At 39.7% G+C, this 67172-nt stretch overlaps 3 protein-coding genes across 5 annotated transcripts; all 3 read left to right on the top strand.

Annotated features, from left to right (window-relative positions):
• Positions 1 to 9268: 9268 nt before the first annotated feature.
• On the top strand, positions 9269 to 37891 carry LOC126394767 (uncharacterized). The gene is made up of 14 exons (XM_050051807.1): positions 9269 to 9383; positions 12457 to 13654; positions 16809 to 16844; positions 16941 to 17119; positions 18036 to 18207; positions 18975 to 19025; positions 22373 to 22464; positions 29132 to 29897; positions 31720 to 31884; positions 34591 to 34703; positions 34844 to 34948; positions 35159 to 35330; positions 36786 to 36827; positions 36948 to 37891. The coding sequence occupies exons 2-14, from the start codon at positions 12479 to 12481 to the stop codon at positions 37044 to 37046; spliced, it is 3168 nt and encodes a 1055-aa protein (XP_049907764.1). The 5' UTR covers positions 9269 to 9383; positions 12457 to 12478; the 3' UTR covers positions 37047 to 37891.
• Positions 37892 to 38432: 541 nt separating this feature from the next.
• Positions 38433 to 51409, top strand: gtf2h2 (general transcription factor IIH, polypeptide 2). 3 transcript variants are annotated; one of them, XM_050050993.1, is made up of 15 exons: positions 38433 to 38483; positions 39419 to 39511; positions 39599 to 39676; positions 39845 to 39881; positions 40450 to 40536; positions 40635 to 40685; positions 42369 to 42423; positions 42779 to 42884; positions 42969 to 43059; positions 43706 to 43901; positions 46692 to 46755; positions 46852 to 46955; positions 47184 to 47286; positions 47373 to 47412; positions 50948 to 51409. In XM_050050993.1, exons 2-15 carry the CDS (start codon positions 39456 to 39458, stop codon positions 51056 to 51058), a joined length of 1179 nt encoding a protein of 392 aa, XP_049906950.1. In that variant the 5' UTR covers positions 38433 to 38483; positions 39419 to 39455; the 3' UTR covers positions 51059 to 51409. The 3 variants fall into 3 exon arrangements, with proteins under 3 accessions (XP_049906950.1, XP_049906951.1, XP_049906952.1); XM_050050994.1 differs by having other exon boundaries at positions 38445 to 38479; XM_050050995.1 differs by having other exon boundaries at positions 38450 to 38572.
• A 1202-nt stretch (positions 51410 to 52611) lies between these two features.
• Positions 52612 to 66752, top strand: dhfr (dihydrofolate reductase). Its single transcript, XM_050050997.1, has 6 exons — positions 52612 to 52773; positions 52967 to 53016; positions 56606 to 56711; positions 57896 to 58019; positions 59557 to 59672; positions 66534 to 66752. The coding sequence occupies exons 1-6, from the start codon at positions 52682 to 52684 to the stop codon at positions 66613 to 66615; spliced, it is 570 nt and encodes a 189-aa protein (XP_049906954.1). The 5' UTR covers positions 52612 to 52681; the 3' UTR covers positions 66616 to 66752.
• Positions 66753 to 67172: the final 420 nt, after the last annotated feature.

Raw genomic sequence — 67172 nt, 5'->3', positions numbered from 1 at the left:
AGGACTTGGGTTCCAGAGCCGGAACTATGTGTCGAGGTGAGGCCGACTATATCTAGCCGGTAGCGCTCAACCTCTTCCAGAAGCTCCGGCTCCTTCACTGCCAGAGAGGTGACATTCCATGTCCCAAGAGCCAACTTCCGTAGCCGAGGATCAGACCACCAAGGCCCCCACCTTGGTCTGCTGCCCGATCCACAATGCACCGATCCTTTCTAGATCCCTCTGCGGGTGGTGGGCCTGCAGGGGGACGAGCCCATGTAACTGGTTCGGGCTGTGGCCCGGATTGGGCGAAGGCCCGGCCACCAGGCACTCGCCCAACCCCAGGCCTGGCTCCAGGGCGGGGCCCCAGTAACCCTCTGGGCCGGGTACACGTGATCTTGCTGTTGTCCATCATGAAGGGTCTCTTGAACCATTCTTCGTCTGACCCTTCGCCCAGAACCAATCTGCCATGGGAAACCCTACCAGGGGCAAAATGCCCCTGACAGCATAGCTCCTTGGGTCATTAGGGCACTCAAACTCCTCCACCACGATAAGGTGACAGTTCTCGGAGGAGTTTTCAGGTTTTTATTTTCCCCATTTTGTTTCTCTGTCTGAGACTCTAGTCAAGCCACTTTGTCAACAAAGCTTTTATTCTGCTCATTCAGAAAGATTGAGCGTTTGTACAGTGCAAGCCTCAAACTCTTTGATCATCTTTTGCTTTACTCTCCGTCAGAGATTCAAAATGGGTCAGCTCCTGTATAACCATATTTTCATCCATGATGACTTCCTGAGCTTCTCCTATGTGACACTGAAGATCACACCTTTCTATCGACAGATGTTTGATCCCAATTTGTCTTTCTTCTCTCAGAGATTTAAGTTCAGCAATCAGGCTTTGCTTCTGCTCAGTCAGGATTTTATAATTTTCCTGTCGACAATGAACTTCTGCCCCCAGATTTTCTGTTTCCCAGTTTTGGTTTGTTGTGCTCTTATCCTTAATACTGATTTGAGAAAAAGTGTGTGTGTGTGTGTGTGTGTGTNGTCTGTGTCTGTGTCTGTGTGTGTGGTATGGTATATTATGTTTGTTGAGTTTATCAAAGTATTTTATTCAACTGAAAACAGGTTAAGAGATAGCTGAAGTTATTAAAATTGATTCTGAGGGGGACGATAATGTCTGCTGATCAAAGTATTGAGTTTTCATTTTCTGGGAACCATAAATATCTGATTTTATGACATACAGCTGTTTCAGTGTGTACCAGAGTGAAGGATCAACCATCAGACCATAAAATGGCCTAATGTAAGATTATTCTTTAAATTCATGCCATGAAAATTTTACTTGTTTCATCAGATATAATGAAGCTAAATGTGTTTATTGTAATTGCTGACTGTGGTAGACTAAGGATGAAGCAGCACTACAAATGAAGCTACATGGAGTATTCTAATAGTTTTTATGTGAAATTAAAGCACATGTTTACAGAATGAGGTTTTGTATCTCAACACAAATATAAAAAAGACATGTTTGTGAATACTGATTTTTTTGTGGATTATTGTACACATTTGTAAATTGTCTTGAGTGGTTTACAAATAATAAAAATCCAATAAAACTTCTATACAAGGAAAAAAACACAGTTTGCAGGCTATTATGGGAACATCCTGCTAATGTTCTGCGAACTGTAATTCAAACCAAAAACGAACGTACCCGGTACGTTAAGACAACTTTCTTTGATAACCACAGGGGAATGTTTGCTGCGAGGGACCAGCGAACGTCCCCCTACCCCCCAGGAAACGTTCACAGAATGTTACAGAACCAAAAATTGTTCAATGGGATGCCATGCTCCTTGCTAGTTTCTTTGGCTCTTTTTTGACCAAACTTCTCTGACATTTTTGTGATGTAAGTTCAAATTCACACCAGAAAATAATGACAAGCTTCTTCGATAATCGATAATCAACCAACTTAACGCTCTAATATACAGTCGATAAATGCTTCAAATAAAAGTTTGGTGCTAAGAGCTCCATGAAGTTACAACTTGTCACGCTGCCATCTTGGAAGCCCACTCTTTTAAAGTGTTTTATGTGGTATTCAGAGTAGTTTCAACTAAATAGAAAAACAATATTCACTCTATACTAATTTCACATGTAAAATACCTGCATATATTTCAGCCTATGTCTCAGCCTATGTTTAATATCTGGAAATGATTTCCAGTGTTTTTTTTTTTTTTGTCTTCTGGGTCTTTAAAATGAGTGCCATTTCCACTATGCAATTTTGAAAAATTTCATCAAGAGTAAACTTTTTTTTTTTTTGAAAAACACATTAAACCTTGTTACGGCTGCTGGCCTGTGTGTTGTTTTTCTTTGTGTCCCCTTCCCTTTTTTTTTCTCCAGGTCCCACCTCTCCCTCATTACTAGTGGATCAGCACACCTGAAGCCACTTGTAATGGGGGAGCCATAAAAAAGCAGAAGGACTGGCTGCGACCATTGTTCAGTGGACCGTGGCAGCAGAGCTGTGTGTGGCGTGTGTTGTCAGGTAGCCTAGAAGCATGTGTGAGTACTCCCTTGGTGTGGAAGGGAGGGTGTTGTTTTGATGGCCCAAACTTACGTTTCTTTTGCTTGTGTTTTATAGGTGGTCTGGCTACTCATTTGGAGCAGCTCGCTTTACATTTGCATTATATTCTATTTTTGTAAATAAATCATTGTCCAGTTAATATTCACCTGCTCTCCTCTCTCCTTCTTCTAAAAACACCCGGTAAACATTTTATATGTTACTCCCCTCATCCCCTGGGCTCAAATGGGGGACGTAACAAACCTCCAGAAAAAACATATTTTCCCTCAGGCATAAAATTCTATATTAATATTATTGATGTTTTTCATACTTGGGAGTCATTCCTGTACCACCCCGTCACATACAATATGATTCAAGATTCAATACTTTATTGCAGTACAACTTGCACAAGTCATTAGGGATTTGCTGCAGTGCACTCTACATGGTAGGATAACCACAAGAAAACAGAAAACAAATAAAAACAGGAATAGCAGACATAGGACATTCTTCATGGCTTACACAGGGTTACATTTGTCATGAGAACAGGGGCCTGTATCATGAAGCGAGATCAACCTTTTCTGGGTTACCCAGACCTATCCTGGCTTGACTAACCCTAACAGTGGCAATCAGGATAATCAGTATCACGACGCTGGGTATCAACTCGGTAACTCAACCCAGGGTTGCTTTATCAAGAGCCGTGAACGCGCACGCAGCGGACCAATCACAATCATGAGAGAAGCACAGCGTCACTGAGTGTCACTGAGCGTCCTCACAGGGGGAAAAAAAGTATTTCTCGTGAGGATCAGAGATTAATTCTACTAAAACATGAGGAGGAGAAAAGCAACATTACAGAAAAGGCCAACACTGTGGCAGCTGCAGGAGGAGGAAGCATGCGTGGCAACGCATAAAGGGATGAATAATGTTTAGTTTTAGTTTAGATTAGTTTATTTGCACATAATGTTAAAAATAGACAGTATAAAATGTACAAGATTAAAAAAAGAAAAGTGCCGGAGAGGTTAGAAGCCACTAAAAGCTTAGGCTACTTTCCACATTTCCAGCAGCAAAGCTGTCAATTAGGCCCATTATCTTTAACAGGGATCATTTCCTCCAACAAAACAAAATGTTGGCACTAATTAATGGTGCTTTTAAGTGTCCGCAAATGATCAGTTTCTTTCTTATGACAGGGTGGGATGAAAGTTCGACTTCTTTCCACTCCTTTTTGAACAATCTTTTCATTGTCTGTTGTTGCTTTCTTTTCTTTTTTAAATTTCAAAATAAACTTTCAAATCAAAATCAATCAAATTAATTAAACTTCCCGTCATGACTGGGCCGCATTTCTGTCAGCGGAGTCATTTTTTTCCGAACAGCTGATTGGCCAGTGAGTGGTGCTTTTTATAGGATCAGATTCAACCCTGAACCTACCCTGCTCTGGAGCAGAATAGCCGTTCAGAGTAAGTTACCATGGTGATCTACCCCGATAATAACTGAACCGGCTTCGTGAGACCGAAAACCCAGGGTTAACCCTGAAGTTACCTCGCTAAGACATTAATCCTGCTTCGTGATACAGGCCCCAGGTTATACCTCATACGCCTTGACATGTTTTGAATCTGGATGTTAGTCCAGGAGGCTAAAGTCTAAAGTGACTAGTGCAGATTTTAAGTGCAAATTCATATAAAGTGCAATATGTAGCAGGTTGACTCTGATGTGCAATAGTATAAAAAGAATATAGCACTGCAGCATAATAAGAGCATAAATACCATATAAAAATACATTAATAAAAAATCAGAGAGCAGATTATTCAAGTCCTGTGGGGGAATTTCCTACTTCCATAAGGTATTGGTGCAGGGATGGAGAGCTGTTAAGGAATTTGATGACATTACTGTATGTACTATTCAGAAAGCGGGAGGTCTTAGTTTTGATAGCACTTAATCTTCTACCTGATTTGAGGACCTTTAGGAGGGGGTTGGCAGGATGGGTTTCATCCAATAGGATTCTCATGACCCTTATGATTTTCCCAGCGGTGTGGACTATTCTGTCTAACTGCAGCCTCTGCTGGATAGTAGAGTTGTCATACTAGACAGTTATAGAGAAGGTAAGAATACTCTCAATAGTGGCTCGATAGAACTGCATCATCCCCCTTACAGGCCACCCCAAATTTCCTCAACTGAGGAAAAAGAGCCTCTGGTGGGCTTTTTTGGTGATACAGCTCAAGTTGTCTCCCCATTTCAGTGAGGATGAGATTGTGGTGCCTAAAAACTTAAAGCTGTCCACACGTTCCACCTCCGCCCCTTTGATGGACAGGGGCTGGGACGCTCTCCCACTCCTGCGGAAGACCACTACCAACTCCTTAGTTTTAGAGACATTTAGCTCTAGGTTGTGGAGAGTACACCATTCAATTAGTGTGAGGACCTCATTTCTATAAGCAGTGTCATCATCCCCAGAAATCAACCCCACCAGTGTTGTGTCATCCACAGATTTACTGTATACATTTTGACAGAGTCTGTGTGTGATACACAGTCATTTGTGTACAGTGAATATAACAGGGGTGATAAGACACACCCCTGGGGGGCGCCAGTGCTCATGTGTTTGACCCTAGAGGACTTATTAATGACCTTACCATTTGTTGTCTTTGCAGCAGGAAATTCAAGACGCTGTAACAAAGAGAGTCATGAACACCCAACTGTTGAAGTATGCACATCATGAGTAGTATTACATGAAAAAAAAAATGTAATATTTTCCTACTGGTAAAATGTCCTTTTTCTGGATACTATCCATTGGAAATATATCATTTAATGTTGGTTTTTTTTTTTCTTTCTTTCTTTCTTTTTTTTTTCTTTAGATTATTAATTTTGAGATTTTGGCACATCAGTGACCTACCTTTTAAAGCCAACAATACTAATTCACTCTCAATTGTTACATAAAAGTTACAATTATTTGATTAATCTATAAAACAGGAACATAGTTCCACATTCATTTATGGAGCTTTTCACTCCCTTTCCACCATTTTCAAACAAAATAACACCATAATGATAATGATAACTGATGTAACGGGAGTGGGTGGCAGTGACTGTCTGTATGATTTGTTGGTTTTCTCATTCATTTAACATTCCTTTTTCGTGGATATAAATGTGGATATATGACTTAAGGATAGGAGATCCAAAATATATAGGCCTATCAAACTGGACTTTATCAATACAACTGCTTGAAAAAATGCAAATATGCTTGAACTAAACTACACAAATACTGACAATATAAAATGTCATCGAAATATCAGCAATTAAAAAATGCTACACAATTTGATTAAAATGCCATTTCATTTTCATCAAAGAGCTTCTCATTCTCATCTAGGTACTCTTAATGACCATTACATCATGAACACCAGTTCAATAGCTGCCAGGGTCCTCACCCGCACCAAGCCCTGGCAGCACATCACCCCCACCCTCATCCATCTCCACTGGCTCCCGATCAAGTCCCGCATAATCTACAAAATCCTCCTCCTCACCTACAAGTCCCTCCATGCCCTCACCCTACAGTACATAACGGACCTCCTCCACCCCTACACTCCGTCCAGATCTCTGCGCTCTTCTGACTCCGGCCTACTCTTCATCCCTCACTCCCGCCGTCGAACTTCAGCGTCGCTGCCCTCACCCTCTGGAACTCTCTCCCCCCTGTAACCTGCAACGCCCCTTCACTGGACATTTTCAAATCCACCCTCAAAACTCATCTGTTCACCATGGCTTTTTAATTTGATAATCCATCTTATGCCCAGTGTACCATCACAGTTTCTCTGCTTTCTTCAGTTGTTTGTTATAGTTTTGTTGCTTTTCTGTACTGCTTGTGTTGTATTGTACTGTTCTGTTGGTGTTATTGTTTCCTTACTATGTATTGTACAGTGACCTTGGGTTTTTTGAAAGGCGCTATATAAATTAAAGTTATTATTATTATTATTATTACATATATATATATATATATATATATATATATAAATACACTGAACAAAAATATAAACGCAACACTTTTGTTTTTGCTCCCATTTTTCATGAGATGAACTCAAAGATCTAAAACATTTTCTATATACACAAAAGACCATTTCTCACAAATATACAAATATATCCTTTGCCGATATAATCCATCCCACCTCACAGGTGTGGCATATCAAGATGCTGATTAGACAGCATGATTATTGCACGGGTGTGCCTTAGGTTGGCCACAATAAAAGGCCACTCTGAAATGTGCAGTTTTGCTTTATTGGGGGGGTCAGAAAACCAGTCAGTATCTGGTGTGACCACCATTTGCCTCACGCAGTGCAACACATCTCCTTCGCATAGAGTTGATCAGGTTGTTGATTGTGGCCTGTGGAATGTTGGTCCACTCCTCTTCAATGGCTGTGCGAAGTTGCTGGATATTGGCAGGACCTGGAACACGCTGTTGTATACGCCGATCCAGAGCATCCCAAACATGCTCAATGGGTGACATGTCCGGTGAGTATGCTGGCCATGCAAGAACTGGGATGTTTTCAGCTTCCAGGAATTGTGTACAGATCCTTGCAACATGGGGCCGTGCATTATCATGCTGCAACAATGGGCCTCAGGATCTCGTCACAGTATCTCTGTGCATTTAAAATGCCATCAATAAAATACACCTGTTTTCGTTGTCCATAACATACGCCTGCCTATACCATAACCCCATTGCCACCATGGGCCACTCGATCCACAACGTTGACATCAGCAAACCGCTCACCCACACGATGCCACACACGCTGTCTGCCATCTGCCCTGAACAGTGAAAACCGGGATTCATCCGTGAAGAGAACACCTCTCCAACGTGCCAGACGCCATCGAATGTGAGCATTTGCCCACTCAAGTCGGTTACGACGATGAACTGCAGTCAGGTCGAGACCCCAATGAGGACGACAACATTTTATCAGATATCATGTAATAAAGAGCACTTCAATCAATAGTCTTAACCTTGTAAATACACTTGGACACATGTTTTGTGCCTTATGAATCCTTTCAGATGTTGCAGACTCAAACGGGCCAGCACACATTTCACAGAATGACTCTTCGGTTATAAGATTACAGCATCATTTACCTTACACACCGATGACTTTTTACAGGCCCATTTCCTGCTTAAGTTAAACTGGCTCCGTAGTACAGGCCTCACAATCTTTCTTGATGATAAAGTAAAGATCAGGACAGCACTCCAGTTTGAATTTTTAATACTCCCACACGGACGTTTTGCCCTATTTTGGTAATGTCACCGACAATGTACACAGGCGGGGTTATTACAGCTTAGACCTAACTAAAGACACCTGGGTGTAGTAACAGGTAGGCCCAATATGTGGTGGAGGGTGGAGGCGGGTAACTTTCTTAATTAGCTCATCATTGATCTTTACATTTCATCAGCTTCACAACATAGGCCTACGCTAAATCTTTAAGTGAGGACAGCTGTGTTCCTGTTTCGTAAAGGTAAAAAGTTTCTTGCAGACTCCTGTAAGAAACTCATTCCTGTGAAGAAGACGCCTCCTTTTTGCACAATCATTGTGGAGACGAAATTAGTCATGGCTTTAATAAGTCAGCAGGAGTCGCTATTTGTTTCAATAACTTAAGTGAAACAAGATTTAACTCTTAATGCGATTGTGATGGTCACAAGTTTGTTGTTTGCTCTTAATGTGCAGTTGTAGTAGCCTACATCTGTACGAATTTTACCCTATTCACATGGATAAATGCACTATGTAGCTTTGTATTGAAGCGTCATGTAACGTAATGTAAACATCTCGTTTTACACAGTGGACATAGAGACGTTGGACGAGATAGGAAGCAGTGAAAACATCGTGCGGCTAGTCAGACTGGTCAGTTTCACTGCAGCGGGATCTGGGATCAGTTTCCTTCAATATTAATAACAGCAACAACTCAGAGTTTCTCTGATAACATGTGTAGAGTTTGAGTGGGGCTTTCTTTTCTTTTTCTTTTTGCATAATAAAAAGATGAATATTTCTAATAGGCCCGACTGTTTCCTCTATTGACACAAGACAAATCTTAAGACGTTTTCAGTGGTCTTTGGCTGCTCTTAGTGGTTTTAATATTTTGTAGATTTCCAGTTTTATTCTGTTTTAAATTTGTGTACATGTAATGCTGTTTTCTGATTTCTATTGACAATTATTGTTATTTAAATTTCAGTTATCATTTGTGTGCCATCTCTCATTTGTACAACACCTGGGTTAAAGCCCGTTGTTGTTTTTAAACGTGCTATACAAATAAACTTAATTTGATTTGATTCTATACAACACATCGACAAGCCGATTACAGATCATTTATTAAATATGCTGAACATTAGAGTATTGAACAAAGCGTGTAGCTGTAGCAGGAGTGGGAATAGAAAAGTTAGGCTAAATAGGCTACTATTAGTCTACTACTACTAGGCCTACTATCATTAACACTACTAGGCCTACTACTACTACTACTACTACTACTACCATAATAATAATAATAACAACAATGAAAAAATAAGCGAGAAATTGCTCGCACCAAAGGCACCAATAAGTAGCCTACGGTTAGTAGTTCCAAATATGAAGTAGACCTAACACATTAATTTCATTGATGAATTCCGTTTTTAAGATTCTGAAATACAGAAGTCGGATATGAGAGAAGACACTGAACGCATCGTGAGACAGGTCAGACTGGCCAGGTGAGTTTCACCGCGGCGGAGATCTGAGATCAGTTTTCTCTCCAGCTAATTAACCTAAGCTAGCCTGGAATTCGTAGTGATGTCTGACCTGAGATCAGCGTGAGAGTGGGGAACAAAGGGCGGTTGACAGACAGGATGTTGCTACCTGCTACACTGAGAAAAATAGACGGAGAACTATCAGCAGGTAAGTCAGCGTCTAAATATCGAATTAGTTGTGTCGTTTTCGCTTTTAATGACAGGAATAGAGATTTGAATGTGTTAAAAAGCCGAATGACATGGGTTTGCCTTTGTTAAGATTGAATGTGCAGACTGAATGAGCTCAAATTTAACTCATCAGACCACCGACAAGGAGATCCTAGGGACCTATCTTCCTTGGCTTGTGACCCCTTCATGTAAACTAATATTTACTTGTGGAGTCATTTTTACTTTGATTTTTAGTCTAAGGGTAACAGTGTGCAGTATCAAAGTAATCAGTCAAAAAAAATTCTTATTCTATTAATAATTGTGTGGCATCTTCTACAAAATTATATACAGTGGGGCATTCTGTTAGACATCAGTCACTTTCTGACAGCACCCACTTTCCATTTTTGCTCCATATTAACCCACACTCACCATCCACTTAATTAGGTAGGTCTACACCTGTTCAACTGCTTGTTAACACAAAAAGCTTATCAGCCAGTCACGTGGCAGCATCTCAATGCATTTAGTCATGTAGACATGGTCAAGACGACCTGCTGGATTTAAAACCAAGCATCAGAATGGGGAAGAAAGGTGCTTTAAGTGACTTTGAACGTGGCATGGTTGTTGGTTCCAGATGGGCTGGTCTGAATATTTCAGAAACTGCTGATCTACTGGGATTTTCATGTACGACTGTCTTTAGGGTTTACAGAGGATGGTTAGAAAAAGAGAAAATATCCACTCAGCGGCAGTTCTCTGGGTGAAAATGCCTTGTTGATGCCAGAGGTCAGAGCTCAAATCATCTCAGACTTGTTTCTTGAACATGACAACAAGTTCACTGTACTCAGTGGCCTCCACAATCCCAGATCTCAATCCACTATTGCATCTTTGGGATGTGGTGGAACGGGAGATTTGCATGTTAGATGTGCAGCCAACAAATCTGCAGCAACTGTGTGATGCTATCAAGTAAATATGGACCAAAATCTCTGAGGAATGTTTCCAGCACCTTGTTGAATCTATGCCACAAAGGATTGAGGCAGTTCTGAAGGCCAAAGGGGGTACAACCCAGTGGCCAGTGAGTGTATGTCAGAGTATTTTAAAAACTGGTTTGGATTTCCAGAATGGCCATCCATTTTGCAGACAGGGGCCCTCAAAGTAGACCCATGTTGGAGTGTCACCCCATCTAAAGACACTGATATTGTCAAAAATCTAAATCTAAATCTAAAATAAACACATCAGTATGGTTCTTTGATTTTCAGACAGCTAACAAACAAGGATATACAAAATTAAATGCAATTTTGGTTCAAAATAAATACTATGCAAATAAGATGATTTTGTGATTTTTTTTTTTTAATGTCATAGGATAGAAAATTCATTCTCCTCATCTCCATTATCTCTTCACTGTTGCATCATTACTTAGTAAGGTAGAAATTAGTGCATGACACCGTTTTCTGAGGCAATAACTCATCACCTGCAGAGACAAACCTTTATCTGCACACCCATGAAATGCTGTTGAATATTTAAGATTTACTTTGCAGCAACAGCAGTTTGTGAATGTGTGTCATCGTAGCTCAGACTGAGTCCTTCTACATTCCAGCTGACTCTGGCACAGATTTAACTCTAATTTAAGGTCATCTGTGCCTACAGCGGGTGTTTACTGGTACTAGTGGAATCTGGTTTACCAGTTTCACTTTTTTAGAGTTTACAAGCTTGGTGGCAGGATGTTTTGGCTATGGAGGTCTATGTATCTGTGAAGATGCAATTTTAACTTGTGCCTTTGTGAAATCCTGAACTGCAGAAATTTAATAACTATATTAATGCTGCATCTTGTTACACCAACTATATGTATATATNCTTCTTGTGATATCTGTTCATGTAGGAAGTTTTGAGATATGTCTTTGTTATTTCTGCCTTCACCCCAATACAGTGGAGGTGAATGGAGAATGATATGCCAATCTTTATATATACAGTATGGAAGAAGTTAACAGGAATAGCCAATCAGATACAAGCATTTACCCTAAATCTCCCTCATTTTCTGTTCTATGAAAAAATCCTGACATTTGTTCAGTAAAACGTTTTGGGGGTTTTTTGCAAGAAATTAATTTTATTTTTGTGAAATGTTAAATATATCAAGTAGAAATAAACACATGACATTATCAACTAAAATGACTGCCTCTGGTTGCATGCCTCTGCAAACCACTCAAGTTGCACTTACAGTTTTCATCTGTGTCTGTGAAAACATGGATGCTTCACACCCATCTTCCCCCCGACAGCACAGAAGATCTATACAATCAGCACAGTTTCAAGGTGGGCACTCAATTCAATATCAGACCAAATGTCCCCCCTTCTGCTCCTGAGATATGACGTTGACTATTGGCCAGAAAAGTGTTTTTGCAGAACATTATGATGCCAAAGTGAAGCTGACCTTTGACCTTTTAGATATAAAATGTTATCACTTCAGCATTTTATCCTATCAGACATTTCTGTGAGATTTTGTCATAATTAGTGTTTGAATTATCAACATATGGCCAAAAACATGTTTTGTGAGGTCACAGTGATCCTTGATCACCAAAATCTTATCAGTCCATTGGTGACTTCATGTCGATGTTTGTGCCAAATTTGAAAACAAACAAACAAAGGTTTTACCTAGATGTCATGTTCACAAGAATGAGACAGAGGAGGCCACAGTGACCTTGACATTTGATCTATGACCACCAAAATCTAATCAGTACATTGTTCAGTCCAAGTGGATGTTTGTGCCAAATTTGATAAAATTTTCTCGTGGCCTTCTTGAGATATCATGTTCATGAGAGTGGGATGGACGAATAGCCTGAAAACATAATGCCTCCAGCCACAGCTATCAAAAGCGCAGCCGCAGAGACATAAAATGTAATATTATTGTAACATAAACGTATGAAATAAAAAGAAATTGGTAATGGAAACCCAAAAAAGCTGTTGCAAGAAAGAAATATTGCTGCTAGAAAACACAGCTTTTAGTAAACTTAAGTTGTCATGTAATGCCACTGTAGGCCCATCTGTTGAAAGTAGATGGTTTTAATGTGCTGTGTTTTTCTCTGTAGTGAGCACAGAGTCCTGGTCCCGATGTCTTCAGGAGGAGTTGGTTCTGTCACCAGGTTTGACCGGGTGCGGGAGATCCCACACTATGACCAGGTACCTGTGGGCGCCTCATGGCAGTACTCGGATTTTCCTCCGCCGCCGGAGTCCTTTCACGGAACATTGCCTGCCGTAAGCTTAGACCCCTTTCCCCCTCCCCCTCTACCTCAACAGCCAGCTGTTGGGTATGAATCCTTTTACCCCCCCAGCGATGGTGAGCCAGTGGAGCCCGACAGTGACGTTATGGACATTAAGCCAGTCCATCGCTTCATCCCTGACTCTGTCAAGGACTTCTTCCGTGGCAGTAACCGTGGCAGTAAGGGTGAAAAATGCCACACCACAGCAGGAGTCCCCTGCTCACCCCCCAACTCCGCCCCCCCATCTCCGTCCCTTCCAGGGTCCTATCGGGACCCCTATGGTGGCTCTGGGGGCAGCTACACCTCTCAGAAGGAGCGAGACGCACTGCTGCTGGGTGCTGAGGCCCTCGACTCAGCATCTGCAGTACCCACCAATCTGTCAGCCTTGACCTACCATGAGCGGGTGGAGGAGTACCATCAGCGCTACGCCTACATGAAGTCCTGGGCCGGCCTGCTGAGGATCCTGGGCTGCGTGCAGCTGCTGCTGGGAGCTGCTGTATTCGCCTGCGTCTGTGCTTATGTTCATAAGGACAACGAGTGGTTCAATATGTATGGATACTCCCAGCCACAGCTGTTTGGTGGGCTTGGTGGTGGTGCTGGTGCGTATGGATCTGGGGGTGGTTACTACACAGGCCCCAAGACACCTTTTGTCCTGGTGGTGGCCGGCCTTGCATGGATAGTGACCGTCATGCTGGTGGTTCTTGGAATGACCTTATACTACAGAGCCATTCTTCTAGACTCTTCTTGGTGGCCTCTCACAGAGTGCTCCATCAACCTCGTCCTGGCGGTGCTCTATTTAGCAGCAGGGATTGTGTATGTGAGGGACACCACTCGAGGAGGACTGTGCAACCTGCCGGTCTTCAATAATGGAATTAATGGGGCATTTTGTCGGACTGAGGCCGGCCAAACGGCAGCCATTGTCTTCCTCTTCATCAACATGGTGCTCTACTTCATTAGTGCAGGAGTGTGTCTGAAGCTGTGGAGGCACGAAGCAGCCAGGATGAGGAGGGAAGGGCTGGCACAAGAGGTTTGAAACACACGCATATACATACAAGCACGTTTTTGTATTCCATTGAGCACATTCATAAACACAAGGCATTCCCTACCCCCTAAATTTAACCATCACTAAAAATGCCTAACCCCAGCCCTTACCCTGACTAATACTCTCTCCACTTCAAAAATACAGTCATTTTAACTACAAATACGTAGGGTTAATTCAGGGTGAGTGGGACATCAGGTTGGGTGGGACAGTATAAGTAAATTGGCTGTATTTTCTCCCCTGGTCATTGAAAATAAAAACTTTTTTTTGCTGAGCCTTGCTGTGAAACCACATTATCAGAGTTGCTTACACTCATTGGTGTGATGTCACATGTGGGGGCGGGGCCAACATCAATCAGGAAGTTGACCCTGCATAACCCAAGGTGAGGAAAATGGCATAAGATTTTGATTGTTATGATCATAAGGTTATAAAAATGTTTTCGCCAAGATATTGCAGAAATATTTGCTGGAAACATGAATTTGATGCACTTCTACAATAAAATCAGAAAAAAATGTTAAGATTATGTTTACATTTATGGAATTAGGCTATTTTTATTTTGTCCCACCCACCCAAACTGTGTTTGGGTGGGTGGGACAGCATGGTTTTGGGTGAGTGGGACAGCACCAAAAGGCACTCTTAATGAATAAAAATGATCAATCCTGCCATAGGGAATCATTATATATGTTCCAGATTAATAGTTCCTAACCTTCTTGTGTGTGCAGACCCAAAATCTACCACACAATTGTTGATGGAGCACCTCAATTTTACTGCTAGCCCGACTACCTAGCTAGCAAAACAGCTAGCATAAACAGCAAGTGTACCCAGCCTACTAGGGATGCATGATAACAGATTATTTCCCAGGATCTAATTTGCAGATTGTCCCCAACTCTTCAAGCCTATTGTTGATGATAGGATATATAGAGGAACACACACACACACACACACACACACACACACACACACACACACACACACACACACACACATATACACACACACCCCTGCCAATACAATGCAACACAGTTATCAGATAATATGTGTACTAGATGCAGACGTAAAGGCTTTTCAAAGTAACAACAGTAGGGAACATTTGTTCATCAAGTGTCAACCTATACAAAGTTTAGACTTGATTTCTTTCCAAACTAATCCTGATTAATCCATTGCAGAAAGAATGGCACCAGAGAGGCAGAGAGGGAATGAGAAGGCAAAAAGAAAAGTACAGGGAGAGAACAAAAAGTTAAACAAATGTGTTGTCCCACTCACCCAAATGTCCTGTCCCACTCACCCAAATCTCACACACAAAAACGAATTTTAGTCAGTTCACAAAAAAAGGTATGCCATGCATCCATGGAACATAATCAGGTCTTCTTTCCTCCTCACATGGATAGGTAACATCTTCAGCATTACAGAAATGTATCATATGTTGGGTTATTTTTTGAAATCCATAGCCAGAAATCTCACACAATGCAGAAAACCGAAAACTGTCCCACTCACCCTGAACTTACCCTACTACAGTTATCTGTTGGATAATTTGCTGCAGTGGCATGAAAAGTAGACCTGAAGTTGCTGTCAGTGCACATAAGCTTAGAAGGAACACTGTAAACATCCCTTAAAAGGTGATTGTCCATCTGTGACCTCGGCTGGGCTGTGCTGAGTGTACTTTTTTCCATTCAAAGCTTATGTTTAGGTTTTTGAGTGAAACGTTGATTTTCTGCTTTGTCATATTTTATGATGTCGTAACCCTAAAAAGAAAAAAAAATATTGATACAAAATCCTCAGTTTAACTAAAATAATTCATTGGATTGAGGGAGTTAATATTTTTTAATCACATCAGTTTTCTTCAATGAATGAATGGATTAATGGTGCTGTTAGATTGCTGCTAGAGTGCCCCGTTAATATAAGTGCATGCCTCCCTTTCTGAGTGGCAAGCGGGAGAGAATGATTTTTTTTAAAATGCAGTGAAAACGTTTTTATAAAGCTTATCACAACAAATGAAGCAGATTATTTTGTTAGATTAAAAAGGTGAATTTTGGAAATGATTACATGTTAAAATGCTCTGGAGTTATAGGAAATGTTTGGATCACACGTAGCCACCGCTGGAATCTACTTCCATGATAATATTAGTGTAGCCTAGTCTTTATATGCAACTTTATAGATATACCAGGTTTAAATAGAATAAATAAACATGGGGGGAAAAAAAGAATGCTGCACAGTGTTTGAATTTTGATGTCAGTGTCATAAATGTCTAACTTTTCAGCACAGCCCTAGACCTAAACCTTCGTGGAAAAATCAAAAATGTTACTTTCTACTTTTAATACTTGAGCAGATTGTATCTTTAAAGGTATTTTTATTTTATTTTACAGATGTTTATTTTCTGCCCAGACTGATAAAATATTTGCATTGCAAAACCAGCGTTCAAGTCCATTATTTATTTGCAGTAGAGAAGTGGAGCAAAGCAAAGCGGCATTGTTTGTTGAAATTGTCGATTCAAGCACTGTTTTTTGCCCAGGAAAACATTTTGTCATGTAAGTCCAAAATTAAATCATTTGGATCACTAGCTGTAAACATCTTGGTGGTTTAGACCAGGGATCTCCTGCCCAACCCAATAGCCAGAATACATTTTGGCATTGTACATCTCTGCAAACCACGGATACACAAACTTTGGGTTTTAACAATGCTGTTGCTAATGTGTGGTAAGGTTTAGGCACAAAATCACTTGGTTATGGTCAGGAAAAGATCTTGTTTTGTCTGAAAATACCCAGTTTTCAGGGAACAATCCCTGCCTGAAAAGTAGCGATGTCTAGGTAAAAACAACCACTTTTCGTGGCACTATTCGCTGACAAACACAATATCCATTCAGATTTGTTGTTTGTTGGCCTCGAACGGTGGTCTGCAGCTTAACAGGTATCTCGCCTAGGTTTGACCAACAGCATTACACCACAATGCCTCTTTCTAAACTTGACCCGACACACAGTTAGTTCAATGTGACTGCTTTCTCTCTCAACTGCAATTTAACTAAGATGTGTTTAACTAAACAAAAGAAGGTGTTCAATCAGCTTCACCAGGAGAAAACCCTGATAAGACTTTGGAAATTGTAAATATCTAATGAATCCCTCCCTGTCTCTTCCTCTCATAAACCTAGATGAAAACAATTGGATCATCAGTCCCTCTGTCCATAGTAAGTATCAAGGATTGCTTGCTCGGTGTTATAGCAGACACTGAATTGCACACAGTGCACATGAACTAAACAGGTGATTCTGTTTATCTGCTGTAGCTGGGCCCAGGCTCCAGGGCTTCAGATCCGACTCCTCTCCCCACTATCCAGCCAGACATCATGGATGCTGCTAACAGCTCTGCAGCTGCTCCTCTAAGGACGCTGGAGCCAGAGATCCTCAGAGGTCACATACCAGCAGGACACATCCCCAAACCTGTCGTTATAGCTGACTATGTGGCGTGAGTATTACCCTGTTAGTCTCAGTTTTCCAAAAAATGTATTGCTGTCCTCTGACACCCTGGATATGATGTTCAGCTTCTTAAATATGTATAAATGTCATGCATATACTGTGATGAATGAATTCTGGTAGGAAAGTTCTCAAAAGTATTTTTAAGAGATACAGATACATTAAGATACAGTCCCTGTCCAAGATTTTTTATTATTCTGTCTTGTTCGTGTTATTACTTTTCTGTTCAAATATACTGACTTTTATCAGTTTGTATGGTATTTACTGAAATAGTCCACAGGTTTCCATTGATACTGTTTTAAAGGAGAAATCCAGTATTTTGCACTTTAATCCCCATTTCTGGGTTGTTTATGATGAAATAGAGTGGCTAAGACCAAAATAGTGATGATTGCTCATTTTCGGAGAATTTGGCTTTCCCCTGCCTGGCTTAACACTGCTGCCTATGGCTATGTGTGAACCTATCCTAAAACCACCCTAAACGTTCGTTTTCAAAGCCATGAAACTCACCAAGTGGTCAGTGGTGTTAGTTGATGTTCTGACATAAAAATCGTATTGACTTGCTTTTGGAGTATATAAAAGGACTGTGGAATTTGTACCCTATTCACGAAGTAATATCTTAATGTCCAGTATAAATGGGAGGAATGATTACGACAAACAACTGTTTGAGTATGGTCACCTGACTTTTGTTTTAAGGCAGACGGAAGTTGTGAGTCTATCCTAAGATTCTTATTCAGGAAACAGGAATATGGCGTATGGTGGTAATCATGCCAGTAGTTGTGTTTGATTTTTTTTATTGTCATCCTTAGGAACTAGTGCAAAGAGACTGAGACACATTCTCACATACAGATGTAGTGTGAATGTAGACAGAAGCCCAAGAAAATATATTGTCTCCTGTCCTCTTTCCACAGGAAGTACCCCAGCATCCGCTCAGAGGAGGAGAGGGACCAGTACAAGGCTGTGTTCAATGACCAGTATGCTGAGTACAAGGAGCTGCACGCTGAGGTTCAGGCCATGGCCAAGAAGTTTGAAGAGATGGATGAGATGATGCAGAACCTTTCCGCCCGGCCTTCCAGCCAAATGGTACAACCCTCACTCCTCTCTACACAAATACATACACACACACACATACATGCACATCCACACACACACACACAGCTGCAACCTCCGGGGCTGAAAAATGAAGCCAACGCGCAAGTGCCAGAGACTGCAGTTCCTGTAGTAATGGCCATTTGAGCTGGCTCCAACAGAAAGTCAATAGACCCCCATGTTAAAATGCCCAACTTTACAGCAGAAATAACTGTTTACAGCCTGGTACAAAAAACATGTTTTTGGTCTCGATGGCTAATTTCCTGCTCATGACAGCTGATCAGGGGTTGAATTTTTATATGAAAATAGGCTTATGAAAGGCATCAAAGTTATGCATAATTAAAGGTGTGGCTGCTTGGGTGCCGTCTCTTAACAAGTCGCTGTAGTAGTCACTATTTCAGTGTTTTTTCAGCTCATGATTGTTAATTGTAACATTTTTGTTGTAGCATTTGGTTGTAGTAAAAGATCCTCTAAGGCCTTGGATAGTCAGTTTTTTCTGGAAGCAATTTTTGTTTTTAACGTTTTAAAATTAGCATCAGCATTTTCAAAGTTAACCATAGCTATAAATCAGCATGCGCCCAAGCTAGCAGCTAACATTTGGATTATCACCACACTCTCATCCAAATATGGTCACTTCTGGCTCCAAAAATCCAAGATGGCGACAGCAAAAATGCCAAACTGAAGGCTTCAAAACAGGAGTCCACAAACCCCCACACACACACTATATAACAATGTCCAGTAACAATATCATTTTGTTTCAGGAAAAGGAGCGGATCAATGGCATACTAATGGAGTATCAGAGGAAGAAAGCTGTAAGTATACATCATAAAATGTTATTTATGATTCAGCCACTGTTACTCCCTGAGAGGCTGTTTCTGTGCCAGAGAGTCTAATTCTGTATTTTTTGATTGATTTATGGAACATGGTTAAAATACTGTTATTTTGTATTCTGAGTGAGCTGCGGAACTCATAGGCTACTTATTGTATATGGAAGGGGTTGGCAACTTTTACTATCAAAAGAGCCATTTTTGGCAGAAGAAAACTGCCACAAACCATATTTGAGCCTCATATTAAAGATAACACAGCCTTTTAGGACGAATTTAGCCTATCAACATTACTAATAGATCGAAATGTGCATTCATTAATAGGTTTTAGCACATTATTATATTTTAGAACAAGTGCTACAGAGGGCTATTTTTGATTATTTGGTACCTTAAAGGAGCTATAAGTAAGAAATCTAAAGCAAATAGTCGTAAAATCCTCCTAATATGTCACAGAGAAAAAGGAATAATGTTCATATAACATACTGATCTCACCGACAACAATAGTACGGCCAGAATATTCGCATTTAAAAAAATATTTTACGGTCCGCAAATCATGTTTATGTTTTGAATTTGTGTTTTGGCCTGTTGCACCACCCTCTGCCGTCTACCAGTCACACAGTCAGCAGAGTCAGTTAAAGTTACGACTGAGCTACAGCAGCATGGCAAGCAGCATTAGCAGTGTCCCAGTACATAGCATTAGCAGTCTCCTCAGCTGTATCCCGGCAGCAGCGTTAGCAGCAGAGAAGCCGGACATGCTCGAATGGTCCGCTGGAAAAAACCGAAGATCACGGACGCGGCGACACGGCCCTGCCAAGGCAGCTGTCCGTGGGCAAACAAATCAGTCTCCAGCGTGCCGCTGTCCAGCAACCTTGAATCTGTAGGGGAGGGGGGGCGGACACAACTCGCGGCAGTATTTTGAATTTGAGTGCAGTAACCGTTTTGGCCACATTCTTACATACAGTGCCTTGAAAGGCTCTCTTAGTCTTTCTAAGCTTGAAAAGTTTTTTGTCACATACAGCAAACATCTCCTCACGATCCACTAGCTACATGTCCTCTGAATATGCTGTGAAAAAGTCCGGTCTCTGTAGGCAGCCCAGGCTCTGCAAATGGCAACAAAAACACTTCGCTTCTGTTTACGTTCAACAATGTTATCAAACACAACGGATTTAGCTCGCCTTTTAGCCTCATTGTAGCCTGTAGCTCTAACTGCCTCTCTGGGCACCGCGTTCAAGTGTGCACGCTTGCACGAGACCGTGAGACATGGGCACCGCGTTCATGTGTGTGTGCTTGCTTTCGCTGGTCTCGTGCTGGCTGGTTGGTGCAGCCTGGACCCAAATGCCTACAGAGACCGGACTTTTTCACAGCATATTCAGAGGACATGTAGCTAGCGGATCGTGAAGAGATGTTTGCTGTATGTGACAAAAACTTTTTAAGCTTAGGAAGACTTAGAGAGCCTTTAACTTTGCAGCGATAAAAATCAAACAAACACTATTAAATTCTCTATTTTACCTTGAGACGTTTCCCTTTTTGAATTTGGAATCCACAGCTAGCCTAGCAAGGGAGACTCAGTACTACTGTAGTCACTGCTAGTGATGTTTTTAGAGGAAAGGGTGCTAGGCAAGATGTATGATGCTCATTTTAGTTGGCAAGATCTTAAACCATTGTTTTAAATCAGTGTATAGGCTACACATTTTTAAAGTTGAAGAATGTAAGAATCACTTTCGGCAATTAACAACAGTATATGAAAATTTTAATGTTAAAAAATGACAGTTATTCATTTCATATAATTTTCTTTAGAGGGTCTAAAGAGCCGCATGCAGCTTTGGAGCCACAGGTTGCCTACCCCTGGTATATGGTATAATGAGTATCAGTGGCAGTAGAAAATGAAAGCAGTCTAGACAATTTCAAGCTGTCCAACAACTTCTGGTGTAAATCCGAATACAGATTTGGATACAGTTATTCAATCAGAATCAGAATCAGTTTTATTGCCAAGTAGGTTTTCACATACAAGGACTTTGGCTTGGTGTATTGGTGCATAACAAAGAATATAAAACATATAAAAAATATAGAGTAATTAGAAGCATACATACAAAAAGGAAATACTATAAACAAGTAAATATACAATCTGAATGCAAATAACAATAATAATAGTAATATAAAAAATATGTACACTGTGAACATGAATAGGGTTGTGTGCAAATAACAGTTGTACAAAGTACGGATGTGCAAAATCAACAGAATGCAGTGTATGACAGGTGAATGACCAAGATTATCTGTATTCAGCAACAAATGAATACAGATAATAACTTGTGTTACAACCCTAGAGTACAGTATGAAGTCAGGTTTAGGCACACACACCAGGCCAGATTTGTTAAGGGGTCTTGCTTGTCAGCAGGGAGCTGGCAGGGCACAAAAAGCAAAGGGATTCATGGAATGTTGGCCTTCATTTTTCGAAAAGGTCGAACTTGAATTAATACTGACATGAGACGAATAGGAACGACTTCATCCACCATTTTCACATTTGTGTAATTATACTTGGGTATAAAAAGAACATTTTCACAACTGATAATAAGCATTTGCTATCTAGCAAGTCATGATGTTATGCGTGATGTTGGATGATATACAGTAGTCACCACTTTGTCATCCTCTCAAAAGTTTTTGAAATGAAAGTAGGAGCTTATTAGGTTATTTCCGTCCCAGTTGCATCAACCAAAACCAGGTTACATTACTTAGTGTTTGAATTATGCTGTTTATCATGCCATTATCATCATCAGTGAATCATACTTTGAGTATGTAACCTATCGTCATCAGCCCACAGAGATGTTTGGTTGTTTACTCCTCTTGTGCATTATGAGAAGAGGAAGTAGAATTTATTACAGTTGAAATACGGCAACCTGTCACACAGGTGTGATGAATAAATGTACATCAGTACATTAGAATGTTACAGAGGAGTTTTAACTGTGATTATCTGTCTCTCAGTCTCCCCAATTTAATTGGTATAATACTAAATCAGTGCAGTGTCCCTTTTATAATTAGTACAAACAGTAAGCCTCTGACTTTGATATGACTTCTACATGGCTTTCTGTAATAATAATAAGTCACCACCATTACCTAAAATCTTCTTCCTTCCTTGTTTGTTCATGTTGGTTTGCTGAAAACTATGTAAAGTAAACAGGTATTGTACTGTGTTGTATGTGGCACTCTGCTCCCAGTACAGTAACCCACCAGTGAAATTTCTTATATATTCTCTGACTATCACAGAGACTGTTTCTGATATATAGGAAAGGAAAGAAAGTAACACATTTTATTTAATGTATTTCTGTTTTTCTTGCCAGGACCCAACATATTTGGAAAAAAGGGAGAGGTGTGAGTACCTAAAGAGCAAACTCTCTCATATCAAACAGAAGATTCAGGAGTACAACAACAGCAACTAAACACTTTCATTAACTCACCTGGAATTCATATGGAGTCTACACCTATATAAGAGAACGTGCTCTGTTGCACAGAGAACAGAGTATAGGGACGGAGGCGGGTACTGAACTGGTAAAACCCCAACTGCTGATTGTATGCCGTTATCACATTAAAACATGATTACTGCTGTTAGGTGTCATCACAAACAGAAGATCATTTTCACAGCTTTAAACAACATCTATCAGTAGATAAATCAGTAGGAATGTCCTTATATACAGCAGCCAAAGGCTAAGAAAAGAAGTCTTATCAAAAATGTGAGTCAGGTGTAACTAGAAATAATTGATAGGGTCTTCATTGTATATAACATCCAGCAAGCCCAACCTGTTCTCATATGCCTCACCGTCTCATGGAGATGCACAGGGCCTTCAGCATCTCTGTGTGATGCACAGCTGAAACACTTTGTCACATTTGGTTAATGTGAAATGGTTGTGGTGAACTTTAGGCAACAGAACTACTTGGTTAGGTTTAGAAGGAAAGATCATGTTTTAGGTTCAAATAAGTACGTTTATTACTTTACTTAAGCGCACAGAGGTGCCAACAGCAGTTTGTTGTGGTTGGTTTATTTTAGAAAATACTTTAATGTATTGCATGTGTCAGACTGTAGAGGTGTAGCTGCTTGCTATGATGTTCATTGTATGCTGCCATTATTGTTTTTTACATTGCATGTCTTCTATCCAGTAGTCTTTTCAAACTGTCAGATACAATGTGAACATTTATGAAAAGCTACAAACTTTGTCTCACCCTGTTACTGAAATCACAATGTGGTAGGCTATATATAATAGATGGCTGTTTTGTAATTAGTTTAAGTGACTCCTGTTGTAATCTCTTATTTGTACATTGATATGTTCCATTGTGTATATTATTGTTTTGTATGATATTTAGTATGTCCTGCTGCTTTATGCCAATAATGAAGCACCCTTTTAAATAGTTGTATTTTTTCCAGTGTTTGACTTTAAGCATGAAGCTAATGCCCTGTTTGATTTACTTCTGTTACATCTGCTGTTCACTGTTTCAGTCCAACAGGTGCCCAAGCTCAGTTAGTCCAGGGCAGTGGGAATACTTAAGGGGAGCCAATGAAGTTAATAATACTATAAAAAAAAAAGTACAATCAGAAAAAAATAATATTTTCATAATTAATATAGCCATGGCCAAAGGCAAGAGATTTTTTTCAAATTTGGCAACGTCAACTTGGACTCAAGGAAGAACTGATTAGATTTTGGAGGTCAAAGGTTGCTGTGACCTCACAACATATGTTTTTGGCAAAACTGGAAGAAATCATAAGCCAAGTTGAACAATTGCACAGAAATGTCTAAGAGGATAAAATAATGAAGAGATGACATTTTATATTCAAAAGGTCAAAAGTCAACTTCACTATGACATCATTATGTTACGAGGATACCTTTGATCAGATATTGAACTGGTAACACTGTTGGGTGTCCACCTTAAAACTGTTCTGACTGTATAGATCTTCTGTGCTGCTGGGGGTAAGATGTGTGTGAAGCATCCATGTTTTTACAGACATGGATGTCAACTGCACTGCAACTTGACTGGTTGCATAGAGGCATACAACCATGAGGCAGTAATTCTAGTTATTTACTGTAAATCCTTGTTGATCTATCCTTTATTATCATTGGTACAGCTAGAAATACAAAATATGCATAGCAAATGTATATAAAATAAATGTTTGGATCTATAGTTAGCTATATAAGAATACAGTCTGATTAACTGTATGCTGGTAATTATTAAACAGCATTCTGGTTTCTTAAGGAAATTATAACCGCAACAATCTTTTTCTGGAAAACCATGTTCAGATTCTTGCCTTATTTAAGAATAATGGTCCAAATGTTATTTCTTTTTTATAATCTCTAATATTGTTCACAATAATTGCAACCACAGAGCAAAATGGACAAAATGCGTGTATGCATTGGATACTTAAGTAGGCTATCATTTGCAGCATTCGTGGTAGTGTACAGTAAGTAATTGAATCCCTCTGTAAGAATCCAGGGAGCTTTGTTACATAAAGAGGTGCGGCTCCCCTCCCTAATGATGTAATGAAATTTTCACCTCAGCAACACTGAATATTCTTTAAATCTAGAAAGACCTGGATAAACTTGGCTGCAGCAAAACTCAATTTCTAGCTCCATGCCAGTGAACAAATGTCACCCTCTTAAAATGGCTGCTGTTGTGGCTCTGCTGGTATACAGCCCGAAGGACTGGTTTTGTAAAGCCAAGGTGTATTTTTTTAACTGCTTCCCCCGGTGTCAGGTTTTGCAGCACTGGAGGCGTTTCCTGTTGATTTTACTTGGCAGAAAGGCTGGATCAGCAAGTCAGCCTTTCTGCCTCAAGTTACATTAGGTTTTAATTTGAATTTTTAAAATGTTAGTGAGCAACTAGTAGCCTATTTATCACACTCAAAATCAGCATTTACCATGTTCAAATTATTTTGTAAAATAAATCATTAAAAAAAAATCTAATGAGTAAGTAAGGTTTCTAACAGTCAAAAAGAATTGACCATACAGTTCTGTAGGGCCTACAATTATTTTTTTTAAATTGATTTTAAAGTAGCCTATGAATTTGAAGATAATGAAAAAAATACTGAATGTATGAAATATATTAGGACACTGATAATAAAACCAAAATATTAACATATAGCCTATCTCTCTCTGTGTTATTGTTTTTGTTTAATGCCAATATTTTAATAGCCTAGTAATTTCATGCAGTAAATTACCTTGTTTGTCATGGGGGTGGGGTTGAGTCTCAGTTGAAGTGGAGTAAACTGGGAGCTACGGAGAGAGAGGACAGGTTAGTCCTGTATGACCTGGGGAGGAGCCCACATGATGAACCCACACCTGTAGGCGCGTGCCTTTGTACTCGCGCAGCCTATAGTACGCATGCGGCCGCGCTCCTAGGTTATTGTTTGCGTTCGTCACTGCTGTCTTCATCGGGATCAGACGGTTCATCATCAAAGGTGGGTCAAATTAAAACTTATAAGCTAATTTTGAGTGCGGAATGTATTAGGGGCAAATTGACTCGCTATTTTCAGAATATTCAGCATTTATTAAAGCTTTTAAAGTCGTTAAAAACAATAGGCTACCTTCGTGAGAAAATATCGAGTTTAGTTAACTCACGCCATTTTTTAGAGATAACGTTAGGCCGAAATTTAGCCAAGAATTATTTTACACCTGCGTTTGTTTGTTGAGCAGTTAGCTACACTTTGCTTCCTTAAATGGCAGATTGCCTTTACTCTCATCTTTACAGTGATGACAGCATGAAATGATCATTGGGCTTACTTTAAATGTGAATATTTAAATTATAGTTATTCGTTAAAGTCTGTTTTCCTGCTGTGTGAATCCCCCTTGTAACTTCAAATGATTAGGAATGTAATGGCAACTCTAACGACTGAACGGTAGTCTAGTTTCGCTCTCTGTGAAACCAGCTAACCCTGCTCTGTTTGACTTATCAGCTGCTCTTTTTTGAAAACACAGTCTCAGTTTGTGTCAGTGTGTCTCCGCCCACTTACTGCGGCTTTGTTTCACCACAAACAATCCTGAAGTCCAAGCAGTAGGCTTGCCTCTTCTTTCGGTTGAATAGCTGAACAGCAGTTCACAGGTGAAGGTCAATATTTGAAGATTTGTTGTGGATGAAGTGAGCTATCCATCATGCTGTAGCCTGAAACATTGACACATAGGCCTAAATACTAAAACACTTAAACATCTACAAATCAATACCAGATTTACACAAGCATAATGTTTTACATTTTGGCTCATTCATATCAAGGGCTGGGTATGGAACCTCCAAACCAGGGTTGGAAATTAGCACCAGCCACCGGCTAATTGCTGGTAAAATATTCAAGTGGCTGCTAGATTTGCTTCACTCACCAGCCAAAAAACAATGGCAATCGATTGGGTATCTGGTACATATTGGGATCCACCAGTCACAGTGGCAGGTGGACAAAAAAGTTATTTTCCAACCCTGCTCCATACTTCTCGGTACCAACCAGAAGTTTGCCCAAAACACAGTATTACAAACTGTCAACTACTTAAAGCTAACATTGACAATCTGGTTACATATGTAGTCTTGCTTATTTATCTTGAATTTTTTATTCACATTCTTTTTTTCTTTTTTTTCACCTTTGGACAATTTTAGACTTAGACAGGTTTTGCACAGCTGCTTGTGTTTGGATAGTGTTTAGCATAACATTTAATAAGTTTGACTAATTTTATTATAAAAGAAAAAGGTTTTATTGGAATTTTTTTTAAGCAAGGTATTACATAAACTGTTGTTTATCTAAAAAGTCTGCACAACATAACAGCAACACCGACAGAACTTTGAGGTGTCATCTAATTCAACCAGTTTCTCTGTGAATGTTTTTTTTTTTTTTTTTTTTTTTTCTTCAAATTGAATAGAAATTAATGTAAGGAAAACCATGGCACTAATATGAATTATACTCATATGCTATATAAGATAAAACATGCTACCTAAACTAAACCAAACTGTATAATCGTTATATTTATTTATTTCCTCAGTGGTCCCAAAAGGTAGCTGCATAGATTTGAGAAATAAAGTTGCTGGGGTTGTTAAAGAGGTCTGATAATTAGCATCAGATGCCTTTTCTTATGTTTTCACAATATCAATTGTTGTGTGTGTGTTTTTTTTTAAATTTTGGCAGGCGGTGTTCTAGTTGAATTTCAGTATGCCGGGTCACAAGCACAGCCCCCCACCATACCAGCCAAGTGGTAGCAAACAGTAAGTTGACCTACATTTATCCCTCACTACTACACTCTCACCCTCATGTCTCAGACACAATTTATATTTTTACTTTTAAGACACATACCTGTGGGGCGTCGGTGGCTTAGTGGTAGAGCAGACGCCCCATGTACAAGGCTGTTGCCGCAGCGGCCCGGGTTCGACTGCAGCCTGTGGCCCTTTGCTGCATGTCACTCCCTCTCTCTCTCCCCCTTTCAGGCTTGTCTGTCCTATCAAATAAAGGCTAAAAAAATGCCCCAAAAAATATCTAAAAAAAAAAAAATACACATACCTGTAGCAGCTGAGGGTTTTACATTACAACATACTTGTTTAAAGGAACAGTTTGACATTTTGAGATTCATGCCTCTCCACAAAATAACCAACCATCAGATCTCTGTGAGTCTGTATAGACATGGTGGATACACACAGCTGCAATGATTAATTGATTACTGTGGTTGATTGACAGAAAATTCAGGGGCAACTATTTTCACAGTTGATTAATCATTTGAGTCAATTTTCAAGCAAAATTGCCAAACATTTAATGCTTCCCGCTTCTCAAGTATAAGTATTTGTTGCTTTTCCTTGGATTGTATTTTAGTAGATTGAATTTCCCTGGGTTACTGGAAATTGCTTCTTGATGGCAAGATAAAGCTGTGAAAATATTCTCAATATAGCATATGCTTAATCTGATATTGATTGTTATAGGTGGCTAAAATACATTTTGCTGCAGTCCACAATCACAGCAGTACATTGCTTATCTTCCATGTTGGACTCCAACCTATGTCTTCAAACCATGCCAACAGACATCTACAGGATATTATCCCACCCTGATCATGCTCTTGCCAGTGAGTTTGTAATCATGCCTTCAGGTTGGCGGTATTATGTGCCGGTGCGGAAAACAAACCGCTATGCAAATTCTTTTATCCTGTCTGCCATAAGGCTGCTAAATGCACAATTGCAGAATGAACTGTGATTTATTTTACCGTGAATTATTGTGAACTGTGAATTATTTTGCATCCTGCTCTGCTATGCTGTCACTGGTTTTAGTTGGTGCTGTTGTTGTTGCTGATGTGATGATGCTTGATTGGGGATGTTGGCTGTTTGTTGCATTGTGTTTTTGTTGCTATGGACAGGCCGACTGTAGAAATGAATTGCCCTTTTGGGACTAATAAAGCATTCTGAATCTGAATCTGCTGTATGTAATACTCTGGCTATGGATAGTAGCTCATACAGCCTCACTTTAAAAGATCCCAACTATTTCTTTAACATTACTCTGACTTGTCAGTGTGCATATATGGGTAATTTTTCACCCTCACCCCAATAATAATTACAGCTGCAGTTACCTACTGTTTTTCACCAAACTAAGTGGTTGAGGGTTTTTTGTTGTTGTTTTTTTTCGCAGTAAGAGCTGTCTGATATTCTCCTATTTTTCTTAACCAACTCAGTGTGAAATTTTACTTTTTTGTGAAAATGGAGAAATCAGAAGCTTACACCTGTAGTTTTGGGATGGTTTATCTGGAATGATAAATTGTTACAGAGGAGTAAAGTGAATATATTACCCCAAACCTCGCTTTGTGACGTTAATCCCATCTGAATGGGGCTTAAGACAACAACCAGATTCCACAAAGATGTTGACCTGTAACTTTTATTAAACAATCAACCAAAAAAAAGTCACCCTAAAATGAAAGGCTTGCATTATTAGTAAAACATTGAACATTCATTTATTTCAGCTTCATGTCAGCTTTGACCAGTATCACTGGCATAGCTGGTTTCCTTTTACATCAGTATTTAGACATGCCCATGTATTTACATGTGTTTCCATGCTATATGTACAAGGCAGCAACTGTCAGGAGGTTGCAGACCATTTCACAAAGTCTGTTCTGTACAACACACATTGAGCACAGTCCCTCTGTCTTCTTCTATTACAGCCACAGCAGCAGACACAGGCACAGCGAGCTCATGTCCAACCCAGCCTTTTCCTACTACCCAGGAGATAAGATGCTTCACTTCTATCGCTGGACTTCCCCACCTGGTGTGATGAAGATATTGTGCATCATCATTATCATCATGTGTGTGGCTGTGTTTGCCTGTGTGGCCTCCACACTGGCCTGGGACTACGATATGAGCATGATGGGCCTAGGAGGGGGAGGTGGCTTGTTGCCAGGTTATGGCGGCTCATACGGCAGCTCATACGCCGGCACATATGGTGGCGCAATCGGTGGCGCTTATGGTAGCAACCCATATGGAGGCGGCATTGGCTCAGGCACTGGAGGCTCCTATGGATATGGCTATGGAGGAACACAAATGGATCCCAAAGCTGGCAAAGGCTTCATCATCGCCATCTCTGCTATTACCTTCATAGCTGTGCTCATCATATTTGTGTTGGTTGTTTCAAGGCAAAATGCTGCCCGCTCATCAAAGTTCTACCTAGCTGCCATCATCATCTGTGCCATCTTGGCATTTCTGATGATCATCGCCACTATTGTGTACCTGGTGGCAGTGAACCCAACAGCTCAGTCCACAGGGTCTGTCTACTACAGCCAGATCCGCCAGCTGTGTGCCCAGTACCAGACCCAGACCCAGGCCCAGGGCATCTTCCTCAACCAGTACCTCTACCATTACTGTGTGGTGGAGCCCCAAGAGGTGTGATACGCTTGCTTTTTTTGGGAGGCCGTGGTAATGTAGATTCTATGAGGGGTCATATACTGTATAACTTCTTTACCAAAAGGAATTCATGATGAATCCAGTGGTTTGTGTACAGATATCACAGATAGAATATTCAGTTTTAACCTTATAGTCAACAGTTATTTTCCAATGCTAGCTAAAAGTGACCATAAAAATAAAAATATTGCTCTAAAAGATTTGGGAAAAAAATAAGGGAATTGAGTGGAGTCAAGAGTAGCAAATACTGCAAAAATGTTCATCTTGCTCACCATAGTTATCTGTGTTTATGAATTTGTAAGTCATATTCTATGCAAGAAATCATGAGCAAAAACAAAAATTCTGCCTGTGAAAGGAAATTATTTATCCCCTTTTCATTATGAAATCTACACTTTCCAATTCTCAACATTAAAGCTGCAATCGATCAGTCAGTTGATAGAAAACTAATTTCCAACTATTTTGATCAATCATTTCAGTCATTTTTCAAGCAAAATGTCAAACATTTGCTGACTTTAGCCTCTTAATGTGACAATTTGATGTTTTTCTTTGTCATGTATAATAGTAAATGAGTCTTTGGGTTTTGGACTGTCAGTCGGACAAAAGAAGCAATCTAAAGATGTCACTTTGGAGAAAATGAGATCAGTATTTTTCAAAATATTTATGAACTAAACGATTCATTGTGAAAATTATCAGCAAAAAAATCAATAGTGAAAATAATTGTTAGTTGCAGCCCTACTGGACATGTACGAGAGGTACTGTAGATTCTGGAGCTATCAAGCCTCAGTCAGACTGTTTTTAAGACGATAATACAAACCTCTTGAAAATTCTCAGAACAAAGTAAATTGCACTGGACAAAGATGACACTGTTTTTAAGAAGAATAATTTATTTTATCAAGACTAAACACAAGATAAAATTCTGTTAAAATTGATTTCTTACAGCTGTAAATCCGAAACAAGTATTTTACAGTTTCATACAGTGTGTAGCCAACCTTAATAGTTCTATGTGGTGCAGATTCAGATTCACAGACAAATAAGTTGAGCACCCTTTTATTGTACATATCAGAGTTACTAACTAAACTCTATTCTCAGAGTTACTAACTAAACTCGATTCAGATGTAATGTAGGTCCTGATTTCCAAAAACATGTCATGAAGCAGCGTTGGGTCACCATGAATGTCTCAAAAGACAATACCAGTAGCATGTTTTAGCCCTATTTACTACAATTCATTGTCCATTTCCCAAGGCATTATGTTGTATTCTACTGCAGCTTTTACAATGTTTCACTTACCACTCAGACAGCCTTTGGTTTTGATTCATTTTAGTATGATGTGAAAAATACTTGGCAGAGTCTTGTAACTTCATGGAGAGACTGCAGGTAATCTATCACATTCAACAACATTTCTCTGTAGCTGAAATAATGACCACTGTGATGGACACCCAAGAATATTTTGAGGTTCACTGGTCACATCCCGAAGCACAGAGATAGATAGCAGGTGATAACAAGAGAATTGCCCACAACACTCTGCGAATAATTCCCAGTAGCCAGGACTTTGTTTAGGTAAACATGTTGCTGTTGAGTTTTTCAAATTTAATTCTGGATGCTTTGAGCTCTGTAAGCCAAATGATTCATTTGTGTTGTTTGGGGGTAGTGGCAGACGTTCCAGTGTAATTCTGGGGGGATTTTTGTGAATTGACTATTTAACATAGTCCACTGTGGAGGCGTTGGCTTGGCACTATCCTGTTTGCTTTGTGGACTCATGGATGTAAGTCCATCCCACTGACGCTGAGTGCTGTTGTTCCTGCAGGCCATAGCTATCGTCCTGGGCTTCCTGGTGTTTGTTGCCCTCATCATCCTGCTGGTGTTTGCAGTCAAGACTCGCTCCAAGATCAGACACTGGGGCCGGGATCGCATTCTGTGGGAGGAAGTGAAGGTCGTCAATGATGGTCTGCATAACAGCGTCGGGGAGTGGGTGAGTGTGTGTGCGTGTGTATATGTGTGCGTGACATGTTTGTTTAAGAGAAAAGATTTGGTTCAAACAAACAAACAAAAAAAAAAGAACTATGTACACCAAGTCAATTAAACTTATTATTGACAGTAGTTTTAAACTGTGAACTAATTAAAATAAGTGTGTACTTTTTTAAGTGGCCATTTTAGATATTCATTTGTGCAATCAGCATTTAATCCACTGAAATTAACATATTGAAGCCCACTCAAGATAAATTCGAAAGTTACCAGATATATAAGGGTGAATTTTAGTGAAAAATGAGTAAATTGATGCACAAGAGACATATGGTAAAATCAAATAATGGTGTGATGCAGCCATAAAAACATGAAATTTTGGGTTTGAATATTTCACTCACTTAAGCGTCATATAGCCTTAGTGAATGGATGATACTCAATATATTGTATGTGATACAGCAGATAGAGTGAAATAACATGGAAAAAGTGGATGCTCAGAGAGGTTAACTTATCTCTCCATTGCTGTTGTTTGTCTTTTTATAGTTTGGTGAAAATTTGACAAGAAAGCTTTTTTTTTTCTTTGCAAAATGCTCTTTTCAGACCTCAAAAGGGTAACTTGAGTTTTTTTCTGCCTGGGACCTATTTTTTATTTTTTTGTGTCTGAATGACAATTTTTGATATTGGTCCAGTATTAAGTGAGATTGCTGCAACTGGCTGTAGCAAAACAGGCTGCAATGTGTCCACTCAGGGCATGCTCGCAGCAACAATTTCCATCCACTAAAAGTGCCTGTTTTGCCACTGACAGGCTCAGATTATTATTAGAAGTGTTTGATGACATCATGGAAAGGATCCCTACAGAGGTCAACCTCTTTGTTAAAGAGTAAGATCCCTTTTGTTGAACCAGAAACAGCCTGGACATTGCTATTGCCAAACCCACCAGACTGCATTTAAATACACAGTTATTTTATCATTGTACTACACACTTTGTTTAAAGTCAACAGAAACAAAATAAAAATCCAAGACACTATCTTGGCTTGCATTTACATTGTTCCATCAACCACCAACTCCGGTTTGGTTGAAATAAACCCTTAATTTACCTAGTAAAATTTGAATATACGCTGGCTCTATACACACTAAAATGAATGTTTATTTAAAAAGAGGCTAGGGGGTTTGGTGATAGCAATTTCCAAACTGTTTCTGATAAAACAAAAAAAAAAAAAATGACATTCTCAAAAAAAAGCCTACCAAACTAAGAACCTTACTATAATTCAGTGTCAAAAACAAGCACTGTGTAGTGGACGTAAATTGACGGTGCCAATCGCCCAGAGTGATTACATTGCATCCAGTTTCACCGCTGCTGGCTTGCTCGATACTGGACCAGTTTCAAAAATGTTTGTTCCCATTTGTCACTTAGACACATAAACATGTAAAAATGGGGTCCAGTTGGAAAAATACTGAACCTTTAGGGTCTTGAAACACACTTCTACCATGTCTTATGGTTATTCTGAGGCCATGACCTCAGTTTGTGCAGCTGTCGTTTTTCCTCCTCCACCTACATCGTGAAATATTTGACTTCAAGGAAGTGGGCACAGTCTAACCTACGTCGTTGTGGCACATTCTTAAAGAAAATGCCTAAAGGACAGATAAGGTGTGTGTGTGTGTGTGTGTGTGTGTGTGTGTGTGTGTGTGTGTGTNCGCGCGCGCGTTTTGAAGGTGAGACGTGAGGCAAGGAAGGATGGTTTCATTTGCAGTTTCTGGGTGTGGTCTGTGAACTCACTGCAGTGTGATGTGCGGTGTTGTCTGAAGGATGTGTTCTAAAGATAAAAACTTCTCCAAGTATCAGAACGTCCAATAGCTAAACCACTCTTTGAAATCCTAATGAGTGAATGTAGAAAAGGACATAAATACTTTCTACTAATGACATAATTTGTGTTTTGAGGACAATGGCACAAAGGAAAGTGTTTACCTGAAAGCTGTACTTCCATAACAGCACCTGTTTCACTCCTGAGGTGTGAACTTTCCCAGGAATGCATGCAGACCTGATGTCACAGCAGTTGTACTGGCTGAGAGACAGGCTTCCTGCTGATGGTAGTGATGGTATCGGTGGCATTCAGGCAAGCAGGGAGAAGTAGAGGAACCGGTTGGTCCTGGTGAATGCTGCATACAACCAGAATGTTTATTATATGGAGAGAACAGGTTACATTGCCTAAACTAGGACAAGTAGGATAGGAGCATGAGGATAACCTGATTGAAACCTCAGGCAAGCAAACTTAGTAGTTTTATTTCGATCATTAATATCTTTGGTACTTTTGTAGTACAATATCTGAAATCAAGCAAAAATAAATCCCATAAAAGAGTATTTCCAGTGAGACCCTCATCATTACAGTCTCCGTGCCTGGCAAATGCTCTCCCCTTTCATGCTCCCAGTTTGTAACATAGAATTTCCAAGTCCTGCAGACATTGTCAGGGTTATTTTCTGAGACTTAAAAAAGCTGATCCAGAGCCACAGAGGACAGATTCAGCTTTTTCCAGAGACTTATTACTGCCCTCATTCACCATTAAACTGATTGTCATTTGAAATTGGTAGTGATCCTTTAAGAATTTTTAATTCATTCTATACAAAACTCAGTTCTATCTACAGTTAGATGTTTTCTGTCAAACTTGAACCCAACACAAAAAATGACCTGACCTGGTCTGACCTTGTCTCTTGCTTCAGGTGAACAATGTGTCTGGTGACCCAGAGGTGCTGGTGAATGACCCTAATCCCAAATTTAGAGGGTCCAGAGACTATTTGGACCAACTGGACAACAAGCCTCTTTACCTGCCAGGGTAAGCTATGCACCTTGAAGTGCACCTCACAAGGGCTTTTCATATGCGGACAAAAAAAGCGTTACAAAGCTGTACCAGCAATAAAATTTAAATAAAAGATACTCAACGAGGCAAAACGTAATCAGTGATTGTATTTGCAGAGACTCAGACATCAGCAGCTCTGTGGATGTCCTAAAGCACAGGCTGAAGGACTATGACACTGGTGTGGAGTCTGGAGATGACCTGGAGGAGGAGGACTTCTCAGTGTAAGTGGATGTGAAGGAATCTGATAGCAAATTATGAAAAAGCTGCTTTTTTTGATGAATGACAGTTTTTGGCAGGGTTTTATGTGCATTTCTTCACCATAAATCCATCTTGTGTGTGTTTTACCCAAATATATGTAAAGAGGGCATTACTAATAATGGCTGATTATCACATGATAAATTGCTCAAATTTCTTTCGGTTTTCATTTGCAGTTTGTTTCCTCCCATTTTGGATGAGCAAGAGCGTCTAATCTACAAGCGGGAATTTGACCAAGATCATCGGGAGTACAAGAGCCTTCAGGCTGAGCTGGACAGCATAAACCAGGACCTGGCTGACCTGGACAGAGAGCTGCACCAACACCCTGAAGGCAGCCCGCAGTTCTTGGTAAGTGTGGCAGTGCCACTTGAGTTTTACTTCTTTTAAGTAAGGGGGAGCACTCCACTCTTCTTTTAAAGAGATTTTCTACAATGTGTAGTAAGGGACTGCTCTTCATTTATCAGAAAAGGGGGTGGCTGGGGGGGTGAATACATGTGTTTCTTTTTGTGTGTGTGTGTGTGTGTATGTGTGTGTGTGTGTGTGTTGTTTTAAATATTTTTCTTTTAAACTCCCTGAGTGACTGGGAAAATGCATGACCTTAATCTTTTTTTCTTTTTCTTTTTTAATATTCACAACAAATGTAAGTTTTGGAGCCAATGCAACAAGCAAACAGCACAGGAGTGAGAGTTATGACAAAAATGAACAGCTTATTTCTAAAGCAAAACGCAAATCTTCTTACAAATTGCATTGTTATTAAACAAGCTGTGTGCACTGTAGCAGAATATGGGTGGATAGCAGTCATCTCACAAAACCAACAAAATTTAAGAAGCTTACAAATTATTATTTGTTATTATATTCATTACATACATACGCATGTGCGCATCACGACTGTTTTCCCAGATGAACCGTAACATAACGTAACAGTGGCAGCAGCAGCTGGTCAGAATGAATCAGAATCAGTAACTTGGCACGGTGGATGTTATTAGATTTTTAAAACTTACCCTTTGATCATTAAAAGTAATAAGTTAAAAACAAAATCTGAGAGTTGAAAAAAGCCTTGCTTTTATCTGTTGTCATACAGAAGTGCAGAATTTAATGTTTATTAAAGGTTCTGGAACGATTTATGTTTGGTGAAAATTTTAAATGACGCATGTAGAATACAATGATTGTGATGAAATATCACTATTTTAAGGTTAGATTTGGTTATGAGTCCTGCTGGAAGTCTTCATTGCACATGCTGTAATCAAGAATTTGAATATCCAACAAAAAAAATCTGTTTTTACCGTTTCTGGCCACGATAAGTGGGGTTATTTTGCCTTTTTTTCCTTTTTTTCTTTAAAGAAACTGCGCTCTTCAAACCCGCCAGCTGGTTTGGGGGTTCAGATGTTTAAAATTAATACAAAATTCAACCATATAAAGTTGAATGTCCCTCCCCTAAGCCAAAATGAAAAAAATATAAGTTCCTCCTCAGTGCTTAAAAAAGAATATTTAACATGCCTCACCCTTTTGCACCACTCCCCCCCTCCCTCATAAATAATGAACAGTCCCTTGTAAATACAATTGTATTGTCATAGTCGTTCATATTGGTTCCCCCTAATATTGCTGAAAATACAATAACCATAAAGGGAAAGTATGCCTAATTCAGACACCTTTGATTGCGGGGGCAACTTAAATTTTGGATGACAAGGGTCAAGGGCTGGAAAACTTTGATTCCGCATCAGTCAAATTTGTGTGTGAATCTGGGATGATGCTTTCCTCTGAGTGGTCACTTTATATTATTGATCGCTATCTCTCCAATCTCAGGATGCCATGGATGAATACATCAAATTGAAGAATCTCAAGAAGGTAAGTCAATTTCAGTGATTTCCAGCAGTGTTGTTCCCCAGATTGAAATACATTACTCTGAAAACAGAAAAGAGGTTTGGTGAATAAACTGAATTATTTTTTTTTTTAAATCTTTTGCAGTCCCCAGAGTACCAGATTAAGAAGAAGAGGTGTAAATATCTCAGGTCCAAACTGTCACACATCAAGAGGAAGATCAGCGAATATGATCGCCGGCCTTAAACCTTCACCTCTGACCCCCTCACGCAGGGAAAGAGACAAATTTGCAATTCCCTACCCCACTGTGTTTGAGTTTATCACAAATCTAGATGGGGTTACTATAGTGAAAGCCTGTTGCCTTTGTATTGCATCTGTATCAAGCCAATCAACTGTGATTTATATATTTATCCAGAGAAAGGGTGAAGGAAATTGTTATCGTCTTTGATCAGTTATTCAATGAAGAACTACTGAGGTGTACAAAATGTTTTTTATTTTTAAGTCAGAAAGTGAGAGATGTGATATGAGATGTTTTTCAGTACTTGTTACATTTATGAAGCAGTTAAAGTGCTTCTTTTATAGCCTTTTAACGAGTTTGACACTTTTATGTAAAATGAAGGCACAGCTTAGATGAGACATGCATTTGCTTGACCTCATTGCAACACTGACCATCCCTTGTAAATAATGTTAATTTTAGACTTTTGAAACAATTTTAATTGTTCTTTAGTAAGATTTTTTAGTGCTGGAGTTGGTGAAACATATGTGATTGTAAGTCTTTGTTGTAGCCTATAGACCTTTATCATGATAGATATTAAAAGAAGCTATGGAGGCTCAGTTCCCTTAAAAAGTGTCTAATTAACATTTGTGTTACATTTGTTTTTTACTCTCATGAATTTTATTTCTCATTTCAATGTTATCTAAAAGCAAATGATTTTATATTCCCACTGAGTCAATATTTTTTATTTTGCATATTTTGTATTAGTAGAAATCATGCCTGTATGTTTTGGTGTGCAATCCATGATAGACTGTTTAAAGTGCAATCATCCGTTTGAACACAGGAATGTAAGCTTTCAATAAAAAACAACAATTAACTTAATAAGCTCCTTTTGTTAACTGTGTCTGAAATAACATGTTAATATGAATCCACTGAAAATAAGACCTGTCATCGTAAATATGGGTAGCAGTGTGAGACACAGTCAAGCCAGTCTCCATGCCGAAAATAAAAGTATGGCGCCCCCACGCTGTTTTGCGGTGTGTAGCCGGCATATGGCAGGCATGGTAAGAGCAGACTTCAAAATAAAAGCTATCCTCCGGTGAATCACATTTATTCAACAAGTAGGTATGTCAGTAAGTCTGTAAATAATAAATAAATTATTTAATAAATACATGAATTAATTATACATAAATATAGGCTATAGAAAACGAAAATGGATAAATAAATCAAAACGGATGGGCTCATATGAGATATGAAATTAAATACAATACCAACCGCCTGAAAACTGCATTTCGGACAAAAAAATTAGGACTCCAAATGTGTTAATACTCATTACGTACGTAATATACATTCGACGTTATGTATTCAATAATAGTTGACTGAGCGGATGCTTTTCTCTACAAGTCATGTTTCTCTCCGGAAAATAAATCCGTTGCACCAGCTGGTGTTGCACTAAACCGGTGCTGTAGGTACAACTGATTGTTTTGTTCATAATTTTTTGATTTGTAACTAATGCAAGCGTAGTGAGATAGAAAGTTGTATCACACACATTGTTAAGGTATTAACTAGATTATATATATATCATAACTTGGTTTACGTTAGCAGTTTTAGTTAGCCTTAGGTAAACTAACGTTAACGTTACCTCCAATAAAGCTCGTGAAAACAATTGTTAGCTAGCTTTCTGTATTTAAAGTTGTAGCTAGCTATGTTAATGACTTCAAGTAACAGTGACATGTGGCTAAGAACTTACTTTATCTCACTGCAAAGATTAATTTGAAACAAGGAGATAATAAACATTATAATGTATATTATGTACATAGTGCCGTTGAGGAACTGTAAGGTCAGCAAGCAATTCTGTTAGCCAGTTAGCGTTAGCTATTATTTATAACGGTATTACGGACTGTCACATATGTTAATGTTTTCTGCTTTGACACAGGGTCATGACAGACTCCATTCAGTATACACAGTCTTTAAGTAATGAATTGATGTCAGGTATACATTGTTAGGCACACAAGACATAATGACACAACACATGACGTGCAATGCTATTGATCAACTGCAAGGTCCGCAAATAATTCGGCTCAGGCTGTTAGCTATTTTTTTATGGTAACGTTAGCGGTTCTGATAATATTTACCAATGCCATAAAGTATACTTGCAGCTGATTAATTCTCATGGTCTTTACTGCCTACTTTGTAGAACACAGACTTTTATGAATCATTATCGTCTTCTGATATATTTTATTAAACATACTAATATTTCACCAACCAGTTTTAGATGTAATATTTTATTAAAATCAGGTTAGTTAGGTGAGAAGTGACTCCTTCCTGTGCCACGAATGGAGTTTGACAGTCTTTGCAGTAGACTTATGTACTAATGTAAAGCTGCATTTTCTCTGCTCTTAAGCTATTAGCATCAGTTGAATTTCTGGCTAACAGACATAATGGATGAAGAACCAGAGAGAGCCAAGCGCTGGGAAGGGGGCTATGAGAGGACATGGTAAGACCTTTAACATATGGAAACTTCCACTTGAGATATGAGTTGTCATTTGATGCAACATTGCGGAACGTATGTATTCTCCTACAGGGAGGTGCTGAAGGAGGACGAATCTGGCTCACTGAAAGCCACAGTGGAAGAAATTCTGTTCCAGTCCAAAAGGAAAAGGTGTGTGTGTGTGTGTGTGTGTGTGTGTGTGTGTGTGTGTGTGCGTGCGTGCACGCGCGCAAGTTTGAAATCCATTTTGCTTCACTTGCTCCTTTTTCTGATATCAATGTATGCAACACTGTATTGTCTGTTATACCAACCTTATCTGCTGCTTTGTTTACCTCATAGGGTGATCGAGAGCCATGGACAAGTGAGGCTTGGAATGGTGTGTGAGTTCTGCCTCCTTTCTGCAGAGCCTTGTGCTTCATTTATCTGTATGGTTCTAAACCCCATGGTGTCTAAGATCTCATGCCAACATGGTGGAAAATTTTACAGAGGATTCTAATTTTTCAAAGACCAAAATTATGCAACTTTTGGTCATCACTGTATATAACATTATTGTTTTGATATATTTGACATCTTCATCATTAGACAAAAAGTGGAAGCATTTTTATCTCTGTTTCACAGTATAACTGTTAATATAACATACAAGTCATAAATGGCACGGTAGCTTGTAACACGGCAAAAACAACCCAATTTCAAGGTAATGTTGCTGATTGGAATGCTTACAAGAAATGAGCTAAGAGCTTTAGCAGTTCAGTGTTATACTGGTCTGTTTGCAGTGCAGTGCACAGGAATGGTTTTGGTTAGGGTTAGGGAACACTGTACTAGGGACCACTTTGGACACACCAGCATTAGTTAAGTGCCATATAAAGATTAGTATATTTTGATGTCAGGAAAATAAAATATCATGTTAAGATCATAAAGATGTTCAAAAATGTCACGTTCTGTAGATGCGTCACCTTCAAGTGGTGATTGACTGTTCAAGAACTATGGAAGACCAGGACTTGAAACCAAACCGCCTCACTTCGACTTTGAAGGTAAATTCTGTTGCAGAGCCATCACACTGTACATCAGCAGCAGCTATGTAGTATTATTAGCTGTAAAGCACCTTCTCTTTTTTTCCTTCTCTCCTCAGCTGATGGAAACTTTTGTTGATGAGTATTTCGACCAAAACCCCATCAGTCAGGTATGTGTATACAATCATGTCTTTTCATGTTTTACACTGAACACTACTGAGACTTAACTTTTCAGGTTCGGGTGAGTTTATTTGAGAAAAAGTTATTTTCCTGTATGAAGATGCCGTTAGAAAGTGTAGGTCTGCACCATCCTGTTGCAAGTACACAGGAATAGGGTTGTGTATTGGCAAAAATCTAGGGTTACGATACATATCACGATACAGAGGTGATGATTCGATATATTGCGTTATATTGCAATACTTTAAGCAAGGCGATAAATATGATTTTTTTTTTTTTTTTTTTTTTCAAAAGAATCTAATTTATGGATTTCATGGACTCAGATTCCACCATCGGTCACCTGTGTTTGCAAACACGACACTCCAGAGTCTGGCCAGGCTTTTACGCTCGCAAGATCTTGTTGTTTCGGTGGAGTGGAATAGTCAAACGGCCGTGTGACTGCTGGTAGAAAGCGGTAGGAGGGTTAAATACAACACACAAAATAACCACTGCCAGAAATGTGTGCATTTAAACTACTGATTAAATATCAATAGTACTTTTGAGAATCAATACAGTATTGCAAAACAAAATATTGCGATATTTCAACGTATCGATATTTTCTTACACTACTACACAGGAATAGAAGGGTTCCCGACCCTGTTGCTGCACTGCCAAATGCTTTTGTCCTGGGTGCAGGCTGAATGTTAAATAATCCATGGATGAACCAGTAATTAAAAAAATCATCAGTTGTTGCTGTAGTTTGATTGAATGCCATTTTACAGGTTCTTATGATATTGTATCCCTTGTCATTGAGGGGAACTAAATAAAGCAGCAACATAACAAATGTTCAAGCACATTTGTTAAAGCACCACGACACTGCTCCTTTCAGTCTCCATTTAGATGCTACATACTTTGTTCTATTCTACTTTTTCAGACTTCATGATATCAATTCCATTTTCCAACAGTATAACTATATTGTATCAACAATGCACCAAATCATTTTTGACTGAACTAATTTGGTGGCTCTCAGACACATTTGTTGCAGCCCTGAAAATGATATGAAGTTCATGCATTATATCTGAATCATTTGCTGTCCATTTCAAAACTTTCACTTTCAAAAGCTTATGTTTAATACACTGCTATGAGACCCTTACTGTGCCCCACTAACAAGCGTCTGTCAGGTTACGGGTGATAACTTGTAGAAAGCTTCTGTGACAGTGTTGCGGGATAGCATTCTGTCATTAGTGCTGTTAGTGAATGTTGGCGATTTCAGTAGACAACTCACAACTGCACTTTTCCTGTGCGACCTTCAATTATGTGCCTGCTTTCCGAATGTGGCACTCAGTCATCAACACTTTGAGCATCCCTGATTTAAATAAACTACAAATCACTCTTATCTCATGTTATCAACCATGTTAAGTGATGCATATTGTAAGGGTGTATAAGGAAAGTCTTACAACCATCATTCACAACAAGGCAGAGATTCGAGCAGATGGTCATCCATTGATAAGCTCTTCAACAAGCAGACATACGAAACTTAAGATTGGGTTTGTCTGGGGTGAGGTGGTCAGATAACAAAGACATTGAGCAGGAATGGTGCTGTACATTTTTTTGTCAATGGGAAGTTTAAACATAGCTGTGGACTGGACCTTCAACAAGCTGTCAGTAGCCTAACAGCATGTTTTGTGTGTCTTCAGCTGGGCATTATCATCACAAAGAATAAAAGGGCGGAGAAGCTGACTGACCTGGCAGGTGAGGATCACATAAACTGACAATGTTAGACTCGACCCATCAGTTTAACGCCTCAATGAGTTTCATCATGAGCTCCCTGTACAGAACAGTGAAAATGTTTTTGCTTTATCTTTTTAACAAACAAGGGCATGTTATCAGTGTTAGGATTTCTCATTTAAACCAGTTGTCACTACTTCAGAAAAAAATATCACATCACTGTTAATGATGCTGCAAATAAAGCATGTATGACCGTCATTTAAACAGCACCCAACATCACTGCATCTAGAGAAAGCTCCTCTCCATTCAGTGTCCAGTCTGTTGAGTTACCCTATGTAGTTTTCATGAGATGTGATGTGTTGTTTTGTTTCACCACCAGGAAATCCAAAGAAGCACACTGCTGCTCTGAAGAAAGCAGTGGACACTGTGTGTGTAGGAGAGCCATCTTTGTACAACTCTCTTAACCTGGCCATACAGACCCTCAAGTAGGTTGTGCAGTGTTTGTGTTCTAGATAGGTTTGTGTAATATCACTGAATGTCACTCAGCTGGTGTCTGTCTTTGTATGAAGGCACATGCCTGGACACACGAGTCGGGAGATCCTGATCATACTCAGCAGCCTCACGACATGTGACCCAGCCAACATCTGTGACCTGATTAAGGTAAGGTCACACCTTAAACACTTAGCTAGGGCTGTACAATTTACAAGTTGGGTTTCCATCCAAATGTTGTGCAAATTTTAACCACATTTTTAGAAAATTGGCAAAAGAAAATGCAAATTTATCCACATTTCCATCCACTACTGTCTTATGCTGTTATTGGGAGTTCATCAAGATAAGCAGTAGGTGGTGCTAATTCTCCAGTCAGAAGTTTGCAGAAGAAGAGGGTACAATGAGATGACGTATTAAGAGCAAAAGAGCCAAGAGACAAACAAACAAAAATTATGGATGTATAATAATGGGGAGCACACAGGACAATGGAAAAGAGAGTTTTTAATAACTAATAGTACAGCTCTGTGCTCGTGGAAGAGTTCTGGTAACAGCCCTGTGTACTTAAGCGTGTTAAAAGTCTTCCAGAGATGATGGAGAGAGCTTACCATGGCCTATACAATGATGGTACAGCATGACTGTATGTCGTCCTCAATTCCCTGAATCTGTTTCCATCGCACAAAGTCACATTTATCAATACACCAAAGTTTCCACTTCCCCCAAACTTTTTCTTGTGATGTTTAGAGATTTCTTTTTAATTTTCGGCATTTCATGTGTCATTTATAACAATATAAATACTGTCATGTGCCTCCTCTGTCAGACCCTGAAGTCTCTGAAGGTGCGGGTATCTGTGATTGGCCTGTCAGCAGAGGTCAGGGTGTGTACAGTATTGACCAGGGAGACGGGCGGCTTGTACCATGTTATCCTGGATGAGAGTCACTTCAAAGAGCTGCTGATGCTGCATGTCAAACCACCTCCAGCCAGCTCCTCGTCCGAATGCTCTTTAATACGCATGGGTCAGTATTCAGACACTGTGTTTAAGACACTTTGTTTAAGAATCAGCTCCTCTTCTGTTTCTAAAGTGAACATAAAACACATCAGAGCTATGAGATACCAAGTGTTGAAGGGATAGTACAAATTTTGAAAAGGGGGATTGTTTGGGGTACTTAACAATAGTCAGTGTATTACATACAGTAGATGTCACTCAACACACCCAGTTTAGCTGACACAGAAACTAAGCATTGTACAGCTGTGGATGAGGTCAGCAGCAAAATGTATTTTAGCTACCTAAAAAAGTTCTACCTAAAAAAATTAATAGTAGCTCAAGTGTATGCTATATTGAGAGTTTTCACTGCTTGACCTTGGCGTCAGAAGGGCCTTTCCAATGTGGATGCTGTTAACAGCTTCAGGTTCACATCTGTGCTCTCATTAAAGCCACCAGACTCCATTGACAAAAAAAGTAATTTTAGCTTGCTGAACATGGGAGCTGCTGGTCTAAAGCCGCCTCGATGAGGTAAACCCTGTTTCCACCAAACACTTTCAGTATGGTGCCTTTGGAACCAAAAGTAATCCTTCAGACATGGTTCCTAGACCCGAGGTCAATTTAGCGTTTCCACTGCAAACAGTAGTCTTAAATGTGGGCGGGGCTGTTGTCACTCACTGCTCAGTCCAGCGCTCGCTGTATTTCCTCATTACCGGTGACACAGATGGACCACAGAACGAGGTTACACGCAGACAATTTCAAAATAAAAAATAGAACAGGCTGCAGTGAGAGTCTCTCTCCATGGAATATTTAAAAATAGCGGCTTTGTGCATTTAGTCCGTCTCAGTCTAGCACAGGGGTTAAGTGTTGCCGAAGCCCCAAGGAAAAACGCTCCGCTACACTTTTTTTTTCTCCAAATAAGGAGTAGAATATATGCAGTTCATATAATCTGGTTGAAATAAGAAAAAAAAATTCAAACGTTTGAGGATTCACTCATTACTAAAAGTGTATGTCATCCAAAAGAAACAATAAAAACTGATGGAATGGTCAAAGTTGTCATGTTGAAATTTAAGGTTTGTTGATGGATTCACATTGTTAGCTTATGCATTGAGTAACATTACAAGTAAATGTTCAACCTTTAAAGTTGCGGGCAGGCGGCCCAGTGAATTAAGTTATTTGTCTCTCACAACATCATTTAATTTTATAATCATATTTTACTAATATATGTAAGACTTGCCATGGTATGAACAGTGGTCAGACAAGTTTCAAAACCAGCTACATCTCAACCCTTAGCAAGATGACCGTCCTCTATTGGCCAATCAACGGACAGCGGTATTCACAGCTCCACCTTTAAGTACCAGATCTGTGTGCTGGGTACCTCAACAGAGGGGGGAAAAATCGAGCCAGAACGGAACGGTTCCATTGGTACCATCAACAACTTTTCACAGTGGAAACAGAAAAAATGTGTACCGAACTGACCTGAACCGAACCGGACTGCTTGGTGGATACGGGGATTTGGTTAGTTTGTGTTATTGTGTGACTTTGGTGAATCCAAACCAAATCTTTTAAATGCCAAAATAACACAGTAGTACAAAAAAAAAACTCATGGTAGCAGTAGACCAGCAGCTCCACTGTTTAGCAATGTTAAATTACCGTTTGTTTTAATGGAGTCTGGCTTTGAAGAGAGCATTATAACAGTTCCCTGTCAGGGTAACTGAAGCTGATTTTTTTTTTTTTTTTTTAGGTGGCTAAAATACATTTTGTTGCTGACCTCTCCACAGCAGTACATTGTTAGCTTCCGTGGCGGAACTCCTGCCTGCTTCTCCAAACTGGGGGCATGCTGACTGCCATCTACTGTATACGCCTCATACAGCCCCACTACAAAAGATCCAAACTATCTCCTGAAACACAGAAACGTAACAGCACTTGTAAACTGGCTGTAAGGCTGGGCATTCTGCTGCCATCACAGATTTAGGTCTTTGTCTTAAAACATTAACAATATTAACATGGGGGGGACATGACCGATACAGCGGGAATTCTGGTTGCTTACTTGTGACTTTAGTAGGCATAAAGATATCACTGTGAGGGCAACATGATGCATTTACCAATTCATTTTAATTTGCAGGGATCCACATATAACAATATTTTTCTCATTGTCAACAAATATCATGTGTTCCATTACTACCATAAACACACACTATAATTCAATTCAACTCAATTTTATTTATAAAGCCCAATATCACAAATCACAATTTGCCTCACAGGGCTTTACAGCATACGACATCCCTCTGTCCTTATGACCCTCACAGCGGATGAGGAAAAACTCCCCAAAAAACCCCTTTAACGGGGAAAAAAAAGAGAGCAACTGAGGAGGGATCCCTCTTCCAGGATGGACAGACATGCAATAGATGTCGTACAGAACAGATCAACATAATACATTTGCAGTAATCCATATGAAAAAATGATATGTAAAGAGAGATAGAGAGAAACTGAGAGAGACAGAGTCAGAGAGAGATTAGTTTATATGCTGCCACAAATACTCACTAAAGCATCAAATGTGGATTAATCGGCTGTTGAAAATAGTCCCCAACAAATGCATGTATGAGTAACATTTGTTAAAAACCTAACATGTCTATCTGTTGTAGGAAATTACTGAAACCCATTTGCGATTTTGAATGCCCCATTTTCCCATTAGACAAAAAAATAACCAATAAAATATTTCTTTTTGTTTCCATAAAATGCATCCATTCTTGCTTCTCATCAAAATATTATAATTATTTAAGCATCTTCTGAATATCTGTCTCACACCCTCTTGTTTGCTCAGGTTTTCCTCAGCACACCGTCGCCTCTCTGACTGACCAGGATGCCAAGCCGTCATTCAGCATGTCGTAAGTTGAAAACGGTGTGGTTTAAACTTCATGGTCAGCACTGTGAGAAGCCACTTGGTGCTAAAGTGTCTCTTTGCAATATGCTCCTCTTCCCAGTCATCTGGACAGCAGCAGTGGTGGTGGTCTGACTCTGGGAGGATACTTCTGTCCGCAGTGCCATGCCAAGTACACAGAGCTTCCTGTGGAGTGTAAAGTCTGTGGTATGTGTGATGGGACGAATCAGTCTGTGTGTCACTGTAAGATTAGAGGAAACCTTGATTCGTTTTCTCCCTGTGGCATCAAAAAAGTAATTCTCCTTACTTATTTTAAAGTACTGTGTTTTCAAAACAATTGAAGCACCACAGCTGTGACGTGTGTGTTTGTTTGTGTGTGTGTGTGTGTGTGTGTGTGTGTGTGTGTGTGTGGGTGGGTGGTGTATTGTCTCCAAGGTTTGACTCTGGTGTCGGCTCCCCACCTCGCCAGATCCTTCCACCACCTCTTCCCTCTCCAAGCCTTTATAGAGAATCCTGTGGAGGAGCTCCAAAAAGAGAGGTAGTTCTGACACACTCACAAACTCACACAGTCACACACAGATACTGTGCCGCCTCATATCTAAACCTGTCTTAATTTGGTTTCAGGTTCTGTCAAGCTTGTCAAGGGGAATTGAAAGATAAAAGTGTAAGTACAGTAGCTGGATGTGTGTCTGCATCTGGAGAGACCTTTCAGCTGGTACTTTTCCCCTTTAAAGGGGTGCTCCCCATATTTTACCATTTTAGAAATTCATGCACTAGTGTTACAGATATTTCCAACCAGAGATACATGTATCCCAGGTTGTACTTCTGTTATCAAGGGGAAGGGGGTAAGCTCAGATCATTTCAAAAACTAGAACTTAGAAAATATACCCAGTTTTTACACATATTTGTTTTTTGGAGGAAAATAATCACACAAATAGGTTTACAAATTAGTGTTATAATCTTTAGTGGGGGGGGGGGGGTTATGCCTTTATTGGATTGTAACAGTATAGGGATGACAGGAAATTAGGGAAGAGAGAGTTTGGGATTGACACGCAGGTCCCAGGGCAGATGAGAGCCATGGGCGTTTCAATTCATAGACTGTGCCTAAAGGCACACACACACACCAAATCGACATCAGAGAACTAGTTGCGATGAAGGCTGACTGTTGTGTCGCCTCATGTCAACTGTGTCTTGGCAAAAGGTCACACTTGAACACACTACAAAGACTACAGCCACCAGCCAACTAGCATGTAGGTTCTGAGCCTGCATGAGAGGAAATGACTTCATACAAGCAGATGGCGGTAGTCTGCATTTGTCATTCCAATAAGGAAACCAAAAGACTGACAGAACAGATTCCAGACGCGAGTTAGCACATTAATAACACAACAAAATAATGAAAGAATAAAGGCTATTTACAGTGCGCTGACGACCTGATATAACACTTTTGTTTCAACCTCACACCCTCTTAACTTTAAACATTTGTTTACTTAGCAGCCACTAGTGCCAACAATGCAGGACATGCTGCAAAAAATTAGAGCGACAGGCGCACACTGATGGCTGACGTTGACCGTTGGCTTTGTGTGTCTGGGTGCTTATACTTTGGCCACCCTGGTCTTTTTCATTTTTATTGTCACAATTACTGTCAATCTTCCAGGTAAAAAAGGCCACATTACAAACTTGAGGTGAGGAGTTTATTAGACATTTACCAGGCAGAGGAGAGATGCTGCGGAGTTGCATTATAGGAACTGCTGGAATCGGTGTCTTTGGGGCTGTCTCAGCCTCCGCTGCTTCAATTTTCAATTTTAATATGTGGAGCTGCTGGGTGGTTGAGAAAAATTTTTTTGTATATACTCTGCTCAAAAAAATTAAGGGAACACTTCTCAAACAACTCAAACATCAGATCTTGATAAACTAATTATTCAAGTTGAAAATCTTTATTGATGTACATTGTATAGCTTGTTGAGAACAAAATGACAACAACAGTCAGTGGACCCAAAATCATCAACCCACTGAGGGCTGGATTCAGAATCGCATTAAAAATAAAAGTAAGAAATTGGAATCACAGGCTGTTCCAACCGGTTTGAATTTTATCACAGCAACTCATAATATGACTCAGTAGCCTAGTGTGTATGGCCCCTGCGTGCCTGTATGTACTCCCAGCAATGTCTGGGCATGCTCCTGATGAGTCGACGGATGGGGTGGGGATGGGGATCTCCTCCCAGACCTAGATCAGGCATCAGCGAGCTCCTGTTCCTCCTCACAAAAAGGAGCAGATACTGGTCCTGCTGCTCAGTGGATACCCTTCTATGGTTCTGTCCAGTTCTCCTTTTGTAACAGCCGGTCTGGCATTGCACCTGTCTCCACTTTCATTTGCACCACAGCAGGTAAAACTGATTCACAATCACTTGTGCTTCCTCAATGGACAGATTGATATCCCTGAAGTTTAACTGACTTGGTGTTATACTGTTACCGATAAGTGTTCCCTTAATTTTTTTTAACAGTATATATTAGAATTTGTAAAATGTGTACCATTATTAAAAGAAAACATCAGTTATGAGGCAAAACACAATTTTTTTTTTATTTTAAGTGGGGTTCAAATTAAACTATGACGCATCTCAAAATAGCACCACCATTGAACAAAACATAACAAAAACAAATACTGAGGTGGTCCCTGTTCAAAAGTTTACATACCCTTAGTTCTTAATACTGTGTATTGCCCCCTTTAGCATCAATGAAAGCTTGTAGTCTTTTGTGATATTGTGGATGAGGCACTTTATTTTCTCAGATGAGAAAAGCTGCCCATTTTTATTAGCAAAAAGCCTCCAGGTCCTGTACATTCTTGGGCTATCTTGCATGAACTGAATGTTTGAGATCTCCCTAAAGGGGCTCAATGATATTGTGGTCGGAGACTGTGATGGCCACTGCAGAACCTTCACTTTTTTCTGCTGTAGCCAATGGCGGGTCGACTTGGCCTTGTGTTTTTGATCATTGTCATGCTGGAAAGTCCAAGTGCGTCCCATGCGCAGCTTCCAGGCTGATGAGAGCAAATTGTCCTGTAGTGTTTATTAATAACATGCTGCATTTTTCTTGCCATCAATTTTGACCAAATTCCCAGTGCCGCTGTAGCCCACACACCCCCAAAACATCAGAGATCCACCTCCATGCTTCACAGTGGGATGGTGTACTTTTTACCATAGGCCTTGTTGACTCCTCTCCAAACATAGCATTTATGGTTGTGACCATAAAGTTCAATTTTGGTCTCATCACTCCAAATGACTTTTTTCCACAAGTTTTGAGGCTTGTCTAGGTGCTGTTTGGCATATTGTAAGCAGGCTGTTTTGTGGCATTGGCGTATTAATGGCTTTCTTCTGGCAATTCGACCATGCAGCCCATTTTTCTTCAAGTGCCTCCTTATTGTGCATCTTAAAACAGCCACACCACTTTTTTGTAGAGAAGCCCATATGTCAGCTGAAGTTATTTGTGGGTTTTTCTTTGCATCTCTAACAATTTTCCTGGCAGTTGTGGCGGAAATTTTTGTTGGTCTACCGGACGATGGCTTTTTTTTTTTAAATTTTATATCCTTTTCCTGGTTTATAGAGTTCAACTACCTTCTCTCATAGGTCCTTCTCTTGACAGTTCTGCTGCTTTCCCCATGACTCAGTATCCAGCAAAGTCAGTGCAGCACTGGATGAAATGTGCAGAGGTCTGTCAAGAGCCCAGAGACTCACTGACTTTTTATACACAGACACTAATTACAAGCAAAGAGGTCACAGGTGTGGACAGTTACCCTTAATAGCCATTTAAACCTGCATGTGTCAACTTGGTGTACATTATCACCCTAAAACTTCAAGGGTATGTAAACTTTTGATCAGGGCCATTTGGATGGTTCCACTTGTCATAATTTAAAGAGAGCAAACACAATTGTGTGATAATAAATAGCTTTGCTCGACCGCACCCTGAAAGAAAGAAAAGTTTTTGCATGATCAATCATATTTTCTGAAAAATGGACAATATTCAATATTTCACAAATTCTGCCAAGGTATGTAAACTTATGAGCACAACTGTGTGTGTGTATATACACATATATATAGATATAGATATATATTGTGTAAAAAATGTGTTAGTCATTTATTCATTGTAACTTCCGTCCCTCTATCCATCTTTATTAATCTGCTCTCTCTCCCTCTCACTCTCACTAGATATTCACCTGTCCATCATGTAGAAATGCGTTCTGTATGGAGTGTGATCTCTTCATCCATGACTCACTGCACTGCTGCCCCTGCTGTATTCACAATCTGAGCACCTCTTGAAGCTGAGTGACTAACTGTCAGACAGAGACTGAAATACTCATTAGTCATCTGCCCTTACTGGCTCGTCATATCTGTCCTGTCAGTGCTGTCTGCCTCTGATAGCGTGGATATGATGCACACAGTCAATCTGTGGACCACCCAAATGGTTATATTCCAAAGGTGTTGAAGACTGGCACAAAAATGGACAATTCTGGTCAACCCATATCGTTTAAAGGTGGAAGCACTGCTTAATATTTGACAGAAATGGTCTGTGTGCATTGTTTATATAGTTTTGTACTACAGTTGTGTGTGACATGACAGTTACAATAAAATAGAATTTCTTTTGTACTTATTAAAATGCTTTAACCAGTCAGACATTTTGTTGCATAGTTTCAAAGCAGGCCATTATCCAATTACCCAGATTTCCCATTATCGGGTCCCAAGTCTTGTATTTTCTATGCTGAATTTAGGGTTAGAAGCAGGGCTGTAGCCAGTAGGGGATTTGATGTGGGAGGAGGGGGGAAGCCACCCCCCCTTGTTAGCTATTATCAAAATGCATCCCCCTTTCCCTCTCCATCCCTCGGGTCTAGACTCAGATGCTGTCCTATCCATCTATCCAATAGCCTGTTGGCTGTAGCTTTCATCAAGAAAGCTGGGAGTCTGTCTGGTATTTTTATGGAAACTTGTAGTTAAGCTCCCCCATGTTTCACAAGTTTACATTTTACAGTTAAAAATGCATACATTGCAGATATTTGATAAGTTGATTCTTTGATGACTCATATTTAAATTGGACTATTTTTCTACCAAATATAAGAAATAATCACAATTCCCCCATCAGAATGTTATTCCTGGCATTGAGTTAAAAAATAATGAGGATGCATTGAGATGTTTAACCCTTGACCTTAGTATTTTTTAAACAGATTTTAATTGTATCATTTTCAGGGGATAACAGGAGTGGTGGGTGATTTTTTTTTTAGCAGAATTAAATTGACATTGAAGAAGTTAGGGTTAAAGAGGAACTTAACCCATTTTCAGAATTCATACCCAGTATTCTTATGGTCTCAGACAGTGCAAAAAATATCAGTAAACATGAACAAATGTCTCCCAATCCAAAAACTAGAGTACTAAGACTTGTTGCGGGTATAAAGACTGAACCTGCTCCACAGACTGTGAATGGTGAACAATGCTCTAGATGACACTGGACGCAGCCAGGGGAATGTTCTGAGTATATGAGAACATTTTCGGTTCCTCAGCTGAGAACACTATAACAGAATGAATCTCAGGTGGGTATAAAAAGAAAGGAACATTCTATGAAGTCTCCCTTCATTGTCTATGGAGCAGCTCTAGACTTTATAGCCTACATAATGAAATCACAAGTTTGAGACTTAGGCCTACGTCTCTGGTTTCTGGCTTTAAGAAGTAATTAGCTCATGTTCACAAGTATTTACTGGACTTTTTTAGGCCACAGAAATGACATTGGAATTCTTATTTAAGGTGGAGTTTCCCTTTAACTCCATAAGATGGCAGTAATGTAAGGACACGATTGTGAGCTGCCGTGAAACTTGAAGAGGAACAAGAACTTGTCATTTCCGCCTCTTTTCTAACATCTGTCGGCGGGAAGCTGCGGTAATAACATAACTCACAATGTCCCGCATTTTGAACAGTATCGTGGCGGTATGTCCTGACCTGGGCATCGGGAATAATGGAAACCTGCCCTGGCATCCTGTTAGACTCAAGTAAGTCACGTTAATGGCGGACTTTGTTAATGTGGAAATGATAAAACCTTGAAATAAAGGCTTCAACACGCTGTTCTGTTGAGCTCGAGACGAGTGTTTACACAACGAAGAGCACGAGACTGAAGCTCGCGTGCAGCAGTGACCTATGAATGCATTAACTTTATCAAATTTGAATAATGTTTTTCTTTTATAGTAACGAATTCAAACATTTCCGAAAGATGACATCGACGCCGTCTGAGAAAGGTAACTAAAGTTCACCTTGTTTTGGGATTAATTTAAATCATAGTGGTAACTTTACCCTAATGTTACTAGCTGTAACATATGATGTTCCCTCTCCTTTGTAAAAAGAGCACCTCAATACAATTAAAAACATAATTTAAGAGCGAGAGAGTAGAAAATATTAACACGCTAAAAAATACTAAGACAGGTATAAAACACAAGAATTAAAGTAATGATGCACAATATTGGATTTTTTGGCTATATCCCATATGCCGATATATTTAAAACAACTTATTTTGCTGACAACTAATACAGATATGGAAATATCCACTTTTTAACCCCCCTAATTTAAGTGATCATCAAGTCTCCTCTCTAGTGGAATTAACATCATATTATGCATGCATACTCTTAGTGTGATGGCCCACCAGCAGATGGTGACATGAAATAGAATGCTTTTCAGTGAATGTAATTTTTATTCATTGTGCAAAATAAAAAGCATGTTTGCCGATTCTGGCAGTTAATTTTAAAGCCAATTTCAGCCAGTACCAAGCAGATAATATCGTGCATCCCTAAATACAAGTTAGAGTGCGGTGTAAGAAGTGATTAGATATTAGATTTAAAAAAGGCAGCAGCAAAAAGAAAAGTCAGATTTAAAAAAACTTAGAGTTGCAGCAGACCTGCAGTTTTATGGGAGTTTGTTCCCAGATATGTGGTGTATAAATATTAAATGCTGCTTCTCCATGTTACGTCTTGACTTTGAGGACACAAAGCAGACTTGTCCCTCAAGACTTGAGAGGTCTGGATGGCTCATACTGTAGCAGAAGGTCAGAAATGTATTTTGGCCCTAAACCAATCAGTGCTTTCTAAACCAACAATAGTATTTTGACGTTGGTTCTCTGAGAGACAGGGCGGCAGTAGCTCAGTCCATAGGGACTTGGCTTGGGAACCAGAGGGTCGCCAACTCAAGTCTCCATACAATCCAAGTATAGAGTGTGGACTGGTAGCTGGAGAAGTGCCAGCTAGCCTCTGGGCAATGCCGAGGTCCCCTTGAGCAAGGCAACCGCTTGGGGTGCCTGTCCAATGCAGTCCTCTCATTCTGACATCTCTCCATTTAATGCATGTATAGTTACTGTTAGTTCATTTCAGGCCTGTGTGTATATGACAACAGGTTGAAACAAATTGAATTTCCCCTCTGGGATTAATTAAGTGTATCTTCTTTTTCAGACAGGAAGCCAGTGTAAAAACCTCAGACCTGGAGTGATATGATTCACTTTCTCGGTGGTATTGAGGGTTTGAGCAGCAGCATTCTGAATCAGTTGCAGCTGTTAGATAGATTTTTTTTTTTACAGTAGTTTTCTACTGAAGATAGATGCATTCCTCACTCTGACACAGATCTTTGCACTCACTAAAACTATAAACACCAGCTCACCCACTGCTCTTTGCCCTTTGAAACTCATTAACAGGAATGGAGCAGGGCCCAGTTGGGCCCGCATAGAGGGCTTTGTATGTACCCATGTCTACTATTTTATTTTGTACATGCTAGGCCTTGCAATCGGCTTCACTGTTGGTAACCACTGGAGGGGAAGGCAGCGGAAGAGACCATGTCCTCCTGGAGTGTGCCCTAAGACACACTGGGGAATTGCAGCTGGCTGTTCAGAGACAGTCTACAACAGTTGCTGCTGTTGTACTGTCTGATGGCAGTGGACATATTTGAGCACCTGAAGCACTCCGTTTTGCACCAGGCTGTCATGATCTAGCGGCTGAATGAGCTGCCCAGCATGTTCTGCCACAGCTCCTCGTATCGAGGATGAGAGGAGTTATCTTGGATGGCTTTGATTGTTCATTCCCCTCTCCGCACTGCCTTCAGACTGTCCAGCTCCTGACCACAGAGCTGGCTTTCTTTACTAACTTGTTGAGTCTGCTGGCCTCACCAGCTTAATGCCACTACCCCAACAGGGCACTGGCTACTACAGACCTTTAAAAGGTCTGCAGCAGCCTTGTGCACACACCAAAGGATATGAGTCTTCTCAGGAAGAACATACTGTTCTGTCCCCTCCTGACAGGGGGTGCTGGTATTTTGAGTCCATTCCAGCTTATTCTGGATTTAAACCCTAGGGTACTTGTAGGAGTCCAGCCTCTCCACTTCCTCCCTGTGGATGGTAACTGGGACATGGGGCCTCCTGTTTTTCTGGTAGTCCACGACCAGCTCTTTGGTCTTGATATTGAGCTTCAGGTGATTTTTAGTGCACCATGTGACAAAGTATTCTCTAGCCCCTTTCCCACCAAAAAAAAACAAAAGCAAAAATACACTAACACCCACTAACATCTGTTTTTGTATGTAATGGAAAGCCTGCAATTGGTATTCACATCTGGGTCAGGTGACTCTGCAATAGTCACAGGTATTTTACTGACTCCACTCCAGCGCCAATTGGCAGTGATGGAAACCCAACATGAACGTGTTAATTTTAGCCCTTTAAACGGGAGATGCATTGACGCACCACCACAAAACATCACCTGTCTCCGCCAAAGCAACCGTCAAGCATCATGCCAAATTAGTCTGTTCTGAGCTTGAAAGACAGACTGGATATGTAAGAGATGTATAAAAAGAGGTGACCACTGTAACAGTTTTCACTGGCCTCTATGTTGCTTTCTACTGTTTACTAAGCTGTTTTCCAGCTTATCAGTGATGTTAAATGTGACACTAAACAAAAACAAATGCATGCTTGTTGACAGCAGAGCTGTATACATGGCTTTAGTCTACTGGCAATGGGAAAGAAGTCTGTAGTCTATTTAACCATGTTGTTGATGTTGGGTTTTTTTTTAAAAACAAAACAAAACACATACTCGTGCTAATTTTGTGGAAAGGGGATATATGAGTCCTCTGTACTCCTCCTTGTCTGTGCTGATGCATCCAACAGTGGAGGAGTCTTCTGACTGAAACACTGACCAATCAGAGCCGACTGGCCTTCTCGAAAGGAGGGTATTAAGGAGACAGGCACTAAAACAGACTATGCGATAGAGGGTGATTACAGGTACTGCAGCATTAGACAAAATTATGTATTTATTTAACATAAAGGCATGTACACATCTTCTAGTAGACTTGCACAATAAGCGCATGAACCTGAAAATGATGTTAATATGTCACCTATAAAGATGTAAACAGGTGCTTAAATTATGTTCGTCACGGTCAGGGCCCTTTCAGAGATACACCCACTGTGCAGATGTGATAACAGCTTTACGAAGTGGCAATCTGATTAGGTTGAACTGAGGGACATTTGTGTAACACATACAACAGTGCACAAGTCTCACCTGAATGCTATCAAATTAACATAAAGGGTTCAGCACAAACAAGTTGAATACAGAGAGGTTTAATGCACGTCTTTTTCCACCACTATAACACTGTTACTGTATTGCTTCTCGTGCACTTAGACATAAGGTCTGTTTGATACATGGGAAACAATGTGAATGGACCAGTTTTAAGTTGTTGGAGAGATTCTTCTCACATCAGATCAGTCTGTAATACAGACTGTAAGAGAACTAAGATCAGTCTGGGACTTTACCAGCAGTGAAGGAGTGTTTGCTACTAATTAATTCAAACCTTGCTGTCCTACAGGCAAGCAGAATGTGGTGATCATGGGTAGGAAAACGTGGTTTTCCATCCCAGAGAAGAACAGACCTCTAAACAACAGGATCAACATCATCCTTAGCAGGGAGCTCAAGTATGTGGCACACACAGTTAATACTTTGAATCACCCAATAATGGAATCATTTTCTGAAATGTAGTAAAAATTTACACTTAACCAGATTGAAAATTGAATTAAACCCAATAATGTAATAAAATGTCCTGACCGATATTGTAATAAGATTTTTACAATAATGTTCTACCTCTCAGGGCTTTTTTTTTTTAAACACTGATGATGTAATAATTTTGACAGATGATGTAAAAGTATGCCCCCCCAGAAATGTAAACTGTGCAAGTACATAAAATGTATAACACTGTTGGTGTCATGTTAGTCTGCTTAAAAAACTGACATTGGACACTGATTTTATGTTTGGAAATGTAAACTCTACGTACACTGTTGTCAGGCAGACATCCATAAACTAAAATCCCTGTCAATGGGAAATAAACCGGCCCATATTCATGCGGATTGGTCGTTGTGCAAAGATCACTGATTAGACCAGAGTTTCTCTTAGATAAGATGCCATCAGAAGATGACAAAAGCTGCAGAAAATAGCTAATGTTACACAAGTGAGTAATGAAGGCAAAATTTTCAATTCAGTCTCAATGCAATGTTCGTATTCAGTCAACAGTAATTCTTATTGACAGAAATGTCTCCTTTGCTTAGCCTGATCTTATGACATTTCTGCCTTCAAAAAGGATTTCAAATTGAATTTGTAATTAAGAAAAAAAGTCCACTTTAATTCTAAAGTACATTAAAAAGTATAAAATTTTGACTGTTACTCAGTTGCACCCCCATGGATTATGTTGGGGGTTATCTAATAATGAATTTTCTACTTTTAAAGGTTCTGTGTGTAGGATTTCGGGGAATGAATGGCCAGAAATGGAATGTAATATAATAAGTATATTTTCTTTAGTGTACAATTACCTGAAAATAAGAATCATTTTGTTTTTGTTTCCTTAGAATTAGCCGTTTATATCTACATAGGGAGCAGGTCCTCATCTACCGAGATAGCCATGTTATGTTTCTAAAGTAGCTCAGAACGGACAAACCTAACATTGGCCCTAAATAAGTCATTCAGGTTGTCACTTATCATGTAAAAGCAATATGAAAATATGTTGTTTGTGTGATGCAGGGCCCAAAGGTGCTAAGTGAAATGTTGCTCTGCATTAGTTGTTGTTCACTTGTAACAGTGACCTGATACATTGTTACTTCTCCTCCAGAGTGCCCCCTGCAGGGGCACACCATCTGGCACCAGACTTCAGTTCGGCTCTCAGGCTGGTCGACTCGGAACTGGCAGAACAGGCTGACCAGGTCTGGGTTATAGGGGGCAGCTCTGTCTACAAGGTAGGAATGAATGAAGGAACTTTATTTCTACAGCACCTTTTCTGCACAGAATTCAGCACAAAGTGCTTTACAATTCAGCAGCAAAAACACAAGTTTAAAATCATACAAACATATAGAAATCATTAGATAAAAAAGAAAATCAGAAAAGATTAAAACGGTCAGCTGGTAGGTATAGGCTATATAAAAAAACTTTTTGAATTGTCATTTAAAACTGTCCACTGATTCGGCAAATCTAATATACTAGTCCATACCCGGGGATGTGTTATGTATGGAGGAATAAGAAATCAAAAACAGTATATTAGAGGAGATGCAAAATCAGAGCACTGTAAATGCACTGTGTAATAAATATCAGTGTAAGACAAACAATGCACACTGTACTTAGAAACATGCTTTATGGCAAAATACATGGAGCATAGTTTTGGCTGATGGCACGGAGGCACTCGCGTGCGCGGGCACACAGGTACACACATACAGGTTTCAATCCGCACGTGTTGGAGATGAAGGCTTCCCAGCCAAACTGTGGTCCCATCGCAGGTGTTTTTGAAATGGTCCCCGTGCATGCACAGCTCGCGCTGCTAATGGTGCTCACAGTATGAATGGGTAGTGGACAAAAGCGCGAATATAAACAGTAGAAATGTGGGCAAAATGCAAAAACGGCATTGTGGCTGCCTGCACATGACCAAAATGAAAGCCTATGTGCAAGTTCAGAGAAGTAGGTCAAAGCAGTGAGGAGGAAAACGGATGATGACAGAATGAAGGACGGAGGGACAGAGGTTTCTCCATTTAATAGTAGGATAAAGACAGAGTGTCCATAGTTTGAGGAATTCTCTGCAGTTTTGCAGTTGCCAGTAAATTGAGTGTTGCAGTAGTCAAGACGAAGAAACAAAAGCTCAAACAAGCTTCTCAGCATCTTGCTGAGAAGCTTGTTTGAGCCATTAGAGGTCATTAGAGGTCTTGCCTTCACTATGTCATGCAAATGATAAATTGCACTTTTGGTCCTGGTTTATATTTTAGAGGCCAACCAGGAGGATATCAGTCTTAATTTATTTTAAGGAAATTGCTCACGATCTCATTAATAGTAGCTACACAGTCAGATTGATCACGGGCACATACAGCTGTGTGTTGTCAGCATAGCTGCGAAATTCACACCATGCTCACAGATTATGGATCCCTATGGCTGACCACAATCTTTTTGGATGTTTTTATGTCTGTAATATCTCACAAATGTTGTCACAATTGTTTAGTCTTAAATTTTCTGTTTTTGTCATTATTTTTGGAGTCTTGGTGGAAAACTGCTATAGAAATTGGCGATTTTCAAAAAATCAGTGAAGAGTAGGCTTGAGTATCTGATTACTAATTAACAATGGAAAATACTATCTAAATAGTTGTGCAGTGTTTAATTTTACTGTCATACTGGTAGAACTTATCAATGATGGTCTTGGAACAACTTCAGGATCTGCTGAAATTACACACACTTGTGCACACACACAGCAGTATTTTTTCTGTAATTATGTTTTGGTTGCTTTTGGCTGTCTAGGAGATGATGGAGAGCCCGGGGACCAGGAGACTGTTTATCACACGAATCCTGAAGCAGTTTGAGTGTGACACTTTCCTTCCTGAAATCAGTCCAGACAAATATCATCTGCTGCCAGAGTAAGATCAGCAAACACATTCAGCACATTGTTGTGGATAATTCAGGTTTATTCCAACTTTAGACTTATTTCTTTCAGTTCTGATCATCTTGTTCTAACCAAGGTAATTGCTGAGATCTTAAAGAAAGCTGACATCAGGTAGTTCAAGCAACTTGAGCAGTTGCGCATGAAAGAGTTAACCCGATTTGACCGACTTGCCTTCGTGACCCAGGTCAATAGGTGGGTCGGACAGGGGTTGATTTCTACTTGAATGATACAATCCCGGGGTTGCTGACAACCAGGGTAAAACAAATTATGACATTGTTTGAAAATGGGGGTGCACAGTCATGACGCCATTGTCACAGGTCGCTGCAGGCCATAAACAAACAATACAATGGTAGCAGAAATGTTTTCAGCCAACATTATAGCTACAGTTGGAATAAAATGGATTTGTATTTGCATTGTCATAAACAGGGATTAATGTAGGCTGGCTTGGTTTGAACTGACAAAAGAAGGGTCTAAGATGGGCTAGATCACCACAATCAGACGCAGGTCGTTGGTGTGAAAGAGATATATTTGGCTGTCTAACTGAAAGTGACGCACCTTAAAGCACACTAATAATCCCTCAATATACAGGAAAACTGTGTGTACAACCAAAGCAGGTGCACTAGGTCAAATTTCATTTACTGTGTGAGTAGTTAAGTAAGTAGTAAATGAACTGATTTCCAAAAGGCATGAAGTTAATGATGGAACATGCTTTTCAATATTTTAAGCAAGATAAGGCTACTATTTTATTTTGTACAATTTTAGAGTGAAAAAAAGAATTGAGCACCATACAAAAGTTTGGGCACTCCAGGACATTTGAGCTCTCACACAATTTGATCAGGGCCTCAGACCTTAATTAGCTTGTTAGGGCTATGGCTTGTGCACAGTCATCGTAAGTAAAGGCCATGCAGATTTTAAAGCTTTATAAATAAAATGTGTATCGGCGCATGCGTGGCGTTGCAGTGTGTGAGTGAAAGCTGCCCACGAGCTCGGAGATAAAAGTAAATTTTCCAAATTAATACTGAGGAATTTTGTGCTAAAAACAGTTATATGGTTTTCGTGCACTATGTCTGAGAAGGGAGACCGATCCACGCGGCAAAAAACAAAGGAAGAGGCCGAAAACTGCGATATGAACGCTATCCTGGCAGAGCTCAGGTCGCACCGTGAGGAGTTCAAAACGCTTAAATCACAGAGTGCTTCGCTCAAATCTCAGATTAAGGAGGTACACACCTCCCTCGAAAAACTTCTGGATTGTAAAGTGGAGCATCTTGAGCAACTTATTGTGGAAAATCGAGAGGAGCTGAAAGCTGAAATGGACATTAAAGTAAGGCAAATTCAAGCCAGCCTTGATTTGGATATCGGCCAGCTGTCTGCGAGAATGGATCGGATGGAGGCAAATCTGAGTGAGGCAAAGCGCCCGGCTTTCAAGTTTCAGTCTGAGGTATCTATCATTATTGTGGGTCTCCCGTTTGTTGATGGAGAAATCCCTTTGGAGAGAGTGAAATCTTTACTATCTGAGGAGTTACGCTGTGATCCAGTACCGGAGATCGTTAATGTGGAGCGGATGAGTCCAAGAGGACGGGGACCTGGCGTAATCAAGGTGGAGTTTCGGACCCAACAGGAGAAAGTGGCTGTGCTTCGTCGTAAACGGAGTTTGAGGGATAATGAAAACTTAAATCGAGTTTTTATCCATGCAGCAAAGTCACACGCGGAGAGGCTGGTTAACTTGAACTTCAGGACTCTTCTCACTGAACTCCCGTTTGGAAAGGAGTATTTCCTGACTGGCAGCGGGAGACTGGTGAAGCGGGACCAGGCGGAGCCAGGTGGCAGTGCCAGCCGCAACACAAGGAGCCGCGGGGCCAGGAGAGAGAGTGCGGAGGATTGATCGGTAACTGCTCAACCCATAAATGTTGACTATCTTACACTGGTGCACTGGAACATAAATGGGTGGACTACTTGGAACTGTGAACTCAGAAAAAGAATATTACTTGACAATAATCCTGACATCATCTCACTTAATGAAACGCATCTAAAACACAATGAGGCCATTGATCTACAGGCTTATACCTGGTTTGGATATAACCGACCCATGCATATAAAAGCAGTTAAAGGATCTGGGGGGGTTGGTTTTCTAGTTAGGAATAAATTGTTTGATATTTATGAAATTACTGTAAAGGATAAATCAGTGGAAGGGATACTAGCATTGCAATTTAAGAACAGGTTCTCTGGATATTGTTTTGTAATATTTACCTGTTATTTACCTCCTGAAGGCTCTACAAGATCTGCTGGCTCTCATTCTTTTTTCGGGCATTTAACGACCCAGATGTTTAGTTTGTCTAATGTGGATGCTGTTTACTTGTGTGGGGATTTCAATAGCCGCATTGGTAGTCTTGATGACTGTATAAGTGATGTGGATAATATTCCTAACAGAAATAACTTAGACAGCACCATTAATAACTATGGGGAAATATTAATTGATTTTTTGAGAGATGCAAAATGCTGTGTGATCAATGGAAGAATACCTTTTGGCAAAGATAACTTCACTTCTGTTTCAGTTAAAGGAAAGGCGGTAGTAGACTATATTATTGTTCCTCATGAATGTTTAAACATTTGTGATACATTTTGTGTTTTCACCCCAAATGAGTTAATTGAGAGATTAGGGGAAGAGGGATTTTCTCTACTGGGTGATAGATGTAAATTACCCGATCATTCATTATTATGGTTAAAGGTTCAAGTAAGACCAAGCTCTGTTGAGGATGACTTATATCTACCACACACTACAAAAGCAGTAACACAAAAACATCTCCCTGATTCATTTTTATCCTCTAGCCAATGTAATGATATTTTGCTTAACTTAAGTGTGCAACTGGGAGGTATTAAAAATAATCAAAGGAGTCTGGATGCCTGGTATGATAGACTGTGTGGCTGTGTCCATTTAGAATTGAATAAATGTGTTAAAAAGAAATGTAATCCTCATAAAGGTTTTAGTAAAATTTACAAACCCTACTGGAATCAAGATTTGCAGACCCTATGGCCCAATCTAAGAACAGCAGAGAAAAGATTTCTAAGATGCAAAAACGAAAATCTGAGGGAAGGGCTGAAGATAGAATTTAAGAAAAGCCAAACTAATTTTGATAAAAGGTTACGCACAGTGAAACGCAGTTTTAATAGAGGTCTGTCATTGCATATTGATTATTTACAAACCCATAACCCTCAAAAGTTCTGGAATGAAATCAATAGACTGGGTCCCAGAAAGTCTAGGGAAATACCCATGGAGGTTAAAATCGAGAATGGTGAATATAGTTCTGTTTTAGGAGTAGTATTACAAAAGTGGGAAAAAGACTTCACAGATCTATTTTGTGGTTGCAAAAGTTCTTTTGATGATACTTTTTTGAGTGAAGTAACTAGTATAAATGAGGTTATGGAAACTGAAATGAGAGTTGATGTAAATAATTGTAACTCATTTTTGAATGCAAATTTTTCTGTTGAAGAGGTAAAACATGTTGTGGATAAATGCAAATGGAAAAAAGCCTCTGGAATTGATGAAATTTCAAATGAAATGTTAAAGTCGCCGAGATTGTTTGATGTGTTATATGAGTTATTTCAGTCCTGTTTTGACAGTGGCATTATCCTGACACAGTGGCACAAGACTGTTATTAAACCTATTCCAAAATCTTCAAAAAATGATCCCAAACTGCCACTCAGCTACAGGGGAATAAGCCTCATTAGCTGTGTCTATAAATTGTACTCTTCACTTTTAAATAAGAGACTTGTAGACCATCTTGAGAGGACAGGTTTGCTTGTAGATGAGCAAAACGGATTTAGACAATCCAGAGCATGTATTGATCATATATATGCAGTAACTTCCATTATACGTGCAAGAATTAAGTTGAATAAGTCCTTTTGTTTGCTTTATTGATTTTAAAAAGGCTTTCGACTGGATTAATAGGGAACTTCTTCAGTATAGGTTGTTAAACTCTGGTGTTAATGGAAAGTTTTATTATGCCATCAAGTCTCTTTATCAAGCACCTATTGCCTGTGCTCAGGTTAATGAATATACAACTGGATGGTTTCCTCAAAAATTTGGTGTGAAGCAGGGAGATGTTTTGTCTCCAACATTGTTCTCCATTTATGTAAATGATTTAGCTCTTCAAATTAAAGCATGTAATTTGGGAGTTAAAGTTGAAGATCAAACTGTAGGAATATTATTATATGCGGATGACACAGTTTTAATGGCGGAACACGAAAAAGATCTGCAGTTTATGCTGAACATTGTGGTGGAATGGTGCTGGAAATGGAGACTGGTGGTTAATGAGGACAAAACACAAATGGTACACTTTAGGCGAAAATCGCTGTCTAGAAGTCCAGTTGTTTTTAATCTTGGTTCAAAAGTGCTGTCATATACTGATCAATATAAATATCTTGGTATGACACTGGATGAGCACATGACATTTAGAGTTGCTGTTAGTGTGTTATCTCAGTCAGCAGGTAGAGCCTTGGGTTCTGTGCTTAATAAAGTCAAATACTGTGGTAATCTGGGATTTCATACTTACACACAGCTCTACAGTTCATGTGTTTGTCCTGTGTCTGATTATGCTTCTGGTGTTTGGGGTTTCCAGGAATACTCAAGTTGTAATGCTGTGCACTATAGAGCTATTCGATCTTTTCTCAAGTTGTAATGCTGTGCACTATAGAGCTATTCGATCTTTTTAGGAGTGCATAAATTAGCTTCAGTTTTAGCTATTTGTGGAGATATGGGATGGGAACCTCCAAACATCAGACATAAATTTGAAATGCTTCGACTGTGGAATAGACTTGTAAGGATGTCAGATCAGAGACTCACTAAAAAGATTTTTATCTGGGACATTTTACATGGTCATCCCTGGGCTAACGAGATGAAATCCTTATTTAATTTGAATGATTTTTCATTTATCTTTCATAACAGGTTACTTTGTAATATTCGGGAGTTAAAGAATAATATGTTTCTCAAGTATAAGGAAAAGTGGTCTGTCGATATATGGTATAAACCAAAATTACGAACTTACTGTCTCATAAAAAACTGTTATGATGTTGAAATGTATGTGAAGTATAATTTAAACAAAAGACAAAGATCATTATGTGCACAGTTACGTTCAGGAACATTACCCTTGGCTTTAGAGACCGGCAGGTTTAATGCCATTCCAGAGGAGGACAGACTTTGTCAGGTGTGTGAGCTCGGTGAAATTGAGAGTGAGGTCCATTTTCTGTTTTACTGTTTTGTGTATGAGGACTTGAGGGATGTACTTTTTATTAAAATGTCCTCTATTTATGCTGATTTCTTTTGGCTGGACGAGTATGAGAAACTTGAGTTGTGTTTTAGAAAGGGAATCTTTTTTGTTGCAGATTTTATTTGTAAAGCGTGGGAGAGAAGGCAGAATATTCTGTTTAAAGTCTGAGCCATAAAAGGGGCTGTAATTACGTATGAAATGGAAAAGAAAAAAGAAAAAATAATGTACACTGCAACTGTACTCTTTTTTTTGGTGTCTTATAAACCCATGAGGGTTGGGCACTTTGTGCATGACACGTAAATAAAAAATAATTAATCAATCAATCAATCAATCAATAAATACTCTCTACTCTGACTCCTGAAACCTTGTCCCAACAATCAGCAAGCATGGGCTCCTCTAAACTAAAATAATCAATGCCCACAAAGCAGGAGAAGGCTATAAAAAGATAGCAAAGTGTTTTCAGGTAGCTTCCTCAGTTCTTAATGTAATTAAGAAATGGCAGTTAACAGGAACTGTGGAGGTCAAGTTGTGGTCTGGAGGACCAAGAAAACTTTCTGTAGGATTGCCAGAAAGGCAAATCAAAACCCCAATTTGACTGCAAAAAACCTTCAGGAAGATTTATCAGACTCTGGAGTGGCGGTGCCCTGTTCTACTGCACACCACACCTGCATAAATATATCTGTCATGGAAGAATCATCAGAAGAAAACCTTTCCTGTGTTCTCCCCACAAAATTCAGCATCAGTAGTTTGCAAAGTAACATCTGAACAAGCCTGATGCTTTTTGGAGACAAGTCCTGTGGACTGATGAGGTTAAAATAGAACTTTTGGACACAATGAGCAAAGGTATGTTTGGAGAAAAAAGGGTGCAGAATTTCATGAAAAGTCCAGCTGTTAAACATTGGGGTGGATCGATCATGCTTTGGGCTTGTGCTGCAGCCAGTGGCACAGGGAACATTTCACAGGTAGAGGGAAGAATGGATTCAATTAAATTCCAGCAAATTCTGGAAGCAAACATCACACCATCTGTAAATAAGCTGAAGATGAAGAGAGGATGGCTTCTACAACAGGACATGACCCTATACACAGCTCAAAATCCACAATAAACTACTTCAAGAGGCACAACTGAAGGTTTTGCCGAGGCCCTCACAGTCCCCCGACCTAAACATCAAATCTGTGGATAGACCTCAAAAGAGCAGTGCAGAGCTAGAAGCCTTTTGCAGGAAGCAAGGATAGAAAAACTCTTAACTGGCTACAAAAAGCATTTAGCAGCTGTGATACTTGCTACTAAGTACTGACCATGCAGGGTGCCCAGACTTTTGGTTTAGGCCTTTTTGTTTATTGTTATTTTGAAACTGGGAAAGATTAAATATTAAAATGTAATCTTCCTTAAAATATTGAAGAAATGTGTCCTCTTTAACTTCATTCCTTTTGGAAATCAGTTCATCAACTACTTACTTAACTTCTCACAGCAAAAAAAAAAAAAAAAAATTAAACATGGATGCCCAGACTTTTGCATGCTACTGTATGTGTATTCCAGATGAAACAAACTTTAAGGCTTGTTTCTCCTACAGGTTTCCAGGAGTGCCCCAGGAGCTGCAGGAGGAGAATGGTATCCAGTACAGATTTGAAGTGTATGAAAGCATCGACCAATGAACAGAAATTGTAAATAAAACCAAAACAGTGTAAATCCTAAAAAGCACCTGTACTGTATTGATTAAAAAAAGGGTTTATCCTTAACATGATCATATATATTGTTTGGCATTTTACAATAAAACCAGCTGAACAGGTCAGTCTCTGTCTTAGCAGCTCTTCAGGGTGCGAAGCTTTCTGTCATATTTTCTGAAACTGTCACTATATCCCAAAAGTAGAACATGAGACAAGTAATCTGTGAAAAAATGATGTTCCTCTGGCTCCTCATAGTGCTACTAATGGCACTGGAAAGAATCCACTCCACCTGAGCGTAAACAACCAATCAGACCCCATGTGGAGCCTCTCTCATGCTCACACTGCACGGCGCCCCCCTCCCTCGCACTTGCTCTCTCTCAGTCAAGTTCAATACTGTCAGTATCATCAGCTTCAGGAGGAGCTTTGCGAACTCAATGAAAAACAACCACCAGCAATGAAAAACTGCCCAAAAACAAATGAACAGAAGACGACTGACGAAGAAAACCAAGCTAAACAGAAGGAGGTAAACCAAGCCCTATCTGGCA

Source organism: Epinephelus moara, chromosome 8 (assembly GCF_006386435.1).
Source record: "Epinephelus moara isolate mb chromosome 8, YSFRI_EMoa_1.0, whole genome shotgun sequence".
NCBI lineage: Eukaryota > Metazoa > Chordata > Actinopteri > Perciformes > Serranidae > Epinephelus > Epinephelus moara.
This window is presented reverse-complemented; position numbering and strand designations above follow the sequence as displayed.

What these genes read in the sequence shown, in the direction of transcription:
- LOC126394767 (XM_050051807.1), top strand. Translation starts at nt 12,479, where the DNA reads ATGTCTTCAGGAGGAGTTGGTTCTGTCACCAGGTTTGACCGGGTGCGG. An exon ending in AGTATCAGAGGAAGAAAGCT is followed by an intron (nt 19,026 to 22,372) that starts GTAAGTATACAT and finishes TTTTCTTGCCAG; the next exon opens with GACCCAACATATTTGGAAAA. An exon ending in ATAACAGCGTCGGGGAGTGG is followed by an intron (nt 31,885 to 34,590) that starts GTGAGTGTGTGT and finishes CTCTTGCTTCAG; the next exon opens with GTGAACAATGTGTCTGGTGA.
- gtf2h2 (XM_050050993.1), top strand. Translation starts at nt 39,456, where the DNA reads ATGGATGAAGAACCAGAGAGAGCCAAGCGCTGGGAAGGGGGCTATGAG. An exon ending in GAAGCTGACTGACCTGGCAG is followed by an intron (nt 42,424 to 42,778) that starts GTGAGGATCACA and finishes TTTCACCACCAG; the next exon opens with GAAATCCAAAGAAGCACACT. An exon ending in ATGCTCTTTAATACGCATGG is followed by an intron (nt 43,902 to 46,691) that starts GTCAGTATTCAG and finishes TTGTTTGCTCAG; the next exon opens with GTTTTCCTCAGCACACCGTC.
- dhfr (XM_050050997.1), top strand. Translation starts at nt 52,682, where the DNA reads ATGTCCCGCATTTTGAACAGTATCGTGGCGGTATGTCCTGACCTGGGC. An exon ending in TGGCATCCTGTTAGACTCAA is followed by an intron (nt 52,774 to 52,966) that starts GTAAGTCACGTT and finishes TTTCTTTTATAG; the next exon opens with TAACGAATTCAAACATTTCC. An exon ending in GGGGCAGCTCTGTCTACAAG is followed by an intron (nt 58,020 to 59,556) that starts GTAGGAATGAAT and finishes TTGGCTGTCTAG; the next exon opens with GAGATGATGGAGAGCCCGGG.